The sequence below is a fragment of the Malaclemys terrapin genome, chromosome 8, assembly GCF_027887155.1.
Source record: "Malaclemys terrapin pileata isolate rMalTer1 chromosome 8, rMalTer1.hap1, whole genome shotgun sequence".
NCBI lineage: Eukaryota > Metazoa > Chordata > Testudines > Emydidae > Malaclemys > Malaclemys terrapin.
Genome location: NC_071512.1, coordinates 10,708,907 through 10,780,995, shown reverse-complemented (window position 1 = coordinate 10,780,995; position 72,089 = coordinate 10,708,907). Strand labels below are relative to the sequence as shown.

The 72,089-nt window shown below is 42.2% G+C and overlaps 1 protein-coding gene across 2 annotated transcripts; it reads left to right on the top strand.

Annotated features, from left to right (window-relative positions):
- Window positions 1-29,224: 29,224 nt before the first annotated feature.
- Window positions 29,225-71,295, top strand: SMAD5 (SMAD family member 5). Of its 2 annotated transcripts, none has more exons than XM_054037773.1 (7): window positions 29,225-29,310; window positions 58,004-58,554; window positions 59,703-59,954; window positions 60,628-60,747; window positions 62,667-62,888; window positions 66,383-66,639; window positions 69,167-71,295. In XM_054037773.1, the coding sequence occupies exons 2-7, from the start codon at window positions 58,152-58,154 to the stop codon at window positions 69,308-69,310; spliced, it is 1,398 nt and encodes a 465-aa protein (XP_053893748.1). In that variant the 5' UTR covers window positions 29,225-29,310; window positions 58,004-58,151; the 3' UTR covers window positions 69,311-71,295. The 2 variants fall into 2 exon arrangements, with proteins under 2 accessions (XP_053893748.1, XP_053893746.1); XM_054037771.1 differs by lacking the exon at window positions 29,225-29,310 and adding an exon at window positions 44,481-44,616.
- Window positions 71,296-72,089: the final 794 nt, after the last annotated feature.

The window sequence follows — 72,089 nt, the reverse complement described above, 5'->3', positions numbered from 1 at the left end:
TTTTAATCCATTGGAAGTAAGTTCATATTTTTAATATTTGATTTTAATTTGCTTATCATTGAAAACTTAATATCATGGGCCAAACCCTGCCCAGCTCACAAGGGGTAGCTTGTTGAAGTCATTGGCACTTTCAGATGTGAGCTTGATTTGGGTCCTTATTTTTTGGCCTATGAGTTGTATACTGTTTAACATACTACACTATTGCGGGGGGGAGGAGAAGCAGCAGAGATGGGGCCCATACCAAAACCCAGATACAATTTTAAGCTTGTGACCTCAGACCCATCTCTGCAATAGAGAGGCTGATTTTCAATGCATTTTATTCTGAGCTTTTCAAAACAATACTAAGCCAATAACTTGAGTGCTAGCACATGGCCATTATAACCTAGCCTCCTGATATTTACAATACTATCAATTCTGCTGGGTAAATATCTCTTACTAAGGGCTTGTCTATATTTACCGCGCTGGTTCGGCGGCAGGCAATCGAACTTCTGGGTTCGATTTATCGCGTCTAGTCTGGACGCGATAAATCGAACTCAGAAGTGCTCCCCGTCGACTCCGGTAATCCTGCTCGCCGCGAGGAGTACGCGGAGTCGACGGGGGAGCCTGCCTGCCGGGTCTGGACGGGGGTAAGTTCGAACTAAGGTATGTCGACTTCAGCTACGTTATTCACGTAGCTGAAGTTGCGTACCTTAGTTCGATTTGGGGGTTTAGTGTAGACCAAGCCTAAGAGATTTGTTAGCCAACCTCTTCCACTACTTACTGAATAACTCAACAGGCACTTTTGTTTCTAGCACTAAGGAATGCTTAGTCAGGGCCAGGTTTTGAATCACATCTTTGGTTAAGGTACGCACACGGATGGCCCCACTTGAGTCAATGGGATTACATGTGTAAGGCTAGATCTACACTGGGGGGGGGGGGGGATCGATTTAAGATACGCTATTATTCGACTTACCCCGCTGTGAGGACAGCGGCAAATCGACCGCTGCTGCTCCCCCGTCGACGGCGCTTACTCCTCCTGACGAGGTGGGAGTATGTGTATCGATTCGGGGATCAATTTATCACGTCTAGATAAGACGCGATAAATCGATCCCCGAGAGATCGATTTCTACCTGCCGATCCGGGCGGGTAGTGTAGACTAGCCCTTAGTAACTGTTCACCATTCGGAGTAAGGGCGCCATGATCTTGCCTGGAATGATTTGGAAGCTTTTTTAATTGTGAAGTATTTACTGGTGGTAAAGGTCTCTTCCGGTTCATGAATTGCAGATACCTATAGGTAGGTGAAGATGAAATAAGTACTGGCAAAGGCGCTACAGAGAGAGAGAGAGAGAGAGAGAGAGAGAGAGAGTTGCACGATGTGGGGAAAAGTGCAAGATGGTCAGAGTCTGTTGCGTGTGTGATAACTGGTTAATTTTCTAACAACTATGTAGCTATTTTATCAATGTTTTAAAAAAGAGACCAATAGATCTGATAGCAGAGTCTTCTCCAGAGAAATCATTCCAAACACATAGATTTGAAAGTGGAAAAAATCTTTTTTTCAAAAGTGGCCGCCTTGCATCTCTATTAACCCTGCCGAGTTTGTGCCTGAGGTCAAGCTCTGTATTTAATGTCTTTGTCACTGGGATGGCACCATCTTGGTGAGGAGTAGAGTGACTTTCTCTGTGCATGTTGAAGTAGTTCCACTTGGCTTAACAATTTGTTAAGAAAAAGTCATTTCCACTGCAAAGACCATAGCCCCATTTTTTTTTTCATTTATGATCCAAATCAAGGATGGTCCAAATGCAGCCCATTGAGATTTGGTTGTGTCTGACCAGCTTCCCTGAGCTTTATTACAAGGGAGAGGTTACAGCAGACTACATGTCCCAGGATGCATTTGCCCCACCTTGATCCAAGCAGGTTGCACCTCTGTGTAAAAATGTGTCAGTTGCAGTCTGCTCCTTTTCTGCATCTTACATGCAACCTTTGAACTCCTCACAAGCTACCAGTGCTACCTTTGGCTGGGCAGTTTTGACCCTATCTCATAGAACTGGAAGTGATTGAGTCCAGTCCAGTCCCCTGCCTTCAATCGCAGGACCAAGTACTGGCCCTGATTGATTTCCCCCCCCCCCCTCATCCCTAAATGGCCCCCTCAAGAATTGAACTCACAACCCTGGGTTTACCCAGCCAATGCTCAAACCACTGAGCATCCCTCCCCCCAATATTACCCTTGTTCTGTGGCCTTTCTTTTCTAATGGATGACTGTCCCTTAAGCACAGCTATTGTCACTTCTGCTTCATGATGGTAAACTACAGACCTGACCCTGTTCAAACACTGGGGCTGTGCATATCAGTAATTTGGATTACTGGTGCAATTTGCAACTAGAGTCCACCAGAGGGAGCAAGGCAAATGATTCATTACACCTGTGGTGCAATTGCTTATCTATGTGTAATCTATTGGTGTCTGGTGTCGATGGAGCATGGAGGGTTCAAACAGTTTAATTTTCAATGTATTAAGGCATGATTTACACACTGTCTGGAATTGTGGGCCTGATATACCCTTAGAGGTGCTACCTGGTGTCTTCACTGCATAATTCGCCTGGGCGATTGACACCTGGGTGTGAGTGTCCCCACTGTAAAGCTTTATTCGCATTACTGTGTCCTCACTATTTCTGCTCTTGTCTGTGCCTGTCTTGGGGCATGTCCCATGCTGCTTTGTGCTGAGACAGTCGTGTCAATTATAGTAGAACTTGTCCCTCCTTTGGTGGGTGGAGAGAGGATTGTGGGAAAGGTATTGGAGGACTAGCTGCACTTGAGTGATGATTTTTGTTTGTTTGTTTGTTTGTTTGTTTTTTGCCTGTGTTCTAGCAGTAAAGTGGGTGGGTTCCAGCCCAAATTAAATCAGTGCCTGGCTTAAACCTGTACACCCAAACCAACCATGCGAAATATATTGGTTGTAATTCTGAGGAAGTGAAGGAAGCGCTAACAATTAATTTTTACACTGGGTCTCCTGGACACCTTATGCATTGTGTGAGCCTCTCTAATATTCCAAGGAATGAAGGCAACAACTGAGGCGTATAGTCCTTGCTATGAATAATGGTGATTGTTAAGAACAGCATTGTAGCATTTCCTCGTGTGTTTTCAGTAGACCGTGATCTTGAGAAAGATCCAAGTTTTGTCGCTGGCTTCTGCCTCCGTGAATCGTTGAATCAAAGCACTAGATCCAAGGTGAAGAGTGTGAACTTACTAATCCCGTTCTGAACTTTGCATCTTGAGCCCATCTCTCATTTATATTCACTCATGTTGCCACAAATGAGCTTGAAATAAGGCTGGCTTGAGCTTTTCCCAACTCATGCCAAACACTACGATTTCCTGAAGGCGGTCGTGCATGTTAAACTTCTCTAGCATATTTTATTCTTCTTTGGAAGGAATTTCCCCTCCCCCCCCCCCCCCAGCCTTGGTCATGATGCAGCCTTGGTATTGTTTTAAAGGAATTGAAAGGCCATGTGTATTTGTCCTTTCTGTGGATCCTGTCATTTCTGTTAAGTTTGTTTTGATCATTTTTCCAGGTGTCTGGGGTCATCCTCGCTGCAAGCTGAGGAACACGTACAGTGCAGTAAAAATTTATTTTCCTGATTTTATAGGGAACATGGAGCCTATAACAGTGTTTCTAAATAATAACTTCCAGGGGAAAAAAGTGTTTTAATAGATAAACTTCTAGCACAAATTAACAATTTGTAACACAACTTTATTATTATGGACGTGCATGAGCCCTCATCCTTCACCGTTAAAATCAATGGGACCTCTGCAATTGGTTTCAGATGGCATGGGACCAGGCCCTTGGTGGACAGTGGACTTCCCAAATATGTTGCAGTTAGAGGGGCAAATTCTTGCTCACTTTACACATCCTACTGAAGTCATTGGAACTCCTGCGGTGGATAGGTGAGCAGGATTTGCCCTAACACTCTATTCACATTCCTGAAGATTCACCCTTGTGGGTAATAATTGTGCAGTAATGGTTGCAATCTCCCACTAGTTGCTCCCAAGAATTTACTAGCTTTTTTCCTTTGGTGTGACTTCATCTCCCAATACATGCGAGGAACTAGTGAATGCCAGAGGAGCTCTATCTGACAGAGCTCACCGGGTCTTGATCAGGGCAGAACTGAGCCCCATAAAAACAGCTCCCCTTCTCCATGGTCTCACTTTCTCTGGTTAGACTCTACGCGGGTCTGAGTGGATATCTGTGAAACATTTTGACTGGGATCCCAGAGAAATCATGAAGGGTGTAGAACGGAAACATTAGTGTATTCCACAGAGGAACCAGGCTTCTGACCCAAGCACTCTGAACTTTGGAGAAGTTTGGATTCATTTATTGTCTCAAGCCCATCTTAGTGTTTTCTTCTCTGTGCATAGTGCAGTGGTCTCTCAAACCCAGGCAGCAGTTATATACTCCTAACTTCATATGCTAGAGAATGTTTTAGAACTGTTGAAGACTGCCTGTGTGGATTTGATCTGTACTCAACTCTTGCGTGTCTTTAATACAAGTAGGGCTTGCAAATAATTCATCAGCTCCAGTGCTGGGTTTTACTCCTGGTTTGTTACTGGCCATTACTTTTACTTGGAAGAGACTTTTCACCCATTTCTGGCTCATAAATGTTAAGCACCACAGAAACAGTCACACATGACAAAGAATGGTTCATGGTGTTTATGGTTCAGCACTTTGGTGGGAAGACCGGGATGTTTGGCTTGCTTACACCGATGCTGTACCTCTCTTGAGGATACACAGGAAGAGGACTTTCTCTCTCCAGGGCTGTCAATCTAGAACCTTTCATCAGCACTACATTCACTGTAAATAATTGAAGGGATTTTTTTCACAAGCCCTCAGTATTGGCCTTATTCTGCTGCCATTAAAGTGAATGGTAAAATTCCCACTGAATTCGAAGGGAGCAGAGCTAAGCCAACACTGAGAGGGTGCGGAAATCCCACTCCGTAGCAGTAATAATTGAGAGAGTCAGGGCTGTCCCTAGGAGGGTGCGGGGCCTGGGACAAACCATCCCCAACTGGCTTGAGGACTCTGGGCATGGGGCTGGCAGCTGGGAGCCCAGGGGTGCTGCAGCACCCCCCAGACCTCTAGTTCCTGCACCACCTTCTGGGACCGACCGCACCAGCCAATCACACCGGCCCACAGGGACCCCCAAAGCTCAGGGCTCGTCGTGGTCACCCCAATTCGCCCTACCTAAGGGATGGCTCTGGAGAGAGTTACTGGGTAACATTTTCAGTAGCATCTGGGCTGCTCAGTCTTACTTTGATTTAAGTCCCATTAAAAGTGAATGGGACTTAGTAGCGAATGGCCCTGATTTTTAAAGGTATGTAGGTATTGCTTTGCTCAGGGGCACAATGCCTAACTGATTTAGGATCGCAAATCTCATTTTCAAAAGTGATTTAGGCACTTAGTAGCCAAAATCCATTTGAGAGTCGATGAAATTTAGACTCCTAGGTTGCTAAACCCCTTTTGAAAATGATATATAGGCTCCTAACTCAGTTAGGCCTTGCAACACTGAATGCAGCAATGCCTAAATACCATTAAAAATCTGAGTCTAGGCACCTATGTCACTTGAAAATGGGCTCCTATCTCTCTCAGGCACTTTTTGAAAATTTTACCCATTAGCTCTGTGTGTAAGTCCAACCTTTGTTTTTGCATTCCTTATGTTTAATTCATAGATGTTTCTATGGACTCGTCTCCCAAGTCTCTGCTTGGAGTTGCAATGACTTTCCTTTGCTATACAAACTTCCAAAGATTTGGGTTTTTGGTGAGTGCCCCCCAGCACTGAGACCACATGTGACAGCTTAGGGAAAAAACTCCTGGTGACCATCCGTTTAGCGTCAGATCTTTAGCTGGTGTCATTTGGCATAGCTCAATATTGCTGTGCCAAGTTACACCAGCTGAGGCTCTGTCCTTTCATTTGGAAAATTTATTAACTTTCCATTTGATTAATATCTTCATCAGGGAGTTTCCTGAGGAAACCACTTGTGGTGACTTCATTTGAATGCTGAACAAAACATGTGGGGAGGGGATCCCGTGGCTTGGATTTTCAAAAGCACCTAAGGGAACTGGGCCAAGATTTTTAAAGATAGGCACTTCTGAAAACCCCAGTAGGCTCTTAAGTGCCTTTAAAATCTGGTCCTTGGAGCCTAGCTCCCACTGACATTCAAACTCCCTTGGAGGCCTTAGAAAATCTACCCCAGTGTCTTTCAATCAAACTCTCCAGCTAAGTACTCCTCAGTTAAGGTTTATGTCAGTGGAGCTGGAAAGAATTTCAGGTATTGCTGAACAGACAACACTACAGTGTAGCTGCTGTTCTGCAGGTCTGACAACTCCCACCTTATACACTGCACATGGCTATAGTTTGATACCAAGGATGGCATGTTAGTAACTCGAAGCACTAGCTTAGTCACCTCTATATTGTTCTCTCTTGAAGGGTAATCCAGCAGATAGCTTGAAGAATTTCACTAGATATGAGGAAGTTCTCCAAACAAGCCACTGAAAGAATAGCTAAAGCAACTGATTATTCATTGCACGCCTTAATTTAAGCATGTACATTGCTTCCTAGCATTGTTACCACGACAACCATCTCCATATTTCAAGAACAATCCCTTTAGCCATTAAACTACCAAGTGTGTACTCATCATAAGAACATAAGAGCGGCCATACTGGGTCAGACCAAAGGTCCATCTAGCCCAGGATCCTGTCTTCCAACAGTGGCCCATGCCAGGTGCCCCAGAGGGAATGAACAGAACAGGTAATCATCAAGTGATCCATCCCGTCGCCCATTCCCAGCTTCTGGCAAACAGCCAGGCTAATAGCCATCTATCTAGTTCTTATCTAGTTCTTTTTTAAACCCTGTTATAGTCTTGGCCTTCACAACATCCTCTGGGAAGGAGTTGACTGTGCATTATGTGAAAAATACTTCCTTTTGTTTGTTTTAAACCTGATCCCTATTAATTTCATTTGGTGACCCCCTAGTTCTGTGTTATGAGAAATAACACTTCCTTATTTACTTTCTCCACACCACTCATGATTTTATAGACCTCTATCATATCGTCTTTTTTCCAAGCTGAAAAGTCCCAGTTTTATTAATCTTTCCTCATATGGCAGCGATTCTATACCCCTAATCATTTTTGTTGCCCTTTACTGAACCATTTCCAATTCCAATATATCTTTTTTGAGATGGGGCGACCACATCTGCACGCAGTATTCATGGATTTATATACAGGCAATATGATATTTTCTGTCTTATTAGCTATCCCTTTCTTAATGAGTCCCATCATTCTATTCGCTTTTTTGACTACCGCTGCACATTGAGTGGATGTTTTCAGAGAACTATCCACAATGACTCCAACATCTCTTCCTTGAGTGATAACAGCAAATATAGACCCCATCATTTTATATGTATAGTTGGGATTATGTTTTCCAATGTGTATTACTTTGCATTCATCAATATTTAATTTAATCTGTCATTTTGTTGCCCAGTCACCCAGTTTTGTGAAATCCTTTTGTAGCTCTTCGCAGTCTGCTTAGGATTTAACTATCTTAAGTAGTTTTGTATCATCTGCAAATTTTGCCACCACACTGTTTACCCCTTTTTCCAGATCATTTATGAATACGTTGAATAGGACTGGGCCTAGCACAGACCCCTGGGGGACACCACTATTTACCGCCCTCCATTCTGAAAACTGACCATTTATTCCTACCCTTTGTTTCCTATCTTTTAACCAGTTTCCAATCCGTGAGAGGACCTTCCCTCTTATCCCATGACAGCTTCTTTGCTTAAGAGCCTTTGATGAGGGACCTTATCAAAGGCTTTCTGAAAATCTAACTACGTAAACTATATCCACTATATCCACTTATCCACATGCTTGTTGACCCCCTCAAAGAATTCTACTGGATTGCTGAGGCATGGTTTCCCTTTCCAAAAAACATGTTGACTATTTCCCAACAAATTATGTTCATCTGTGTGTCTGACAATTTTGTTAATTACTATACTTTCAACCAGTTTGCCCGCTACTGACATCAGGCTTACTGGGCTGTAACTGCCGGGATCACCTCTGGAGCCCTTTTTAAAAATTGGCGTCACATTATCTATCCTCCAGTCATTTGACACAGAAGTTGATTTAATTGATAGGTTACAAACTACAGTTAGTAGTCCTGCAATTTCACATTTGAGTTCCTTCAGAACTCTTGGGTGAATACTATCTGGTCCTGGTGACTTATTACTGTTTAGTTTATCAATTTGTTCCAAAATCTCCTCTAATGACACCTTAATCTGGGACAGTTCCTCAGATTTGTCACGTAAAAAGAATGGCTCAGGTTTGGGACTCTCCACCACATCCTCATTTAGTTTCTCTGCAATGGCCTTATCATCCTTGAGTGCTCCTTTAGCATCTCGATCGTCCAGTGGCCCCACTGGTTGTTCAGCAGGCTTCCTGCTTCTGATGTACATAAAAAAATTTTGCTATTACTTTTTAAGTCTTTGGCTAGCTGTTCTTCAAATTCCTTTTTGGCCTTCCTAATTATATTTTTACACTTAATTTAGCCACGGTGCCACTTTTGGTTCATTTAAGATTTTTACTTCATTTGATTGTACGCTTTCTTTCACATATAGTGCCACATCCCCAAGCACAAACTGTTCTGTCCTTCCGATATATTGTGTACCCAAGTATTACCATGTCCCATTGATTATTCTCATTCCACCAAGTTTCTGTGATGCCTATTATATCAATATCCTCATTTAATACGAGGCACTCTAGTTCACCCATCTTATTATTTAGACTTCTAGCATTTGTATATAAGCACTTTAAAAACTTGTCACTTTTTAGCTGTCTGCCATTACACGATGTAATTGAATGGGACTCTTTTTCAGCTGACCGTTTCTCATCAAATCCTACCTGTATTTTATCATCTTCCATCCTCTCCTCCTTACTAGGACATAAGAAATCTCCATTAATAGATTCTCCCCAAGGGATGTCTCTGGGCTAGTCTATCTACCCGCCCGGATCGGCAGGTAGAAATTGATCTCTCGGGAATCGATTTATCATGTCTCATCTAGACGGATAAATCGATCCCTGAATCAACACGCTTACTCCCATCTCGTCAGGAGGATTAAGCACTGTCGACGGGGGAGCCGAGGCGGTCGATTTGCCGCCGTCCTCACAGCGGGGTAAGTCGAATAGGATACGCTGAATGCAGCTATGCTATTCGCATAGCTGAATTTGCGTATCTTAAATCGACCCTCCCCCCTTAGTGTAGACCTAGCCTCTGTCTTAACCATGTGCTTGTCCACACCTGTCTGCTTTCCTCCAGCCCTTAGTTTAAAAAACTGCTCTGCCACCTTTTTAATTTTAAGTGGTTTAGCTGGAGCCCATCCTTCCTGTATAGGCTCCTCCTTTCCCAAAAGTTTCCCCAGTTCCTAATAAATCTAACCCTCTCCTCCCTACACCATCCACGCATTGAGACCCTGCCATTCTGCGTGTCTAAATGGCCCTGCACGTGGAACTTGAAACATTTCAGCGAATGCTACCATGGAGGTCCTGGACTTCAGTCTCTTACCTAGCAGCCTAAATTTGGCCTCCAGGACCTCTCTCCTATCCTTCCTTATGTCATTGGTACTTACATGTATCATAACAAAATAATTCATAATCCAATGGACCAAGTGCCAGGAAAAAATGTAATCAAGCAGTCTTATGATCCTCAAAAGAAATATTTTGCTGATTTAATATGCATTTGGATTTATTTGTGTTTAAAAGTGGATGATATGAATGTGAAGAATGTTTGAGAAAACAGTTACAGTTAATGTTTGGATGTTGCTGAAATGTGGCATGAAAGAAAAAGTTACATGGGATCCTGCTGGATTTGATGGTATGATAAAACCCATGTGTCTCCAACCTTCCTATCAACTGCTGAGAATTCAAAAGATGCTCAGCCATTGGGCTGGGTCTAGGGAAGTGTGGGATTTATTCCCCTGTAACCAGTACCACCCCCTCTAGCTTTTTGTATTGCAATGACCTTGGGCCAGGCAGCAAATGGCAAAACAACAATCCTATCACTATCACAGCAAGAAGAAGCAAAAGCACTGCTTGTGAATTTACATTTGCAAACTCCATTGGCAAACACAAATCGAGTTCACAAAGGCTTTGTGCATTTAAATTCCAACACTTGCTTCCATGGCTGATAAGCACAAAGCCCGCTTGTGTTCAGAGGTCAAGTCGAGGCCCCATTGGAAAAGTTACCCTGTCATTTTTTCATGCTCCATGTGCCAAATAATAAAATTTTAGGTTCCACTGACCCACAACAAATACTATGAAACAAGGTGGTGGCAAAAACCACCGAGAACCCAGAATGTTGTGATGATTAAGAACTTAGGGCCAAATTCGCCACCACAGCAATGGGAAATCAGCCATAACACCGGCTTAACTGATACACTGGGGTTATGGCTGTTTTGCATTGCTAGAATTGAGCAAAGCAGCTAGAGCACACCAGTGAATCTGGCCTTTACTTTTTAAATATTTCAAAAGAATTAATCTGACATGATAGATATTTGGAGGTATTTCCTGATCATTTTATTTATAGTCTTATACCAAACCTAAAATCCCCATAATTTTGCTTGTAAAAATATGGACAAATTCCCCTCCACCCCAATTAATAATAAAAACAGATGCAAAATAGCCTCTCTCTGATTTTGTTTACTCGCTGGGAGTTTGATTATGCAAAGTTTGCCAATTCCGGTCTGTCACTGCTGCAGCCTCCTTGAAGAAAGATTTCATGCTGTCAGGCATGCTCCCGAGTCCACAAGGACCATCAACCGTGCCTGCCATTGAGACAACATAACCATGAGTCCAAGCCCCACCTCTGCAACCTCTCACTTTGGACCGCAATGAGGAATCTCACGAACAACCAGATGTCTGACCATTTCCCCTATTGACAGCGCCAAATGTTCTTTCCTGTAAAGCCCTGTTGCTTTTTGTTTCCAGTCTGTCTATCTGCTCCTGGTTATCATTTATTAACTTTAAATCCCTTTCACACTCAACATGGCAAATATCAATCTCACATGAATGAGATGTAACGACTGGGAAACATTTGCACGGTTGCATTATCGCATGTTATAGCTCTATGCACTAAAGGCAAACTGAATGCAAAATGTTATTTCCATTTCCATTAGGGGATGAAAATAACTGGATGTGATTGCAGATTACTGTTACAGGCATGTACGTATTGAAAAGCCTCAAAGAGCATCCTGTTACAGTTAATGGGCTGCATTCAGACCACTTCATGCTGTGATGCCATCATATCTCACAAATTAAGCAGGGTCGAGATAGATCATTACCTGGAAAGACGATCTCAGAAAAATGCACAGGTGTTGGTAATACTCTTCGCTCGGAATTGGTATCAAACCAGTACCCCAGTGAAGTATTAGGGGACCAGTTAGTGTATGTAAACTGCTGTGAGACCCTCAGGTAAAAAGAAGTACACAGTATTATATTTATAAATAAAACAATGCAGTATAGGTTTGCTAACTCTACAGGATTGTCCTGGAGTCTCCAGGAATTAAAGATTAATCTTTAATTAAAGAAAATGTCATGTGATGAAACTCGTGGAATTTGTCCAACCAAAGTTGGTAACCCTAATGGAGGAGTGCATTTTTGAAGAGGTTGCCATATGGGAAAGTACATCCCATGGTTCTGAAGGAATTAAAAAATATAGCAATTGAATGAAGGGAGACCAAACAAAGACCCCCCCAGATCTGAATGCCTCTGCACATTGACGAAGTTCAGATCCAGAATTTGTGACTCGGGCCTGCCATGAGAAGTGTGCATACAACTTTGGTGGCCTGCCTAAATTTGCTGAAAATCAAAGTACCAGTGTGTATTTTCCCACTTCAATAGCATTCTGCAGAAGTATATACTGAAACACTCTGGCCATGTTTAATACTTTTTAAATGTTTGAACATTACAGCTATTAAACAAGATTTCCCCCCTTCCTTTTGTTGAATTTAAAATGAAAGCTAGATAGATTCTTGTTTACGGTCTCTTAGACTTGGCTCTTTTACTGCCAATGCCACAAATGATGTCATTTGTTTAGCGAGAGACTGACTCTCAGAAATGCCAAATGTAATTAGAATCTTTATTTTCAACTGCATGTCACAAACACTCATGGTGAGAAATGTTTTTTTTAATCTTTTGAACTTTTAGACTGCGAGGCTGAGCAAATTGGAGTTTTCCCTGACAGGGACATTGTCAGAAGTTTCAACCTACCGTGACAGAAATACTTCACACGTTATTAGTAATTGTTCTCTGGATTCTGAAAGTTTATAAACTCTGAGAAAGGAAAGTGGTGACATCATTAAACATAACTTCTCTGTTGGGTAAGAAAAAAAAATAATCCCCTCAAACTGCAGAGGTTGAGCCAGATTCTTTCGCCTGCTCCAGAATGTTTATGCCACATGGGTGGAACAAAGAGGGCAGGTCAAATCCTGCCAATGGAGAAGGCCTCTGCTGGTTTAGAGCCATCAGAGCTGGCTCCTATACTATCCATGACATTTAGGCTGTTTCTATGCTGGAGATGTAATTTCCAGCTCGCGTAGACATACCCATGCTAGCTCTGGTTAATCTAGTGCACTCAAAATAGCAGTGTAACCACAGCTTTGTGGGTGGTGGGATGGGCTAGCTGCCTGTGTACAATCACATCTGAAACCCTAGGTATGTACTCAGCAGGGCTTGCCCTCCCACTGTGACAGCACTGTGACTTTTAGCATGCTGGCTTGATCAAACTGGGTGTGGCAACCATCTCATTTAAGTACTGGAATGGGTTATCTAGGGAGGTGGTGGAATCACCTTCCTTGGAGGTTTTTAAGGCCTGGCTTGACAAAGCCCTGGCTGGGATGATTTAGTTGGGGATTGGTCCTGCTTTGAGCAGGGGGTTGGACTAGATGACCTCCTGAGGTCTCTTCCAACCCTGATATTCTATGATTCTATGATTTGCAGGTATCTCTTCACCTCTCCTGCTCTGCTCACTGCATCAAGTGAAAATTGGACACCACAGAAAATCTGAACCTCTGAACCCAGTGCTGAAACCCATACTCTGACAAAACTCCCATTCACGACAGTAGGAATCTTGTCAGAAAAAGGACAAATTTAGCACTTTGGGCCTCAGTTCAGAAAAGCATCCAAAATAGGCGGATGCTTATTTAAAATGTCTTGGTTCTATTTTGGCACAGTTTCTGTAATTTGCATTCTCCAATTCCACTGCTGAATCCATCTGGAGCCTCACTGCAGTCAGTCTGGCCAGGATGAAAATACTGTAGTGGTGGTCTGCCTCTTTAACGGTAGGGGGGCTGGGGGCCAGCCAGGCCTGTTCAATTATCAGACCCATCTGGGAAGGGGTCAGGTCATTCCTATAAAGGGCTGAGAGAAGTCAGCTGAAGAGGGGAGCTGTGGCTGGCTCTTGCATGAGGGGAGGGAGGAGGTGCAAGGGGAAAGGCCGCTGGGTGCCTGCAGCCTGCTTTGGTCAGGAGAATAGCATAGCCTTCGTTCAGGTGTTATCCTGGGGATTTTATGTTTGAAGAATAAAATCATGCCCTGAAGGAGGGGCCTGAAATGATTTTGGGTGTGATGTTAGTCCTGCCTGGGCTGGGAGAGACAGGCCAGCAGCCCTACTAATATCGTGATAAGTACCTTTCTTAGTGTTTCAGAGTAGCAGCCATGTTAGTCTGTATCCGCAAAAAGAATAGGAATACTTGTGGCACCTTAGAGACTAACAAATTTATTAGAGCATTTATTATGCTCTAATAAATTTGTTAGTCTCTAAGGTGCCACAAGTACTCCTGTTCTTTTTTCTTAGTGTTGCTGGCACAGAAGGCCCGAGGGTGGCAACAGTGGGGTTTGTTGCCTGGTGTGCTTCGCGCCAATGAACACACCAGGGTGGAGAAGCAGACAACGTTCATTCAAGAGCTCTGAATAGGCACTAGGAGACCAGCATGTCTCAAATCAAGCACGCTGATACAAGCAGTCTTTCCCTTTTTATCCTTTTTTTTCCTTCCCTACCTCCCCCTCCTTCTTCCCCCTGCAGCAGTTACATTAAACGACCTTGGCTGTGTAGCTTGTTCGCAATGTTCCCTTCTGCAAGTTATTTTGTCCTTCAGCTAGAAGCATGTAGGTTCCCCTTATCACTACCGCTTTCCAGCTGCTGGCCTGTGAGGTTAGTAAAGTTTAACATGGAGGGGCTTTGGTTCACTTTGGCCTAGAGCGGGGGGGCTTCATCGACTCTCGTGGTCTCCCCCTCCCCTGAGTTACCTAGGGTGATGCCTAGTGACACCAACATTAGGATATTTGTCTCATTCCAGTCAAAACCAGCTAGGATAAAGTTGCACCACGGATAGCTCAGAAATAAGCAGTAGAACCTCCAGTGAAGCAATGGGAGCGGTGTGAGTGGTTAGATTTGGTTCAGTATTTCTTAAAACTTACCCAACATTTTCAGACATCATAAAAAAGGCTCCAATTTTATTCATGTTAGTTTTTGTCCCTACTGAATATTACCTATGCATAGGCTCAAGGAGATAAATGTGGGGCCCTGGTACACCGTACTGGCTGGGGCCCTACCTCCTCCTATTTCACCTTATGTATGCAGATTTTAAAGATGTTTGGGGGGGCCCTCTGAGCTTGGGGATGGGATACAGTTATCCCCCATTTGTCCCCATCTTGCCCACCCTGCTTGTGCAGAAGTGAAAGTGAATGGAATACAGGCTGATGCAGTGACTTGTTTAATGGTCTTACCTGCCATGGGTGACTCTCATCTGGACTGGCCAGGACTACTGAGGAGGTAGGATTAAGCCCATTAAGAGCTAAAGGACCATTAAAAAACCAGGCAGAATTTTGACACACAGAACATTTACTTTATGGACAACAAGAGTAGCAGCTGTAATAACAGTGACTAGCTGTAAAGATTTTGCAAATGTGGTGTGACATGGTGGCAGGACAAAATATTGTGGGGTACAAAGTGCTGAACTCAAGAGATCAGGTTTATGTAAACCTCCTGACCCCTACATGAGTGTATTTTAAAAAAAAAGATGTGAGCAAAACCAGATTTTTAAACTGAAACAAAAATCTTCTTCTATTGAGTCCCTTTAAGATACAATTTAGGAGGTCAAATACTTTTTAATTCTAGCTGCTAATGCAGTAAAACAAAGAGGGCTGCTCCCCCTGCTTTCACCATCTCGTGTTTGACCCTGCTGAGGTGAGCATGTAAGCTTTAGTTCCTTTAGCAATAGCTACTTCAGGTACATTGAGGCCTGCTTTCCTAAGTCACCATGGCCACTGCCCCAGCCATGGTGTCAGTACATGGTGACACTACTTGGAAGAAGAACCCATTTGGAGGGAAGCATAGAATATCTAGGAAAGCAAGATGGTGCTTGAACAATTTGCTCTGAGCAATACCACTGCTAACCTGGGATGAAAAAAAGCCCTCTCTTTTTTTTGTTTTGTTTTTTGTGCCCATTCCCCAAATTAATGCTGAGCAAAACAGTGTTTGAAATGTTCACTGTTTGGTTTTTTGCTCTGTCCTCTTCCTGCTTCATAGGATACCCTGACTGAAGAGAAGAGAGGGAGCCTGACTAAATCTGCCAGCACTGAGCTGTCTTGGCATGACTGATTTTCTTGGTCTGTTCCACAAGAGAAAAATCTCTGCGCCCATAAGCCATGATTCAGGAAAGTACTTAAGTCCATGCCTATAGGTATATGTGGTCTAAGTGCTTTCTCGAATGGGAATGCTTACCTAAATTGGGGCATTAGTCAGCAGGTGAAGATGTTTTGGGCCCAAGTTAGTAAGCTGTTGAAATGTCAGTCTTTCTCTTCTTAGCTAGAGGAAGGAGAGGCAGTATTGCCCAATGGATAGGGCACTAGGCTGGGACTCGGGAGACGTGGGTTCTATTCCTAGCTCTGGAACTGGCCTGCTAAATGACCTTGGGAAAGGTCACCTCTTTATGTCTCTTCCACAATCTGTAAAATGGAGATGATATTTGCTCCTTTGTAAAGCTCTTTGAGAGCTCTGGGTGAGAAGTGCTATATACAAGTAAAGTATGCTATGGTCACTACTCAAAATTGCCAAATGGGTCAGTAAATACTTCATTTAGATCACTCCTTTGAGGATGGAAAAGTCATTGTCTAAAGAGACAATTTAGAATAATAAATTAGAACCATGCGCTAAAATCAGAGAGAAAATATCCGAAGCTCTGTAAATCCATTAAAATGCCTGAGGGAGAGGAAGCCAGAATCATTACAGAGGCTGATGAACTCGTATGCCATAGAATCTACGAAAAAATAAGTTTGGCGAATACAGTTAAATCTTGGGACCTGAGAATCCTGAGATTCCACAAGTATAATAAAGAGCCTCTGATGACTTTAGAGAAGCACTCCTCTGATAGATTGGGTATATTTTTGCTGAATAAATTGAAAGCAGCACTTTCTATAACACATGGGGAAAGTAGCAATGAGATTGTTTCAAATCCAGGCCAAGTCACACTGTTAATAACTTTTGTCTTCACGGCTCACAGATACTGAATTGTAATACATTTGTATCAAACAGGAATAAACAGTGTTGCAGCAAAATACTCCTAATGTTCCCAGTTATTGTGAGGCCTAGACAAACCCAATGTCATTGCCTTCCTCTTTACAGCAGGATTTGCTTGATTTCAATGTAAATTTCCTCTGCTTTTACCTTGCAAATAGAGGCAGGATTAGAAGCAAATACCTACATCATCTTTTGATTCTGATCAGCTTCCTGCCCTCTTTCATGTAATCTAATCTGATGTAATTTGATGGGGACCTTACTTCTCAGTCTATTTAATATATGTTGGGGGAGGGGGGGGATGTGGAATCTAAACTGGATTATTGCAGATGTTTTGGTCTGCATGGAATCCTAAATTGAATCATTTTGTACTTTTAAAAAGGTGGCTTTGGTTTTTTTTTTATTCTTCTGCAAGGATTGCATCCACACTTTCAGCTCCTAGCTGTACATCTTTTTATTTGGGCAGAGTTCAGACTAATGCTCGTAATTAGGGCCCTACCAAATTCACTGCCATGAAAAACGCGTCACAGACCGTGAAATCTGGTCTTTTGTGTGCTTTTACTCTATACTATATCAATTTCACAGGGCAGATCAGCGTTTCTCAGATTGGGGGTTCTGACCCAAAAGGGAGTTGCAGGGGGGTCACAAGATTATTTTAGGGGGGATTGTGGTATCGCCACCCTTACTTTTGAGCTGCCTTCACAGCTGGGTGGCTGGAGAGTGGTGGCAGCTGACTGAGGGCCCTGCTCTGCAGGCAGCAGCCCAGAAGTAAGAGTGGCAATATCGTATCATGCCATCCTCCTGTAGTGTTGCTGACGGTGGCTTTGCCTTCAGAGCTGGGCTCCCAGTCAGCAGCCGCCGCTCTCCAGCTGCCCAGCTCTGACGGCAGCGCTGCCGCCAGCAGCAGCACAGAAGTAAGGGTAGCAGTACCACAACCCCCGCTACCATAAACTTGTGACCCCCCCCATAACTCCTTTTTGGGTCAGGACTCCCTACAGTTACAACACCGTAAAATTTCATATTTAAATGGCTGAAATCATGAAATTTACTGTTTTAAAAATCTTATGACTGTGAAATTGACCAAAATGGATCACGAATTTGGTAGGGCCCTTTTCATAATCAATCTTACACTATTGGAGTACAGTTACACTGAGGCTAGGTCTGTGCCTGCAAATAATTTTGAAATATGGCCTGCCTATGTTTTAGATCCAAAGCCTGTGTTCTGTCTTCATTCTGAAAGCCCCCCGAAACTAAGATCTGACCCTTTAAATTGTAAGTTACTGAAAGGAAAAATGAGGTCTATAGAAAGCTTTTGTACACATTTCCTGGGTAAAATTAACCTGCTCAGGGAACGAGGGCACCTCCTTACTTCCTGGTGCAAGCTACCTATACCAGATATAGCAGCAAGGAGAAGGGAGCAACCTTGGCAGGGTCGCAGCATCCGGCAGGAAGTGCCAGGGACTCAGTGGAGCCTTGACTCTGTTCCCTTACTGCACTCCAGCCAGTGCTCTGTAGCTGGCAGGATGGGGCCATGCAGTGTTCCAGGCCTGGGGCCCCCGCAGCCCAGAGCAGGGGAAAACCAAGAGGAAGAGAGTGACTCAGGCTGAGTCACAATGTGATTCCTAGTCTGCTCCTGGGGCAGCAAGTTGTTGTGTAAGAGGCCTCACAGAGTTTGTGGCAAAGCCACAACATACACTTATGGAGGGAGGAACCTCAGCCTCTAGATTAGAATGGAAAGGGGTCAGGATGACCCTGTTCTTTGGAGCAGAACTGGGGAATATTGGAGACGAATTGTGAGGAAGCTACTGTAGAACTCATGATTTCTATGGGCTTTGCTCTGTGGATACAAAGAAGCCTTCAATCAGTGATGCAATCACATTCAAATGCTGAGGAGGATCCCTGAGTGAAAAATGCATTAGTGCTGGAATTGCACTGAGGGCAACCCTGGGCTAGAAAAACGTTGTCCCCTCTTAGTCCTCCTGCAGTGGTTGCACCTTTGATTTCAATCACTGATGCCTTCAAACCAGCTCCACTCATCAAGAGTATATTATCTTTGCTTTTTAAAAGACTACTTAGTGGCAAACACATATGGAATGAATCCCTCTGACTGGCAACTTGGTCCTGTTATTCAACTGAATGTGGTAATGAGACATATTGTACAGTAACCAAATGGGTGAACACACAATTTTTATATTATCAAAACAATGGGTTTTGGCAGCGTGTGTGTTAACAAGCCAGACTTCTGACCACACAAATTGTCCAGAAAAGGAAAAACAATGTGCCTTTTGACACTGAGGTGAACAGTGCTCCATCCCTGAAATTCACAGCAGATATGATTTAACAGAGAGATCGTCAGCCACAGAAAGCATGGAATCCGATTGCTTAGTGTCAAGTAGAAATCAACATCCATGTGAAAACAATGCCAACTTCTTAAGATAAGGGCAGCTACGAATTGAATGAAGGCAAATGCTGTTCTCTGCTTACATTTTCCCATTTGAGTTGAGGCCATTATGTGCATAATGAGGCTGAAAAACCATGAGTGTTAATCTGGTTTTGATAACTTAATATAGAGTTTTTTCCCTGCAATCATTCATGGCCATTTGCAGATAAAAACATCTTCCTTTTTTAATCAGTGTTGTACAATGAGAACAGTTTATTGTAGAACGTTAACAACTTCCAGTAAATAAAGATCTGTAGAATAAAAAAGGGGCTATTCAAGCTGCATTGCTCCTCTGACAAGCTATGAAGCTATTTCATCCTTGAGCACAAGAGCTAAAACATAATGGAATTCCTACTGTGTGTTTTCATGCCTGCCAGGACATAAAGAAGCATAACAAAATGTCCAGTGTGCCCCTAACTATTAACTTGGATGACTAAGGAGGCCTTTAGAAAACAAAGGCACCATGGGAAATATTTGTGATGGGGGAGGGGAAAAAATAAATGAAAAGGATAAGAGATAAAAATTGAAGATTCTCCCACAGACATGCCACTGCCAGTGAAATAACATTGTGCCCTTTATAATGAAAGGCAATCTGCAAATAGCGCATCAGCACAGATGAGTTTATTTTTCTCTGCTACACGGAAGAACTTAAAGGCCGGATTCACAAAGAGACTAATCATTTCTTGTCAGAGCAACAGATACAGTATTTTAAACAAATAACGGGTGAAACTACTTTGAGTCACATTATTGGCCCTTTTGCGTCGAGGGGAAATGGGGATAAATGTTGACTTGGAGCCAAATTCTGATCTTACGTGCACAACTCCCTCAGAAATCAATGCTGGCATCCATGGGCAGAATTTTACCCTATGTCAGCATGATCTTGCACAAAATCAGTGGGGTTAATGATACAGATAGTGGCCATCTCCCTACTGCGCATGGATAAGAATCCCAGTGAAGTGCCTGCAAAGAGGCTTCTGTGGGATCAGGAGATGGGGACAGCATGCAGCAGAGAACTCGGGTAGTTCTCCACATCTCCACGCATCCTCCAGTCAGGCTCTATGAGAAGGAATCCACAGCCCACTTACATGAATATGGATGTTAACACTCCCTAGAGCTATTTTTTTTCAGGCTGTCCACAGATTCAGACAGATGAACATTGCATCCTTTTACATGCTATTCCCAAGAGGAAGGTTCTCTTTGCAACCATAAAGGCCAGAGACCCCGAAATTATTTTTTAAACGAATACTTAGATTTTGGAGCACAACGTGGCAGCTTGCTGAGCCATGCTGAGCTGACTCAGTTCGCCCCCTGTATGATGATGTGCTTCCACAAGGACACTTGTCGGAATAATAAAGTTCTACAGAGAGGTATCAAGAGGGTAAGATGGTCTATCGCCCAGCACGTTGATGAGGAGACAGTTTTCAGAGGAAATAGTCTCAGAGCCAGATTGTGTGGTTTTAAGCCAGGGTCTGCATTGTGGGCAATGCAAAGGGGCTGTGCTGCAGTGGGAGTCCCTGGAGGAATTCATGTTGACTCAGCTGGAACTCCTCATGGGCCTCAGTGGGCACACTGTCACCTTTGGAAAGAATGCCATATGCTTTCCCAGCTGTTCTGGTTGAGCTCAGCTTGTTGGCAGTGTGGGTGTGGCTCAGTCCTCTCACCCCAATTCCTTGGTGGTGGTTAGTGATGCTAGCCTAGAACAATCCTTGCTTTCAGGGAGCATCAGGAGTGCATTGTCACTTGCCCCCGTTTAGGGAAGCAAATGCCTCGTGGCCTCTTCCCCAGATTCCAGTGCACTTGTGCACAGCCAGCTACATAGCAAGAAGTTATTTAATAGTTTCAGTCTACCGCAAATAGAATAACTTTTCCAAGAAGATTATCCCCTCCTTTCCTCTGGGATGAAGAATTCTACTGGGAAGGCCTGACAACACTGTGATCTGTCTTTTGAAAGAGAGGCCCTGTGTCTCCAAAGGCTCTTGCTTCTCTAATGCAGGTGTTTATGTGGTGGCATTCTGCCAGGATGGCACAGCAAAGTTCATTGTCCTGAAGCTTTCCTTTTGCTATAAAAGAACGCCCCCAGGCTCCAAACATTAGCACTCTAGCATTATGCAACATGGCATCAGACCAAATGGCAAGCATGTCATTAAAAAACACACGTGCCAAAGCCGTGTCTAAAAGTTGTTTGGAATACAGTGGACTCCCTGTAATCCACTCCACCGAATCTGAACTCCACTCTATGCAGCATTTTTTAACATACTTCTTCACTGCTAACTTATTCTGACCATGTTAAGTAGACACAGATTTAGTATTGCAATGCGCAAATGTTGTGCATTAAAATGCTGTATTAACATAAGGCGAAATCCTACAGCCATTAATCAACCCTTATTCAGGAAGAAGCCAAGAGGACCTTTGCCTGCATAAAAATTGTATGACTTGGCCTATAATATATAATCATCTCAATTATACCCCATAACCCTATTGAACTCATTGAATTTTACGGACTCAAAATGGTTGCACAGGTATAAATGTATGATGGAATTGGCTGTCAATATTCAACATTTCTTTGGAGCAACTTTATCAATGGAATCCAGCCATCATCCCTTATTGGCTTTTCAGCTCTGATCTGTGGGAGGAGGCAGAAGGCGCTGCTGAGGAACTGGTCCTATGTTCATAGTGTAAATAATAAAAATAAAAACTAAGAAGTCTGAGTCTATAGCCACCCCCCACAAGAAACTAGCCCATTGCAGAAGTCCAAACTCTTCCTGTACTCAGAAGCTAGGACGATACTTCTGGATTTGCAAAACAGAAAAGAAACAACAGTTTTCAATGCCTAATGTGCACATTGGGCCTGACTTCCCTCTCCCTTTATACCAGTGTAAATTAAGAAGAATTCAGCTGGAGGCAATGGAAGGATACTGTTGCAAAACTGGTACAAGTGAAAGGTGAATCGGGCCCATTATTTTCATAGTACTAACCCTCATCTAAATGATCAGCATTCAGCTCCTGAGGGATTCAAGAAAAACCAAGACCACATGTGTGCACAGCCCTGCATGTCAGAAACAGCCAAACTCAGGAAGTGCTAAAATAGTTATAGCTTACAGTGATTCTGGATGTGAAGTTGGCATCTTTGGCTTAAACTCATGGTTTTGAAATGCAATATCATTCCAGGGTGTTTGAAAATGACTTATCTACCCTGAATGTACCCTTGCTTCAAACTACCTTGTGTTTCATAATACAGGGCCAAATAATGCAGTCCTTACTGAAAGCCCTATGCTCCTCTTGATACAAGGCACAGAGGAAACATGGGATGATATCTCTGCAGATTCAGAATGTGTGTGTTTGGGGGTGGAAGGGAGCAGTCACTCCACAGCATTACCTACCCTGTATGGGCCAAAGGAAGACTTTCTGCAGATCTTTGCATGATCATTTTCTTCAGGTAAGTGTCAAGCAGGTAGTGGGGACAGGACCAGGGAAAAGCCACCCTACTCAACATTTTTCACTGACTAATAAATGGTATTTCCAATAGATTTTTGAGGCAGCAGTGGCTAACGCCAGCATGAATATTTTGTGCTTCTGAGGAAAATCTGAATGTTCTTTGCAAGCTCCTTATGTCTCTTAGGCTCTTGCTCTAATAATAATTTTTTTCTGTCTTTTAAAAACAAGTAATGTTCATAAGATAAAAATAGAAGCACATCACTCACGTTAAAGGCAGTTTTCACATTCAGTTTGTAGTAGTGTCAGTATAAATGAAAATAGTTGTACAGAGAATGGCATTCCATTTTGCAGAGGATTTCAAAATTTGTTCATGTTCCAGTTTCATAAACTTTGAAATTTTCCAAAGGAAAATTTGAATTCCAATTTTTTTTTCTTTTTTTTTGGTTCAGAATGATTAAAATCTTTCATTTTGGCATAACTGAAATATTCTCTTTTTGACTTAAAAAAAACCAACAATTGAAATAAGCCATTTCAAGAGGAAAAATCAAAATGTTTTGTTCCAATAATGTCAAAAAGTCAATTTTTTAAATTCAAAATGAAATTTTGGCAAAATTGATATGATTTTGCAAAACGTTTCAATTTCAAAAGAACTGCATTTTCCAATAGAAAATTGTTCCATCCAAGTTTTTCCTAACAGCTCTATAAAGGAATTTGTATTTGATGACTGCTGATGACTGTTTTAGCTCTGATCACTGCATTGGTGAATCAATCTAAGCGTATTAATGGTTTTAAATGTATCATTTTTAATGAAAAAAAAATGGTTTGCAAGTCATTTATCTGAGTAACACAATCTTGCATACAACATTTTATAATAATGTTTAATTTCTTTCTTTCCTTTTTGTTTTGTTTGTTTTAATTAAAAACCTAAGGATGACTGGAACTCATGTTGGCTAACCTTCAGACTTGAGTCATTCATTCTTCTTGAGATAAACAACTGGTCCCACTAAATTACCTAATCCAGCTGTATTTAGAAAAACAGGTGCAACCAAACCTTCCCAGACATCAGTGTTTTATGTCAGAACGTGAAACACTTGCAAATAATGATTTCACCCCTGGATGTAGAACCAATTCATTTGAGTTCACACATGATGTGGGAATTCATAAAGGCAGATTCTCAGCTGGTGTAAATTGGTGTAACTCCATTAAAGTCAGTGGAGCCAATTTAAGCCAGCTGCAGCTCTGGCTCAGAGTCTCTTAACAACACAACAATATTTCTATGTTTGAAGTAAAAGCAATTGAACATAAAAAGCCCGAACATGCTCTAGTTTAATAAAAAAATGATGGCCACTGAGACTAGTGTAGACACACTCATTCATTCATTCATTGCTTATAAGACAGCCTCTCACTAATAGATAGTAACAGTGTGATAGCATCAAGGAAATGTACAACACATTTTGTGGATGGGTGTTTTTCCTAAGGGACTGTATGATTATTCGGTTTATCATTTTCTTCAGAGAGGCAAAACCTTAATTCTTATTTGCTTGCTTGTCAGTTTGTTGGTCTTGAAAGTAAAAGACGTTTTGCCAAAACAAGCTCATGGAGACAGATGCAATGCCATCAGCCTTAGGAAACTGATACAGCAAAGTACGTAATGTCAATGGGACTTAAGCATGTACTTAAAGTAAAATATGGACAGAAGCACTTTACTGAATAGAAATGAGATTACTCTCATCTAAGCAAATGCTTAATATTTTGCCGAATTAGGGTTTCCGAACCTAACAGCTCTGAAAGGAAGACTATCCCACTGGTGAAAGTTGGGCTTTTCTAGTTAAGTTTGTCTGACAAAGGGTGCAGGTAAATGTACAGATTACTTGTTTAAGTAGATATGTTGGAATAACAAAAACATTACTTATACTAAAGTCTGAGGGTGATGTGCTGTGCTTTAAGAAATACATCTGCTAGGCTTATGGCATTACAATTGCTGCTAGTTCCTTTTTTTTTCTTTAACAAAATGCGAGATCTACAGATAATTGCTCTGGAGGCTGGAGGCACTCAACACCTGGCAGGCTAGGCACAGGACAAATATTACATGGGTCTCCACGCACTGTTCCTGCAATGAGCTTTAGCTCAGACTTTGCCGGCCCAAGGAAGTGGTTCAGTCTACATGCCTGCTGATCTCAGACCACTCTGCTGAGATTGGTAACAAATCAGTGCCAGTAGTAGTGATAGCTTCTGTGATGAGAACCTAGATTTAAACCTCCAATGCATTTCACATTGAATAGGTTATGAGATAACCTTCTTGTGGCTATAATATCCACACTGGATCTCCATAAGGGACTTAGAGGTAAACACCTTCATATTCCCTGAGCCATCCAGTCCCCCGTAGCCTGTACATTCTGCTTTCTTAATGGACACTAAACCAGTGGAGGATTGATGTAGGAAAACTCTGCTCTATCACTACTTCTCCCACAACATGCCTTTCACACAAGGGGAGTGCGGAGAATGAGAAGGGGACACAGGCACAGGCCTGCCTACAACTCAGTTATTCCCAACAGGGAATTTCTCCATGCTGGGGGTATTCTCTGCTCAGAATTTGTTGCCAGATTGCATTCCCTTTATACTACTTGAGTGTTGTAAAGAAGCCATAATGCACTGGACAACCTGGCCCCTTATTCTTACAAATTGTGGAACAAATTTAGGCCTGAGCTGGATATATGTATTGCAGAGGCCCCCAAACACCACAGAGCGAAGGGGAGCGGGCGGGAAGGAGGATCTGATTCTCACTCCCCACTGAAACAATGGAGATGCTGCTATCCTACAGTCCCACGTCATTGGAGTCATGGAAAGGCATTCTGGGATGGGGCATAGAAGTCATCCGCACATTTTAGCACACAACATGCATGCTGATGCAGCTTCATCTTCCTCCATCCTGTGCAAATTAATCCCCCTCCTTCAGGATTAATCTGCCTGAAGGATTTGGGAGGGGGGAGTTCAATTTAACACTGTTTTTGCAAGATTAATGTGTCCTGTTTACAGGAAGAGAGGGGTAACTACTTGGTCTAGACCCAGAATTTGACCCAAATTCTTTAAATACCCAAAACTGTTTACATTGATTAATTTAAATAATCTGTGCTGCTTGCAGACAAGAGTGTCTGATGAGTGACACCAGGTAGAAGTTGTCTTCAAATGCATCTGCCTAATTAGTATTGTACAAACCAATATATATTATTAATTATAATTTTCATCTCCTTTATTTACTGATAATCTTCAAAATATGGCAATCAGAGAGTACAGAATTGGAATAATAATACTACCTTTACTTGCATAGTAGATAGGTGACAATAGTATGTGGTTATGTTTGCTGCACCATATTATTAAACACTGAGGACCAAAATATGCTATTATGCTCATACAACCCCCATTGACTTAAAGGCTTTGTGCAGCGTGATTGAATATAAATCTAAATATGTATCTTGCATATCATATTGTGCCTGCTTATTAATGCACAATCAAACCTGGGCTGCAGAAAGGCAAGAAAGGATTGATTTTAAATTGTTTTATTGTGGCCTTTTCAGGAATATTACTTTGGGTTACCCAGGCTGTAATACCTAGTTCCTTCTACTGATTCTAGAAAAAGAAAAATGGCAGAGTTCATGATGTGACTGGAACACTTCAATGGAACTATATCTGCTTTATGCATATGTAAGCCACACACCTCCTGGGTGTGGTGCTCTGTCCCATTTAGTGGCACCGAGACCACTTAGAAAGAGAGTTAAATGAGTCTGCGCTGCACCCTTAGCTGAGAGCCAGTTGGCTTTTAGCTCATACTGTAGAGCAGTGGTTCCCAAATATTAACAACCCGTGAACCCCTTTCACTAAAATGTGATATCTCTTGAACCCCCTCCTAAAAATGAATATTGCCAGGGATTTAAGTTTAAATCTTCTCAGTGTGATGCTAACAACCAACAAACTAGAAAATGAGAAGATTCACTCACCTCTCACTGAAACAAAACAGCACTCCAGAGAGAATGACTTGGTATCGAATTACTGAGGCACCTTAACGCTGCTACATTGACTACAACGTGGTTCTAGCTGGTTTGGGGCGCAAACACCTTTTCTTCTGCCACCAGGTCCATCCCTAGGGGGGGTGCCCCAGGAGGGACAAATTAGCCTGGACCACCCTCCAGGAACAGCGTGGCCTCTTGCTCACTTTGCCCCTCATGCCACGCAACTTCCCATGTCTGCCAAGGACAGGGGTCCGAGCTGCCGCCTGCGCGCCTGGGGTCCCAGCTGTCTCCCTGCCCGTGACGAGGCTTAGGCTGCTGGCCCCACGCCAGGGTCTGGGCTGCCGGCTCTGCACTCCGCAGGGCTCACGCTGCTGACCCCCGCTGACTGCTGGGGCTTGTGCTGCTAGCCCCAACTGCCCGGCCCCGCGCACCATCGGGCTCGGGCTGCCAGCCCCAACTGCCATGGGCTCAGGCTGCCGGCCCCACGCTGACCGGGGCTTGGCTGCTGCCTCCGCAACCGGGTCCCACCTGCTGCCTCCCAGGCTCAGGGTCCTCTGGCTGCCATTAAGGAAATTTTTCTGGCGAACCACCTGTAACATTGTGCCAACCGCCAGGGGTTCACAAACCCCAGTTGGGGAGCCACTGCTGTAGAGGCTCATGCACTAAGTTCCAGAGGTCCCTGGTTCAGTCCCACCCGCTGACGATGGCGTTACTTACATAAAAGTACATTGTTAGAGAAGCAGTGCAATCCAGTGGTTAGAGTGCAGAACTGGGAGGATGGGACAAGATTATAGTTTCTACTATCTCCAGCTCTGCCACAGACTTGCTGCATGACCCTTGGGCAGGTCACCTTCTCCATCTGTGCTTCATTTTCCCTATCTTTAAAATGCAGATAATAATACTTTTCTCACCAGAGGAATGAATTAGTAAATGTTTGTCAAGGGGTTTAATATCCTTGGAGGAAAGATGTGCTGGAAGTGTCCATTTCAAAGCATACTATTCTCCATTGTATAAAATGAAAATTGAAGGGCTGAAGGAAGAAAATCTAGTATGCTTAGCTGTATTCAGGGGCGGGTCTATGTATTTTGTCCCCCCAAGCATGGCAGTCAGGCAGCCTTTGGCGGCATGCCTGCGGGAAGTCCGCCAGTCCCGCGCCTTCGGCGTACCCACCGCCAAATTGCCGCTGAAACTGTGGGACCGGCAGACCTCCGGCAGGCATGCCGCCGAAAGCTGTCTGACTGCCCCCCTCACGGCGACTGGCAGGCCGCCTCCCGCGGCTTGCCGTCCCAGGTACACACTTGGTGCGCTGGTGCCTGGAGACGCCCCTGGCTGTATTAATATTATTTGCAAAGAAACATTACACAACATGACTGGTTTAACATAATGAAGATTAATTAAACTGAGGCGTCTCTTCAAATCACCTTTAATGTGCCACTGTTAGTAATAGTTTAGATTATAATAATTAATGAATATTTGTATAACAGTGTAAACTCATTATAGACTTGTGGAATCTCTCGCACCTGAAGCTCATTGTTCTTATCTGACAGTGAAAGCCCTGCTGGTGTAAACAAAAATCATTTCACATAATCGTGGCTCTGAATAGTCTTATCCCCGTTAATAGCTTTGGTTGGTTATTATTTGTGTAATTTACAAGTTTATACTGATTTTATAGCGTAACAGAGATACTCGAGTTGCTGCACTAACAATTTTAGAAACATATAAGATATTATATAATAAAATATAAACACAGTAAAATAGTAGCCAATAAGGTCAGTCATAGCAGTCCTAATTACCCAGTGAGCATGGAGGACCAAGACGCATGGTATGTGCTTAAGCACTAGACTGAAAAGAGCCTTATTGTAATTGTTAAGGGCTCATCCTCCATTCACTTAGTCCCATGAATGATTTTACTTACCAGTGTAAGTGTTTGCAGCTGTACAAGTTGGCCTGGGACCCTGGGTACTTACTTAGGTGGCTAGCCCCTGCTGAAGTCCATGCTGCCACACCTTCACTGCTATTGGTACACTAGCTTGCTAGATTAAAGCTAGTTCCAGTGTTTCTACATGTGCTGCCACCATAAATACAGCTATAAATTGTAAGAATAAGCGTGAATATAGCTATATAAGTACAATGCACCTGGAAGTCTCCAAGGACTCTGCTGTAAGCAGGATAGCCAGCCATTTCATGTTCAATACATTTCCCGAGCGAGAGCATATACTTTGCTCTCTCCTAGAGACTTACCTTTTGTTCGGTTGTCCTTTTAATCTAAAATAAGGGTCGTTTAGCCCAAAAGTATCTATTTACAGGGAAACAGAAAACAAATAGTCAGTACATTTGAGAATATCACCGTTGGTTCATAGTTGGCAAACAGGAAAAAAAATGCACTGAACAAATTATTCACTGGGAAAAAAAATCAATACTTTCTAGTAACGATATGATTTAATCATTTTTATGTGGATTGTATGAAAGACGCCATATAAAATATGGCTACATTGTACTGGAATTAAGGACATTATTTCAAGATGGAAGAAGGAAACAAAAATAAAATTGAGGGATAACTTTTCCACAAAGTTTCTAAAGTGGGAATCTGAACTCTTTCTCTCTTACACATAAACACAGATTTCCCAGCTTAACTGCCTGTGCTCCTTTGCTGCGGAGTGTGTGTTATCTGATACCTCAGTTCTCCCAGCAGGCAGGGGGATACTTTGCTTATGGCTCCACCCCTAGCCTCTCTGTCGCCAGTATGAGAGAAGAAGACAGAGAAATAGAAATCACTTGGAAAGGAACTAGATAGAAAAAAATAAGTGCAGAGAAAATGGAACGGCAATAACATTTTCCAAGGTAAAACTGACTTTTGTTCATGTGGTTATTTTTTTCTACAGCAGTGCTTCTACTTCTTCATTTGTTAAACGCTGAACTTATTTTGGAAAAAGGGGAAGGAGATCTTCTGACATGGCATAAGTTTCTAAAAGTTTGCAGATTTTACTATTTCAACTGTGATTTGTACTCTTTTTAGGCACCTCAACAATGCAGCTGAGGTCTAAATATGTGCCTGTGAAAGTGGAATCCCAGAGATAGTATATGTTAGCAAGGTCATTGCTGTTAACTTCTGGGATTCCAGTTAAAGCATGAAGTGATAAAGATTTATTAAATAACAATACTGTAGTTGTGTAAAATTCATGACATCCAGAGTGGGTTTGGAATAATGCAGAATCTAAATATAGAGAAGCTGGAGTCTTGTGCTGAAGTGTAGCTTTTGAAAACGGATACGAAAAGATTCTTGACTAAAAAAGATTTTGTTTTAATGGTTTTAGGAGTTCTATTCCAGCTGGTTTAGCAAATTGTATAATATTTTATTCTTCAACATCTTTTAGCCTAATCCAAATACACCATTCTGTAGTTACTACAATGGGAAGCAAATAATGTAGAAAATATATTACATGATAACACATGCTTACAACAAATGAAGTAGTTTGTGTATTTTAAATATGATCTAAAAGTGCCTCGAGAACCCAAAATGTCATTCTGTAGAAGATGTGTGCACTGTAATTAGGGTTGTGAACTATTTTGGTGACACAGCCTTACATGGGGCCCATCTAAGCATCTGAAGCAAAAAAGTTTATGAACTTTTAACTTTCCCTCTGCAATACCAAATGTAGAGGAGTTTAAACATCAGTACTTCCAAACAGAGAAATATTTTCATCCAATTTCTTGCAGCATTGTAAAAGGCATCTTAAATTTAAAAGCTGTTTTTCTCCATGTAGCTCTCTCTTTTTTTAAAAATACTTGCATAATAGAGCTGTTTCAAAAGGGGTGAGGGGGAAATGGCACCACTGAAGAAATGATGAGAAGTCCAATTTTTGGCTACTTTCTATGAAAAGTGGATTATTACCTTCACCGTTTTTCTTCACTTGTTTGTCAGGCAACATTTAATTTTCATCTCAGTAAATGTCCCACTTCTATTTTTGACTACATAAAAAGCTATTTTTTTTTTGCTGAAAATAGCTCCGGTGAAAAAGAAAGCAAAATGAAAGTAATTTGTAAAATGTGTGCCTAAAAGTTGCAAAAGTTATGCTCCATTTTTACTTTCACTATTATACAAAATTCGGTACCAAAGGGAATAGCATTTGTTTTTTATTGTAAAAGTATTTGCTTATATTTGTGCAAAACAGAAAAGGCCAATAACATTTTTGCACTTTTTCAGCAGGTTCATTTCCTGAGATAGACATTAGTGTACTTATATTTGCAGATTTTGATACTGGAGAGAAAATTTTTAAAGCAAACCACAATCTTTGCTTAAGGGTTAGAAAAAATACAGTTGTGTAACTTTGTGCAAAGATACATTTAAACTCAAAGGGGCCTAATTCTTGATCCTTACCCTGGTTTTGCACCTGTGTAACTCTAGGGACATCAGAGGAGATACTTTACATTATTTAAATCAGCCTGAGAGGAGACTCAGGCCTATGCAGCTCATATGTGGGCGATTTTTGATTCCTGGGAATATTGACATCACTAATTGTACCGCTGTCCTGATGAATGGCATGTCATAGTAATGGCACTCGAATATTTTGTCTTGCTGAATCATTTGGGTTGATAACTAAAAAGAATTGTGTATGCATGTATATGTATGGAAGGTTGGTTTGGTCCTCTTTAGCATTGTTTATCTTTAACGTTACTCATTGCTCGTAAGATAAAGATATAGATATATCAATGTGCTTTCTACTTGCTCTAGATTGTTTAGTCATAAGAGCCCACCATAAAATGTAAGTAGTCTTCACAGTTGCACTCCCTGAGAGCCAGAAGTATCTGTGTAATAAATGGATTGAGAGCATCATGTCTGCACATATGTACTGTGGGGTGCATTAACTTTATTGTAACAGATATGACAGACCACCATAAATACAGCTATAAATTGTATATTTTTGTGGGAAATATTCCTTTGTTTTAAAGAATGAAATAATTTGGTTTCACATATTAAAAAGAGGAAAACTTTTTTTTCTCTCTGCTGCAGTGTAAATCTGCTTGGTTACATCCAAGCATCTCCAGAAGGGTGGGTGTAACCCAGAGAATTTGGCCCATTGTGTGAGCAATGTGTTGTATTTCCAATGTTTCCACTATTTAGGGCTCAAAATAGTTTTCTTGTGGCTTTGGCTGTGCAGCCACAAGGACAACTTTCAGTGCATAGCTATTGTAAGAGGTTAGCCCTAACTCCACAGCAGAAAGTGGAAAAGTCGACATCTAACTCAGCGTTTTGTCAACTAATTAGTATGATGCGGCACGTTAGACCTCCCCACCATTCCATATATGAATGTGTCCCACCCAGATGTCAGACACTTTCAAAATTGAGCATGCTCAGGAGAGTATCTTGATATTTGGGAGTGACAACCAATAACCTTGGAAGTTATACACACTGGGTTCTGTGCCTGACACACAATGTACTACACATTTAGAGGAACCATAAGGTATGCAAGTTGCCACTTTCACTGAGAGGTCGATAATGCGACATCCAGTGGCCAGTTGCTGACGTTGGTGAATTTGCACAAAGCACGAAAAACACCAAAGTTTAACAGGAGCACCACGTGAAGGTTGTTGTCTTGCTCCCAGGTATGCAAATGAATAAATCTGTAGTGACTTAAAAATCTGTCCGCAGAGCTTAAACCTTAAATAAAGGGGAAAAAACCCTGATAATGAGCTACCTGAGTATAATAATAAAACAGTAGAAGTTTATAGTGATGTGAGATTAATTTCCCTTGTATATTACAGTTTTCTATAACTTCTGTTTCATGCTCCAGCATTTCTGTTCTCAGTGATTTAGAGCACAGGTTCACAACCTGGTTGACACAAACAGCTCCAGGTACAATTCTGACCACCCTCCTATTCCTTATAGCCAGAAGGGAGTGGGTCTTAAAATTCTGGGAAGTGTTGTTATAACATGGGAACACGGTATAGAAAAGGTTGAGAACTGCTGATTCAGAGTTAATAAAAGTGAGAGTACACCACGGTTCTCTCCGTGAAAGCTAAAAGGAGTGTAAAATAAAGGATGATCTATGCAGTGAACAACATTGGATAGATATTCTGAAGAATCAAGCAATTTTAAATTCCTCTCTCTGGTATTTCCTCTGTGAGAGTGTTTTATTTTGAGTTAAGTAAATGGGACATTTTGTCTGCTCTTCCAGGAAGTTTTTCTCCTCTTCAAGGACTACATCCAATTAACAGTGTTTTGCTCCAGCAAGATTCTTTCTTTAATGGCAGTTGGATCATGCTGTAATACAGAAACTTGAAACAGTATTCAAACAAAGGGTCCGCTTGTTGGTAGCTTCTTCTGTGACCTACTCTGTCCTTGGTCCTCTCCACATCATTTCCCATGGCTTTGATTAGTATTTTTATGCTTACAACTCTCAATCTACTTTTCCACCTCTATCTCTGTTCAATCTTGCACTTTCACCACCTTTCAGACATATCAACATGGATATCTCATCAACAGCTCATGCACTTTCCTCTGTGTTCTTTTCAGTGCGGAGAAGACCATTGGTGCTCAACTGAGAATAGTCATATTAATCTTGCCATAACGTTCCCTGTTTATAACATCTTCATTAATATATCAGTGTTTGATCGCGTGCTTGGTCCAAGTCATTTTTCCAGTCAATTAATAATAGAAAGTTTGTGGCTTTAACTTTATTCATAGATATAACATTAACTTTCCCTCCACTGATCTGCAACCTCATTTGAATACCTAGTATCACACATCTGTAGCATCAGCGCACAAGGACATGCTGTTGCACATCCTTTCCCTTACTGTTCAGTGAGCTGTGTCATTTGTCATTCAACATCAGATCACCAGCAGGGGGGCAATGATAGCAACAATAATGTGGAAATGCTGTCTAGTAATGCAAGCAAAACTATTTCCTGGCTTTTTTTTTCTTCTTCACATTTGGATAGGTCACAGGGACATAACAGGACTTTTCATATTGCTCCAACTAACTTTAAAAGGAGTTTGTTATACTTTGTGGTTCTGTTCTGCAAGAGCATCCACATTGACCATTATAGAACTCAGGGGCCATGCGCTTGATAAGATAATATCCCATAGTAGCCCCTAATTCACCACAGATGAGTGGTTAAACATTTCACTCCATATTTTGAAAACACCTGTTGTACGTGGGGGTGGGGGAAGAAAGTCTATCTAATTAGATATCTAATTATCTAAATTCGGATTAATCCCGTAGTGTAGACATACCCTAAGACATACTAAACCTCCGTATTTACTTTCTTGCTGGGAAGTAGCTACTGGTCATGTATTTTGCTTGTTTTCATCAAGCAGTGAATCGTGGGGTTACCTGAAAAGATGAAATGGATAAAAAGAAGAACAGCAGCTCCCTCCCTACTCCTTAAGCTCTCCTCAAAAGTTGGTCCTATTCCTCTGCACAGACACCTAAAAAGTGACGGTTCCTCCCCACCATAACACTTGTAGATATAAGTGATATGTTTGCCCTTCCCATCTTGGTATACTGTTCCCCTCAGCCAAAACAGAAATGTATTGTTTCAAATTCCTCTCCCCTCCCTCGCCCCTATTCCCCAAATAGACAGCAGTGAGAGGGAGTACGTTTGTAGATTCATAGATTCCAGGGCCTGAAGGGTGCATTGGGATCATCTAGTCCAGCAGTTCTTAACCTGGGGTGCATGCACCCTGTGGGAGTGCGAGATGCCCTTTCTGGGGGTGCGAGACATGCCAGATTTTTTTAGAAGGTAAATCATCGAAAACACAAACTAAGCACAAGCACATAAGTACAACTACTTTGTTTAATCAAACTTATGTATTTATTAACATTATACATTTTTAACTATTACTGTAATATACAAACTAAAATATATCTAGGTTTAAGGGGTGCGAGAACATATTTTTTAGCTTTAAGTGGTGCGAGAACATATTTTGATTTTTGATAAGGGGTGTGAGAACATATTTTGAGAACCAAAGGGGTGCAGGCTGCAGTAAAGGTTAAGAACCACTGATCTAGTCTGACCTCCTGTATAACACTGGGCAGAGAACTCTCTCAAAGTAATTCCTAGGGCATATCTTTTAGAAAACCATCCAATCTTGATTTAAAAATTGTCAGTGATGGAGAATCCACTATGACCCTTGGTAAATTGTTCCAATGGCTAATTACTCTCACTGTTAAAATGTATGCCTTATTTCCAGTCTGAATTTGTCTAGCTTCAACTTCCAGCCATTGGGTCATATTATACCTTTCTTTGCTAGGCTTGAGGCCTATTATTCAATATTTGTTCCCGATGTAGATATTTGTAGACTGCAATCAAGTCACCCCTTAACCGTCTCTTTGTTAAGCTAAACAGATGATTGAGCTCCTTGAATCTGTCACTATAAGGCATGTTTTCTATTCCTTTAGTCATTCTTGTGGCGCTTCTCTGAACCCTCTCCAATTTATCAGCATCCTCCTTAAACTGTGGGCAGCAGAACTGAACACAGTATTCCAACAGCAGTCGCACGAGTGCCAAATACAGAGGTAAAATAACTCTCTATGTGAGATTCCCATTTAGGCATCCCAGGATTGCATTTTGGTCATAGTGTCACATTGGGAGCTCTTGTTCAGCTGATTATTCACCATGACCCCCAAAACTTTTTCAGAGTCACTGCTTCCCGGAACAGAGTCCCGCATCCTGTAAGTGGGGCCTACATTCTTTCCCCCCTGATGTATATATTTACACTTAGCCCTATTAAAACCCATATTGTTTGCTTGCGGTCAGTTTCCCAAGAGCTCGAGATCGCTCTGAATCAATGAGCTGGCCTCTTCATTATTTACCACTCCCCCAATTTTTGTGTCACCTGACAACTTTATCAGTGATGATTTGATGTTTTCTTTCAAGTCATTGATAAAAATGTTAAGTAGCATAGGGCCAAGAACCAGTCCCTGTGGGACACGACTGGAAACACTTGTTTGATGATGATTCCCCATTTACAATTATATTTTGAAATGTATGTTAGCCAATTTTAAATCCATTTAATGTGCGCCATGTTAGTTGTATATGGTTCTAGTTTTTTAATCAAAATGTTGTGTGGTACCTAGGCAAATGCCTCACAGAAGACTCAAGTATATTCCATCATCACTATTACCTTTATCAACCAAACTTGTAATCTCACCAAAAAAAAATCAAGTTAGTTTGAAAGAGTCTATTTTCCATAAACCCATGTCAATTTGCATTAATTACATTACCCTCCTTTAATTCTTTATTAATAGAGTCCCAAAACAGATGCTCCATTGTCTTGCCGGTATTGATGTCAGGTTAACAGGCCTCTACTTACCCAGGTCATCCCATTTACCCTTTTTTTAAATTGGCACATTAGCTTTCTTCTAGTCTTCTGGAACTTCCCCAGTGCTCCAAGACTTGTTGAAAATCAGCATTAATGGTCCAGCAAACTCCTCGGCAGGCTCTTTAAAAACTCTTGGATGCAAGTTATCTGGGCCTGCTGATTTAAAAATATCTAACTTTAATAGCTTCTGTTTAACAGCCTTCATACCATACTACTGAAATGGAAAGAGTGTTATCAGCATATGATGGAACTATATTTTCCCCCAAATACAGATCAGTAATATTCATTGAGCACATCTACCTTTTCTGCATTGTTATTGATAATTCTACCACTTCCATCTAGTAATGGACCAATACCATTGTCAGGATTCTTTTTGATCCTAATATATTAAAAAAGCTCCTTAATACTGTCCTTAACTCTGCTGGTCATAGAGTTCTTCTTGTGTCCCTTTGCTTCCCTTAGCAATTTCCTACAATTCCTAATTTCTGATTTATATTCTTTACTATCAACTTCCTCTTTCTTCCATATGTTTATATATATATAGTTGCTTTCACCTTCCCTCTAAACCAGGTCATTTTTTTAACCAGTATGGCCTTCTTTCTCAGTTGGCTGATTGCCGCTTTTGGGGCATTTAATAAGGCGATCTTAAATTATTCCCAATTATAATTCACATTTTTCTGATTAAATTCTTCCTCCCAGCTGATTTATCTCATAATTGTTTTCAGCATTATGAAACTGGCTCTATTAAAGTACCAGGTATATATATTACTAGTATGAACTTTATTCTGCTTCCACAGTATAAATGTGATCAAGTCATGATCACTTGTACCTAAGGTTCTGTGATCAGTTCTTCTTTATCTGTTAGGCCAAGGCCTAATAAAAAAGTCTCTTGTGTTGGCTACAACCCTTTTTGAGTTAGGAAATTGTCATCTATAACCTGTAGAATATCAAGGATGTTTTAGTACTGGCAGCATGAGACCTCCAGCATATGTCACTCATATTGAAGTCCCCCATGATTACATAGTTTTCCCCCCCTACACATTATATATAGGCATGTAAGGAGGCAGTCATTCTGTTCCCATTTGTGATTTGGTGGTCTGTAGCAGACATCAACTTTAATACCCCATCTTGTGCTCCCTGATGATTCAGAAACAGGTAATGCCATTTTTGATAGAGTGCCACACCCCCTCCCCTTTTGCCCACTCGATCCATCCTAAATAGTGTATAGCCATTGATTTTTACAATCCAATAATGCATATCCTCCCACCAGATTTCAACTAGATTGGAATTTCTCATTTATGAGCATAAATTCAATCTCCCCTATGCTATCCTATCCTCCCCACACCCTTCTGATTCTAAGCTGAAGTGAGGAATACCCCATCCTGATCTTGCAAGAATCCACCTGTTACTTAACATGGTTGTAAAATGGTTTAGAACAGGGATCGGCAACCTTTGGCACGCGGTTCCCCAGGATAAGCACCCTGGCGGGCCTGGCCAGTTTGTTTACCTGCCGCGTCAGCAGGTTCGGCTGATCGCGGCTCCCACTGGCCGCGGTTCGCAGCTCCAGGCCAATGGGGGCTGCGGGAAGCGGCGCGGGCTGAGGGATGTGCTGGCCACCCTTCCTGCAGCCCCCATTGGCCTAGAGGGGCGAATGGGAGCCAGTGGGAGCCGTGATTTGCCGAAAATGCCGACACAGCAGCTAAACAACCGGCCCGGCCGGCCAGGGTGCTTATCCTGGTGAGTCGCGTGCCAAAGGTTGCCGATCCCTGGTTTAGAAGATGTGTAATGCAAACACGTTAACTATTTTTAAACTGTTTCCCCCCCCGCCTCCCCCGGCCACCAGCAGTTTAAAAGTTCAATTTAAACAATGCAGTCATTTTAGGAGTCACAGGAAGGCCAAGTTTTTATAATTCAGTAACCTTTTTGTAGACAGTTTCTTTGCAATTCAAACATCATATTTAGTTATCAAACTGCTAGTTTCCAGGCAAACAAAAAGAAATGCAATGTTCATATTCAAAATATGAAAAGAAGATCAGAATAATATAACTTGAAATGTACATGTTGCTTCTAATAATTTGGGGCCTGATCTTATCATTGATTTCAATGGGCTTTGGATCAGGCCCTGTGGCATTGTATTAATAATAAATACTAATAATAATTTTTATTACTGTAGCACCTAGTAGCCCTAGTCATGGACCAGGACCCCATTTGTGCTAGGCGCTCTACAAACATAACAAAAAGAGGGTCCCTGAGTTAGCCCCAGTATGAAGGGGGCATAGACTGTATTATATGACTGACAGATGATTTTAAGAGACATCTGTCACAGTAATCTGTCCTCTTTACTAAGACTGGAGGAATCTATTAGGAAATGGAGCTGAGATCATCAGAAAACATTTGCCTGAGTTTAGGAAGCAAGAATAAGATTTTTATAAATGTGCATTTGCTTCTGCATAATCTGGACTCTCAATTACCGATTAAATGTTTGTATGACTAGATGTTTAAGTAGTGATTTCCATGCAAATTACTACAATTGCATGCCTGCATTTCTAAAAGTCTGGGCCTGTGAGTATAAAAAATAGTAGATCGACTTCTTTTTGGAATTCAAACGGTTTCTGTCAACAATACATTCAGGATGACTTGAATCCACTTGTTGCATGTTTTATATTGACCTAGTTATATTATTCATGATGGAAGTTCTGAGACAGGCGTGAAGAAAACATATTATGTACTGCACTAGAGATCAGCCCATCTGATCTAAATTGATATACACTTGTCAGAGGTGGTCTACTATTTTTTGTGACAGTGCTTTTGTAAGGGCTTTAAGAATATACAAAACTTGAATTAATGTTTATAAAATGTCATTTCTAACTCCCTGTTGACTGGAAGGAGGTAGTCCAGGTTCCACTCATTTGGTCTTTGGACACTTGACATTGTCAACATTTTTCTCATTGAATAATTCTTTGCCTCTACTGCAGAACAAGGAGAGAAACTTTCCTCTCACCTGCTGGAATATACTCACCATTGGCTTGCTCCAAAATATTGAGGATACTCTTCGAAATAATACTTTGCCTTCAGAGATGCTATGTGGTTCAAGCACTGTGCTAGGGTTACCATATTTTGTGCCTCCAAAAGGAGGACACTCCATGGGGCCCCGGCCCCGCCCCCAACTCCGCCCCTTCCCCAAAGTCTCCGCCCCCTCCCCTGCTTCCCGCGAACATTTGATTCGCGGGAAGCCTGAAGCAGGTAAGCGGGGTGTGGGGGGAGGAGGCGCGGCCCAGGCTGGCCCCCCCTGCGTTTCCAGCCTGGGTCGGCTCGGGCCCTGGGGTGCCGGCCCCGGGCCCGGCCGACCACCCCCGGCCCGCCCAGCACTTCTGGTCCCCGGCCCCCGGGCGAGCACCCCCGGCCCGGCCCTCGGGCCCCCGGCCGAGCACCGCCGGCCCCCGGCGGCCCGGCACACCCCCCGGCGGCCCAACACCGCCGGCCCCTGGTGGCCCCCGGCGGCCCGGCGCACCCCCCGGCAGCCCAGCACCGCCAGCCCCCGCACCCCCTGGCCACCCAGCACCGCCGGCCCGGCGCACCCCCTGGCCACCCAGCACCGCCGGCCCGGCGCACCCCCCGGCCGCCCAGCACCGCCGGCCCCCGGCCCAGCGGCGCCGGATTTTCCTGGACATGTTCGGCTTTTTGGGATTTCCCCCCGGATGGGGATTTGAGTCCCAAAAAGCCGGACATGTCCGGGAAAATCCGGACGTATGGTAACCCTAACTGTGCCCAACGCAACCTTCTCTGTAGGTTTAAATTAAGAATTACATACCTCTTTATATTTTGTCTCTCCCCCTCACTCCCCAACTTAGAGTACTTTAACCTTCTCCATCAGTAACAGGACTCTGGCATGTTTCTACAACATGCCCATAGTAATTCTATTGTATCTTTCATCAGGCTTTGTAAGACTGTGTTAAGTAACTCTCCAATACGAGTACATTTTGTTTCATGGAGACATGGCTGGCACATGAACAACACCTAAAATGCCTGCTGCCTATTTGTTATTTGCTTTATTAATTAAGCTAAACAAAAGGGTTGGAAAAGGCCCAGCTTTTTTGTTGTTGTTCCATTTTCAGATGGGTTGGCCAAGCCAGAACAATTGTTATCCTAATGGCTACAAAGAAGGTGATGATGCAGCTCCATTCAAAGAGCTATTCTGCAAAAATAAAAGACATTTTATTTTTTTAATTCATACTTCTAGCAATGATAAAGTACCTCCACAGTATTTTGTAACTATAGTTTAATTTCTGCAAAAATAAATATTAGCATATTATTTTTCCAGCTCTGCATTGGTGCAGAGATGTTGTATCAAAAGGTGGTTGATTACGTTCACTGGCTAAACTACCTCTAGCCTTTTTCTCCACACTTACTAAATTGCAATAGAAACATATGCCTGGGGAATTACTTGAGTCCTCTGTGGGTGTGTCTACACTGCAATTAAACACCCCTGGCTGGCTCACATCAGCTGACTTGCTCCTGAGGCTTGCGCCGCAGAACTGTAAAATTGTGGTATAGGGACCGTGCAAGGGGGAGAGACCCAGAGCCTTAACTCCAGACAGAGCCCAAACATCGACACTGCAGTTTTATAGCACCGCAGACTGAGCCCCACAAGCCCAAGTCAGCTAACATGCGCTAGCCGTGGGTGTTTAATTGCAGTGTAGACATAGCCTGTGTCTGTCTAGTCACAACATGCTGGGGGAAATCATTCTGCTGAAGACTTCTATTTACACTAGACATAATCCTGAGCCACAGAATTTGGATCTGGATCCAAATTTTTCCAAAGCTCTGGCGTTTGAATCTAAAGCATAAGTTTGGCACACTGCAGAGGCAGTAGAATGACACAAAATTTAGTTTGGTTGCGTTTTTGATTTAGTTCAATTTCTAATTTACACAAATAAAATGTGTGGGTCTTTTTGGCTTACTATTTCATACTGTAATGCTCATATTTTCCTGTCTCTCTAACTCTATTTTCTAATGAATATATTGTACTGTGCTGTGAATGTCTACCTTCTTGTGTTTCCCTGCAATACCCTAGCAGCTATTGCGTTGCTATATTTCTTCAAGAAAGGTGTCTGTCCACTTACATTTCAAGGAAATAAGAACTGCAAGAAAAGTACAGGACACAATTTAATTTCATGGGACACCATCCCACAGTTGTTTTGTTTGTGGTACAATAATTACATAATGTATGATTCTTTATAGGATTATTGCTTGGCAACATCCTTTTTTAAAAATGCTACCAAACATTTCTTAGTAGCTCTTTATTAGATTACAGGTAGGGTGTTCAGTAATTTAAGAGAAGTCCTTCATCCGCTGCAGTTTTACAATACTCAGCTTGCCACCAAAAAAAACACAACACAAACTCCTGAGCAGGATGGGCAGGGAAGTTATGGTCAAGCCCTGCTGGCTAGCCATTTGCATTGAGTAGTGTTTCATCTATGATGGGAGCCAGTGCTAACTCTCATAACCAGGATTTTCTAAGCTCGTTGGGGTAAATGTAGTCCCTCCTTTTGGGTTTGGAAGAGGAAAGCACCCAGTACGCTGTGGACTCCACCAGAGTCATAGCCTGAGACTGAGTGTCTGAATAGGGGCAGTACGAAACACAGAGGCTGCGGCAGGAGGGTTTAAAGTAGAGCAGGTGGAAAAGGTGTCTCCTCCCACCCCAGCAAATAACTGAAATAGGTAATTTTATGGCCAAACTCTTCATTTTGGAAATACAACCACGATGCCTCCTGTCACTGTAGTTTGGTTGCAGCGTGCCCCATGATCACACTACATCTCCCAGCATGTGCTATAGCCTCCCCTCTTCCTGAGCCATAGTGGTGCTTCATGGGAGTTCCTGGCCCACTATGCATAATGTAGCCAAGCTGGGGAAAACAGCCCATGAGGGAGGAATGAGGCAGGTGAATGCCATCACGCCTGGGGCACCAGTGCAGCATCTTGAAATTGAAAGTGTTCCATTTTCCTGCCCCTCCGCCCCCCATTTTGTCAAAAATCCAATTTTCTGTTGGAAAAAAAAATGAAGTTTTGATAGAAAATATCCACCTTGCCGTAGTATAAAGACTTTTGCCCTTCCCCATCCCTCTTCAGCTCCCTGCTTGTCACCCCCCCTGCTCTCCTCACTGACCCCAGCTCCTCAACACTTCCCACAGCCCCAACCTCCCCTACTCTCCACCCTGACCCTAGCTCCTCTCCAACTCTCCCCCATCCTCACAACCCCCTTCTGCCCCCCAGACCTCACCTTGCTCTCCACCCTGACCCTAGCTCCTCTTCCATAGCCCCCAACTCCCACCCTGCTCTCCACCCTGCCCCTAGCTCCTCTTCCATAGCCCCCAACTCCCACCCTGCTCTCCACCCTGCCCCTAGCTCCTCTCCCACAGCCCCCCAACCCCCACCCTGCTCTCCACCCTGCCCCTAGCTCCTCTCCCACAGCCCCCCAACCCCCACCCTGCTCTCCACCCTGACCCTAGCTCCTCTCCCACAGCCCCCCAACCCCCACCCTGCTCTCCACCCTGACCCTAGCTCCTCTCCCACAGCCCCCCAACCCCCACCCTGCTCTCCACCCTGACCCTAGCTCCTCTCCCACAGCCCCCCAACCCCCACCCTGCTCTCCACCCTGACCCTAGCTCCTCTCCCACAGCCCCCCAACCCCCACCCTGCTCTCCACCCTGACCCTAGCTCCTCTCCCACAGCCCCCCAACCCCCACCCTGCTCTCCACCCTGACCCTAGCTCCTCTCCCACAGCCCCCAACCCCCACCCTGCTCTCCACCCTGCCCCTAGCTCCTCTCCCACAGCCCCCCAACTCCCACCCTGCTCTCCACCCTGCCCCTAGCTCCTCTCCCACAGCCCCCCAACTCCCACCCTGCTCTCCACCCTGACCCTAGCTCCTCTCCCACAGCCCCCCAACCCCCACCCTGCTCTCCACCCTGACCCTAGCTCCTCTCCCACAGCCCCCCAACCCCCACCCTGCTCTCCACCCTGCCCCTAGCTCCTCTCCCACAGCCCCCAACTCCCACCCTGCTCTCCACCCTGACCCTAGCTCCTCTCCCACAGCCCCCAACTCCCACCCTGCTCTCCACCCTGACCCTAGCTCCTCTCCCACAGCCCCCCAACCCCCACCCTGCTCTCCACCCTGCCCCTAGCTCCTCTCCCACAGCCCCCCAACCCCCACCCTGCTCTCCACCCTGACCCTAGCTCCTCTTCCACAGCCCCCAACTCCCACCCTGCTCTCCACCCTGCCCCTAGCTCCTCTCCCACAGCCCCCAACTCCCACCCTGCTCTCCACCCTGACCCTAGCTCCTCTCCCACAGCCCCCCAACCCCCACCCTGCTCTCCACCCTGCCCCTAGCTCCTCTCCCACAGCCCCCAACTCCCACCCTGCTCTCCACCCTGACCCTAGCTACTCTCCCACAGCCCCCAACTCCCACCCTGCTCTCCACCCTGCCCCTAGCTCCTCTCCCACAGCCCCCAACCCCCACCCTGCTCTCCACCCTGACCCTAGCTCCTCTTCCACAGCCCCCAACTCCCACCCTGCTCTCCACCCTGCCCCTAGCTCCTCTCCCACAGCCCCCCAACCCCCACCCTGCTCCTAGCTCCTCTCCCACAGCCCCCCAACCCCCACCCTGCTCTCCACCCTGCCCCTAGCTCCTCTCCCACAGCCCCCCAACCCCCACCCTGCTCTCCACCCTGCCCCTAGCTCCTCTCCCACAGCCCCCCAACCCCCACCCTGCTCTCCACCCTGCCCCTAGCTCCTCTCCCACAGCCCCCCAACCCCCACCCTGCTCTCCACCCTGCCCCTAGCTCCTCTCCCACAGCCCCCCAACCCCCACCCTGCTTTCCACCCTGCCCCTAGCTCCTCTCCCACAGCCCCCAACTCCCACCCTGCTCTCCACCCTGACCCTAGCTCCTCTCCCACAGCCCCCCAACCCCCACCCTGCTCTCCACCCTGACCCTAGCTCCTCTCCCACAGCCCCCCAACCCCCACCCTGCTCTCCACCCTGCCCCTAGCTCCTCTCCCACAGCCCCCAACTCCCACCCTGCTCTCCACCCTGCCCCTAGCTCCTCTCCCACAGCCCCCCAACCCCCACCCTGCTCTCCACCCTGCCCCTAGCTCCTCTCCCACAGCCCCCCAACCCCCACCCTGCTCTCCACCCTGACCCTAGCTCCTCTCCCACAGCCCCCCAACCCCCACCCTGCTCTCCACCCTGCCCCTAGCTCCTCTCCCACAGCCCCCAACTCCCACCCTGCTCTCCACCCTGACCCTAGCTCCTCTCCCACAGCCCCCAACTCCCACCCTGCTCTCCACCCTGCCCCTAGCTCCTCTCCCACAGCCCCCAACTCCCACCCTGCTCTCCACCCTGCCCCTAGCTCCTCTCCCACAGCCCCCCAACCCCCACCCTGCTCTCCACCCTGCCCCTAGCTCCTCTCCCACAGCCCCCCAACCCCCACCCTGACCCTAGCTCTTCTTCAACACTCCCCCCACCCGCTCTTCACTCTTACTTCAAATCCCCACTTCCTCCCCCAGCCCCCTCTCCCTGTAGCTGGGATTGGCTCGGAGCCCTCCCTGCCCAGCCGGCGCCTGCGCAGTGCCGCAGGAATCTGTCTGCGCGCGCTCGCTCTCTCTCTCCCCCCCCCCCCCGGCCCAGATTCACATCCGGGGCTCTGGGCCCGGCTCTGCCCGAGCGGAGGCGCCGTGCGTGTCCCGCCGTCAGCGCGGTCTGACTAAAGTTCTGCCGAGAGCGAGGCTGGGGCCGGCGCTCGCGGGCCGGTCGCTGCGCGTCCGGTGAGTGTGAGCAGCGGCCTGTTCCCGGGGGTCGGGATGTCCCCAGCGCCCGGGGCTTCTGCGGCGGGTCCCTGACCCCACTGGGGGCTCTAGGGCCGGACCCCGGCCAACAGGGTACCCCCCCCCCCGGAGCGGGCCGGGCCGGGCTGGCTTGTCCCGTTGAGAGGGAGAAGGGGGGTGGGCGCGCCTGGGCTCGGCCGGGGGTCGGTGGGCGTTGAGGAAGGCGGGGGCGGGCGGGCGAATTGTGGCCGCCTCGTGGAGAGTTTAAGTGAAAGTCCTATAAGTAGTCCTATAAGCAAGTCACACTTACTACTTAGTCCTATAAGTAGCAAGTGTGAAACATCGGGACAGGGGGTGGGGGGTCATAGGGGCCTATATAAGAAAAAGCCCCAGCGATTAGGACTGTCCCTATAAAATTGGGACAGCTGGTCACCCTACCCTATATTTTCCCTAGCAGCCTGTGTCGGGAGGGAGTGTCCCTGCTCGGCAGGTTTGGTCAAGGCTTGGCAGTGCCTGAGGAGCTGCAGAGTGACTGCACACACCCGGGGGGGCAGAAGGGCATCTGAGACCAATAAGAAAGATGACACATCTCAGAGGGGTAGCCGTGTTAGTCTGTAGCCATAAAAACAACGCAGAGTCCGGTGGCACCTTACAGACTAGCAGATTTATTTGGGCATAAGCTTGTGTGAGTAAAAAACCCCACTGCTGATGCATCTGAAGAAGTGGGTGTTTTACCCACGAAAGCTTAGGAACAAGAAAGATGACCGATACTTCCCGGTGAGGGGAGTGGAAAGAGTAGGGACTGTTTAGTTTAGTGAGGAGGCTTCAGATAGGACATGAGAGGTGAGTAAAGTACTGTCAGTTGCACCTGGTTACACTTCCTTGTAATACAAATGTAAGGGGGCGGGACATTCAGTGAAATTGCAGATCAGCTCACATAACGCTGATCACTGGAAATAAGTTTTGTGTGTTCGTATCTGTGGAACTCCTTGCCTCAAATTGTTAAAGGTTAGGATTTAACAGGATTTTAAAAAGATGAGGAACTAATCAGAACAATCATAGTTACGTTATCTACAATGTAAACAAGGCTGTAAACCCTCATGGTTTGTGGCATACATCAGCCACTGAATGGGACATTTGTGGACAGGTGGTTATTCCGTAATTGTAAGCATATTCTGTAATTATTCACTCTGGCAGTGGTTCTCGACCTGTGGTGTCCACAGGCTATGTCTAAGGCAGTGGTGGTTATCAAAATGTTCAGGATCGTGTCCCCCCTTACCCCTATTTGCAGTCCCTCCCCCCAGGCTGGGAGCGGGACCACAGGTGGGGTGGGATGAGGGCATGGACAGGGGTAAGGGTGCCGAGGCCAGGAGCAGAGCCCTCGCGGGGGGGGCTCCCCCTCCTCTGCTCCCATCCCCTGTGGGGCTGGCCCAGGCCTCAGCTATGCTGCCCCCATCCCCTATGGGGGCTGGCCCAGGCCTCATCTGCACCTCTGTGAACATTCCTCCAGGCCCCACAGTTTGGGGACCTCTGCTCTAAAGGGTCCATGAAAGACTTGGATTGAAAACTCACTGAACAGAATTCTACTATATATACAGACAGTAGATTTCCAAAGGGGTCCACACCTTCAATGGAAAATTTTTCGGGGTCTGCAAATAAAAAAAAAGTTGAGAACCACTACACTATGGGATTTCTTGTACCTTCATGCAGTACAGAGTATGGCCTGATACAGGGTATTCAGTTAGATCAGGGGTGGCCAACCTGTGGCTCTGGAGCCACATGCGGTTCTTCAAAGGTTAATATGCGGCTCCTTGTATAGGTGCTGACTCCGAAGTTGGAGCTACAGATGCTGACTTTCCAATGTGCTGTGGGTTGCTCACTGTTCAACCCCCTGCTCTGCCTTAGGTCCTGCCCCTTCTCCCGAACCTGCCATGTCCTTGCTCCTCCCCCCTCCCCACCAGAGCCTCTTGCACACTGCAAAACAGCTGATTGTGGTGGGCAAGAGGGATGGGGAGGCGCTGGTTGGCGGGGCTGTCAGTGGGCAGGAGGCGCTGGGGACTGGAGGGGGGTAGTGGATGGGGGGCTGCTGACCTATTACTGTGGCTCTTTGGCAATGTTCATTGGTAAATTCTGGCTCCTTTTCAGGCTCAGGTTGGCCACCTCTGGATTAGATGGACTACTTCTCTGATCCATTAAGGCAATTCCTGTGTTTCCATGGCTTGTGGATCTGATCAGGGGGACATAATAGAGGAAGCATGGTCTTGTGGTTAAAACACAAGACTGGAAGTCAAGTGACCTGTGGGTTTTTTCCATTTCTGTGACTTCCTATGTGAACTTGGACCAACTATTTAATCTCTTTGTTTAATTTTCCTCTTCTGTAAAGTGGGGGTAGTACCTCCCTGCCTCCCAGAGACATAATTCACCAAGGTTTGTATAATGGCTTGTGGTTCTTTAATGGAAGGTGTTATGAAATTGTATTCTACTTAGTGAATAACTTGAAGATCAGATACAATATAATGAGATATCCAGGGAATAACTTGCAAAGTTTGTATTATTGTGCTATACTTCCACATTGTCTTGTTTATAGCTGCAATATTCAGTTGTAGATACCATGTCATGCTGCTCTCCTCTCACTGTAATAGAGCCACTTACTTTAAACCCCAAATATTCAGCTACTGTGGTGGCCTTTTAACCATGGCTTTGGAGCGGAGCACGGAGCAGCTCTGGAGCAGTGTTTTTCCCTGGAGCTGGAGCGGAGCCAGAGCACAGCTCTAAAGCCCGGCTTTTAACGTAAATTAATTAATAATAATAAAAGTAAGGATTATTCAATGCACACTTTTCCCAGCTGCAGTAATACTTAGGAACCCTGCTGTTCGTGAGTACCATAACTTTGTCAGATTCTGAATCTTGCTTTTGGTTGTGTTCAACCTCATTTTCCCCCCTTTCCTCTATCTACATTTCGCTGCCATATTCTTCAAAAGCTGCAGTATTTCTCACTAGTCAGCAAACAATGGTGATACAAGGTGATAGAAAAGCTAGTAACTTCACTAAAGGAGTTTTAGTTAGTATAATTTTTGAAAACATTAAAATAAACTTTATGTGGTTGAATCAAATGTGCTGCTTGATTTCATAATTTGATCCCCATAGGAAGACAGTAGTGGTTCCACGCTTACCTCACTTGTATCAAACTTTGCTGACTAAGCCTTGAAATTACAGTTAATCGCCTCAAGGCATTTATTTTTGAAAAAAACATCTGCCCAGTGGTTTACTTAACTTAATGAAACCAGCATATTTTGCTGCCAGATATGGAGGATATATTATAGAGGGGGGAGGAAATTTTGAAAGAACTTTTTCAATGAAAGCAAAGGAGACACAAGATAAATAAAATAAAGATGATTAAAAAATGAATGAGGGAAGAAGAAAGTAACTTCTTATACTTCTCGGGGGAGTTTTAGAACTATGAGGAATGCAAAGGAGGGATGGGATATTGTCATCAGTGGGACTTGGATTGAATTGTTTCTCTGATATTTTTAGTTACTGAAGTTAGTACATTTGAAGACTACACGCTACAGTGTTGAATAACTTCCTTGCCCTCCTGAATTTTAACCCATGGCTGAACCTGAAGGAGCTCAAGCCTACGGACCATGTTTTTCTTTGTTTCCTTATTTTTGCTATGAAGTCAGACTTTAAATACTTGTTTTGATGACCTGCTTTATAATCTTCATATTGATAGAGTACTTACCTTAATGCCTAGTATTGTTCTTATCTCTCTCAATGCAGAATGCTAATAATGGTTTATTAAATGCGCTATATGCATTTCAAGGGTTGCTTGAACAGTCTTTACATAGGATTACGGTAAATCTTTAAAATCAAGAAGCAGTTATTTGTAACTGGTCCTTTTTTAGATTCTGCTGTTTAGGGAGGTGTTAAGTGAAAGTGCCTATCTGTTCTTTGCTTTTAAAATAGGGTTAAACCATTGCATGGAGACGTTCTTTGTGACAATTGTATAGTGTTCGCCAAAGACCTTTACTCTTTTCCATTCTTGGGAGGTGGAGTGAGAGGAGCATGGGTGATCTGATTTAAAATGCAAATCAAAATCTCTTCTAACAAATCAGTATAGCTGTTACAAAGAACACTGTAAAAGACTTTAAAAACTCATCTTCTATTGTATATAAAATATTACGTCAACAAACTGAAGCTCCTGCAGTAAGGGAACAAGCTCATGCAAATTAATGGTATTTATCCTTATCACATGGAATATTTGTGCATTTCATGGCTCACATTGATAACTCATTTAAAATTACTTTCATGTTTTAATATTTAATACATTATCTCACACATCCGTGGCTTTGTAAATTCTTATGCTGTTCTCTGATGGAAACCTCTTCAGCAATGTTCCTGGATGCATGCAAAAGAGTTTGGCTGGCACTTCTACATGCTTGTCCAGTGCAGATTGGCAAGGTGTAGAGCAATGTCTGCCAAGTCTGTATCCCTACTGACCTACTACCAAGGTTGAGCCTGCCAATGACTGTCATCCTTGACATAGAGGATCTTTGTCTGACTAGTTGACACTGATCCACCAATTATGAGGTAGTGTCTCTGAATTCTGGGTCAGTGGATGTCACAAACTGACAAATCCAGAATATTTTGCCATTAACTCACAGTGCAAGGGAAAGAAGTACATTAGCGAATTACTGTTGTCAGTCTTCCCTCTAAATTCTGGGGCTTTTGTAAGGTTGTCACAGCTTTAACACAGTGGAATCTTCTGTATATATTTCCTCTTTTTTTTTTTTTTTTTTTTTTTTTTTTAAGAGAATTTTTCATGGAAGTTTGTAAAAATTTCTCCTTTCTGGAGAATGCATTTTCTCATGGATAGTGTTTAGCATCTTGTACTGTATTTAGGCTCTTTCACATGAACAGCTAAACTTTTGGAAGGGTTCATGCAGCTTCTTAAATGTCTTTATTTTAATGTGTTGTAGGACTTTTGAAAAGTGCTGTCTTGATAGACCTGGAGAAAGAATGTCTTTCGTTTTTCCACAGAACAGGGATAGTATGGGCTGCAGTTGTGTAAATTTTCACCATTCTTCTTTTGGAGAGAGTGCTTTTAGTGATGAGTGCAGTTCATTTGAAATGACCATCTAGTCCTTGGGATCTGTCTGCTAAAACTGCCCACATAGGCATCAGTTTGTGTCCTTGTTTTGGTGACTTCCTCATGTGAATAGTTGTTAATTGCGAGTTGTCTACTTGTATAGACATCTACCATAGTTTACCTAGTTAAAGTGTTAGACATGTATATCATCTAAGAATATACTGATTAGAATGACAAATTTATATTTACCTTCGTTGATAAGCTTCATTTAAAAAAAATCTGTTTCAACTGATGTGGCAGTATGGAAATAAAAAGAACAAGTATTAAATTGAAGAGCAGTATTTGAAATACTTCATAGCTTTTGTTGTTAAATCATTCAGTTGTGGATGTTAAAGCTTGTTGTTCGGTTTTTTTTTAAGATCAAGCTATTTTTCTATTTCTAATATCTATATTTTTACCCCCCCCACCCCCCCACCCCAAATTGCCTTACTTTGGATGTCTGAATAGAAAGAAGCAAGTGACTTTAATGGTAATATGAAATCAATTGTCACCATGGTTTATATGGAAATCCAATTGGCTGAAAGTCAAAACAATTTTTCTAAAAACTGCCCAACTTCCAATTTAGTAGTCTGTAAGTAGTTTATTTTTTAAATTTTAAGGTGATATTGTGTTTGTGAAAAAAGCTGAATTCTTATTCCTGAAGCGGAAACTTGATATTTACAGAACAAGTATGGCACAAGCAGTGGCAATGCAGACTTCCTTTTAACTACCCCATGAAAGTTCATCATTCATTACTTGAAGTGAAACTGATTCAGCGTGGGAATGTAACTTGTTCTCAGGCCAGATACTACAGACCTATATCGGTATAACTACATCGCTCAGGGGTGTGGATTTTTCACACCATATAGGCAGCATTATGTTGAAGGGAGAACTTTTCCTGTCAACATAGCTACCGCCTCTTGGGGAGAAGCTCTCCCTTTGACATAGTAACGTTTTCACTAAAGCACTACAGTGGCACAGCTGCAGCTCTGTATGTGCAGACAAACCTTCAATGACCATTCAAACCTTCATATATGTGGTAGAATTACATGAACAACTATACTACCGTAACCATCACTTCCTAGAAACAAGCAAGGAATTATTTTTCCTGAAGAAAAGACTGTAATGAATCCTGTGACATCGGTGCATAGACAGGGTCTACAGTGTAAACTACCAGTGAATATGAAATGAGTTTGCCAACTCACAAGGGTCCCTAGTGAGCTAAGTGATGCCAGAAAATATATCTGCACAGAGGGCAAATATCAACAGAAGGAAGGGACTCTAAACAAAATCAGGTGCAGTGGAAGAATAGTATAGTTGCCTCATAGTTTCAAAGATCTCGTTAATCAAATTATTTAGTTTCCATCGTAGGAAGAGATGTTATAAAGGGTTCATGTGTTCTAGATCAGTATATATGCAAATGTATGTATATAGTTAATATAAAGAATAAATATGAGCCATAGATCGTTGTGTTCATAAATTTGTGGAACCAATAAAGTTGTTGTGAACTGCAAATGGCTTCTGTAGTACAAGCCTTGTAACCGACATGACAGCGGAGATTCTAACCAAACTTCCAGTTGTGTAGATAATTCTAGTGGGTAGCTTGTTGTTTATATTATGAAACTGAGTCATTAAAAGCCACTTCTTTACTGACAAATACGTTCACTGTTTCAGTTTGGACATGGTGTTCAGGAATCCTTATGTTTCTGTCTCTTGCATTTTTAAAACTAGTAAGTAGACTAATTTATCAGGAAGGTAGTTCTTCTGCTCCTTCATTGTAATCTATTATGCAATTCTTATCTATTTCATTCTTTATCTAACAGTTCAGATGGAAGAATGTAGGGTTTATCTCATATCATTATATACCAGCCACATGTCATCTTTTGTTGATATGATCTGGCATGAGTCTTGTTCAGGTCCTGTTAATCCAGAAGCTTGGTTGCCATGATATTAGGCCAGCGGTGTTTGTAATGAAAGGTGTTGGTAAAATGCTTTTTCACATATAAGTAAGTGTGAGGGGAAGAGAAATGTTTAATTTTGGTGACAGGGCAGTTGTTCAGCTACCAGTCTCATAGTTGTTTCATTCAATAGCTGAAAGACTTACAAATAAAATATTTCCTTGACAAATGAAACTTAATCTGCCATTTCTACTGATAACCAGCTTTGTTTATATTCAGCTGGCCTGATATGGTACTAAGAAGGGGTTCAAACAATGGACTTGTTCACACAGATTGTTTCCTTCCATTTGCTGCAACTATTAGAAAGAACCCTAGATCTATAAATCAAGTCTGCCCCAAAGTCTAGTTTGGATATAGAGATTACTTCCTCTTGTGTTCAGTAACGAAGCACTCACCATGTCACCTACCAGGTTACATTATGTTTTTATACCACGAATAAAGAGCCACGTGCATTACTTGGGCACGTTAAAGTACTTTTGTATAGTTTTAGGCTATCAAAATATTGTGCAAACAACCTGACATTCCAAGTACTTAAGTAGCTGAGTAGGATAGATGTTTGTGAAATGCATTGTGGATTCCCTAGATTTCAAGGGATTTTATTTGGACTGGTCTGTTAAAACCCTTCATGACTGCTTTTTTTATTTGTGAAAAGGAAACTAGACACAACGAACACTCTTTGTTGTTGTCTGAGATGAGCTCTTGGGTAATTTATACCTTTCTGAAAAAGCACCTGAGCCTAAAATTCATTTTTGAACAAATGATCTTATTGCTGGGACTGAACGTTGCGCTGCAGCCACAACTAATCATAACATCTATGTCTTTGCTTAAAAGTATCGGGAACACTGACTTTTGAACGTGGATGTTCCATTGAAGTATTTCAAGCAGCAGTCACTCTGGTACCGCAGAACCTTTATATAAATGGCTTTTGACCCCATATTATCTGCATAAAACACAAGTGAGGGGGTCTAAATTTAGGATATGTATGTAGCTTATAAATGTTAACACCCTTTAAAAACTGCAGCTTTTAGGATAAAAACACATTTCATTTTTTTTAGACAAATAGCTTAAAAGATTATTTTTATGGCACTAATAAAGATCCAAAGAAATAATCAGGATTTTAATCTACCAATAAATACAGCTTTTTTTGCACTCTGTATTTTGTATTAAAATAAGGCTTTAACCTTCATCAATATTGCTCTCTCTAAATGCCATCTTCCCAAGGGCTTATAATGAAAGCAGAATTCACAGTACCATTTAACCTGCTGGAGGTGTTATTGATTTTACACGGCTCTTAAATGAAAAGTGGAGATGAATTTCTCTTAAAGATGACCAGGAAGTTTGATCATGTTGTCAGGTAGCCAAAATTGATTTGTGGTATATGAAGTTGAGTGTTTTATGGTGTACAAATTATATAGTTCTGCTCAGTTAACAGAATCGTCTTAGTTTTAGTTTGTCTATCTAGTTGAATTTCTGAGATCCTCATCTTCTGTGATGTTAAGAGGGCTCTTACAAGCCAATCTAGTACAATAACCACCTATAAATTGACAACCGGTCCTTGAGTCAGTTTTACTACTGTTTAAGACGTTGTTTCAAGTACATGTATTGGGTAAAGTTAGGTGTACTTTAAATTCCTGTATGTAAATGAGTCTTTATTCTGCACTGCATGGTGTTCATGGTTCCCTTCCATCTGAGAGAATAAGGGCATGTCTTCACTAGCAACGTTAACATGGCTGTGTAGTCGCGGCACCAGCGCTGGGGCAAAACCCACCTCTACAAGGGGAATAGCTACCAGCGCTGGTGCACTGTCTACACTGGCACTTTACAGCACTGAAACTTGCAGCGCTTGGGGGTGTGTGTGTGTGTGTGTGTGTGTGTTTTCACACTCCTGAGCGCGAAAGTTGCAGAGTTGTAAGGTGCCAGTGTAGACAAGCCCTTAATACAAGGACACTTGCCACTCAAGGTCTATGAGCCAAATAGTGAAAAAGGAACTTTCTCAATTTAAATCTTTTCCTTTAGATGGTGCATACATCCCAAAATGCTGAACAAAGCATGGATCAGTGTAACTGTCTTAACAGACTCTCTTGGTGCATTCCAATACTGAGAGATGGGAAAAGATAAGACCAGTTTGAAATGGTTTGAACACCACGGTCTCAGACCCAATAGGAGTTTTGTTCCTCTTTGCATAATATTGTGCTATGCAAAGGGAGGAGATGGTCTTTCATTACTCCTATTCTCTTCAGCTGTTTTAAAATATTTAAAATAAAATGCTTTCCTGAATGATATCCTTTAACAATTCATAACAACCTGGCCTTTGTAGGCAAGTTTCTTAGTATGTTATCCTTTGTAGTCTTATCCATTCCCATTTTTCAGGAGAATGGCAATGGTCATTTTTCTCAAAGACACTCAAGAACCCCAAAAGCCTCAACCTTCTGTTGTTAGATCTCAGGAACACAGCACCTTAGTTTTGCAGTCTGATTATTGAGCGCTCAGAGCAGGAAAGCAGACGATATCTACCCCAACATTTTTTCCTAAAATCATGTGTGTTGAAGACAGAAAGGTAATGAAATTCTGTTGACATTTGCTTCCTGCCAATTGATTCTCACTTCACCAAAATTGAGAACACTAAAGCACTTCTAACAGGAAAGCAGCGTTGTGGGTGCTTAGGTTGGTTATTATAAAGGACCTCTTTGCCTTTAATGACATTTTTTTTCTCTTTCTCTAACGTTCATTATGGTTTTAAATGCCATTTGCTTACTGTATCTGTATCAAATGTTTCACAAGGAATATAAAATTGGTAAAATTTCAAATATATATTGCATGTTATGGCACATACCAAATAAAATACTATTGATTGGTACATGTTCTGCACTTCTATTGCATAACACAGGGGACAGCCATATCAGAATGGTTTAGAAGAAAACATCTAGAAATGTCCTAAAATCAGTTAAATGCTAAGGGATCTCTAGGGTATGCATTTGCAGTAATAATTCATAATAAGTGTTTCCTATGGCTGTGCTCTGCCACTTGGTAGTATTTAATGGCTCTTTTTAAAATTTAAAATAATATAAATAGCAAAACTTGTAATTTGTTTTTTTTCTCTCACAGGGCTACATTAAGCTTGTGAAAACATGTCAAAAATAGAACATGTGTTTGGGATTTTTTTGTTTGTTTGTTCCTTTCCCTGATATTCTATGTGGACATATATAGTGATTTTGTCATTTATTTATTAGAGGTGGAGTGAGCAAGGGCTAAGATCTTAAAACTCCTGACAGTTTATTTTGTGGGGTTTTGGTCTGGTTTTACCACTGGGTTGCTTCTTAGCTTTGGGAAAAATGAGCATGATACTTATTTACCTTACGGAGTGAATTAATGTTTATAAGGAAGCTTGGAGGGGGAGCATATTAATAAGAGCTAGCAAATGAGTGATACTCATATCTGGAAAGTAAGTTACTTATGACTGAGCAGCTTTTACTTGTCTTTTACTAAACTTGCATGCTATTTAAGGTGATAAACTCAGTCTGTTCTTTTGGCTAAACTTTGTCCCTTTTCTGTGTTTCCCGTTACTTGTAACGATGCATATAGGTAAAGGCTTTCTGTATGATCGTTCAGGCAGAAAACAAACTTTTCACTGAAATAACATGGCAGCCATTTGTCACATCTCTCTTTTGCCTGGAAACTAATTATGAGTAATTGCTGTTTAAAAAATAGCAGCTGTAATGTAAAGATGGTTATGGAGCACAGAATAAGTGCTTATCAAAACAGTGTAACGTCTATCTTCTTTCTCTTTTCTTTTTTGTTAGTATGGTGTGTATTTAGGAGCAAGTAAGAAGTATTTTTAATAGGGTTTCTACTGATGCTTTTCTCAGTTTTGAATTCCTTATTACTTAGGCATACCTCCCTGAGCTTTCATAGAAACGGATGCTGGGTTGAGAGGTAGGGTATCTAGGATAGTTTTTCTTCCTGTAGAAAGTCTGTCCAAAGTAGTGTTAACCTTTTGTCTTTATCATGGCAAAGTGTGCCTTCCTTTATTTAAAATAAAATAAAATAAAAGCTGAATGTGGTTAGAGTATTGATATTTTGGTTCCGAATTACTTACACTTTTACCCTTGGCTGATATTCAAAATGGTTGCTTGATGTAGGCTTACGTTAATGCTTTAGTTGCAGTCATAAAGTGTAATAACCAGTGCCGTAAACAGTTTTTCTGGTGGCTAAATATTAAATATTAGGAAGGTACCCATCGTTATCGCTAGTTATTTTTAAAGCTGTCTGACAGGATGGGGTCTGAAGTTAAAAAACACCACCAATTATTTTAGGTAATCTAATTTACTTGTATGGGTTGTAAGAAAAGTAACGAAAGTTCTGATGATTAAAGACAGTGGTATGAGAATGGTGACATCTTGAAAGTGAATAATTTTATCTTGTTTAGGACTGAAATACTTAAATGGATTTTTTTTTTCCTCCCGTATGCAGATTCAGTGTTCCAGAGTATGTTAGATGTTCTCATTCACCAGAGTTTATCAAAAGCTGAGAGACAATATTGTTTGGCAGTCTCTGTAGCAAGAAAGGAAGCATCTTTTGTTATTGACATCCTTTCTCTTAGCTCCGCTCTTGCTTTTTACCAGCTGCTCATTGTCTGTACTTGCTTGTGTAGTAATCACAAGGGATTTCAGGAGCTCTTATCAGCTAGTTGCCACAGCACATCATTTCCTCATGTCATCTTTACTCCCTGTTTTAAAAAAAAACAAACACAGATTTACACCAGAATCTGGTGGGTATTAGAGAAAACAAGGGCCATGTGTGAACGCTGTTTCTTTATGACGTTGTGTACAGAACAGTACTGTTCAAATTAACTCCCTCAAACATTTTATGGTAAAGGTCTTACTTCTGGCACTTATTCTGCAGTCTCCACCATTTTAGGAAGAAAATGTATTGCAAAAGCTTGAAAATCCGCTGCTTATAATCCTTATCCCAGCAGCCAGGAGACTGGGGGAAAGTGGCCAAGTGTATCGGTGAGGTGGCCACGGTGATTGACTATGTCTAAAACCATTTTTTATTAGCTATCCTCAGTTATTCTTCCAATCTCCTCATTATTAGTCAGCTACAAACAATGGAATACCCAAGCAGAGTCCAAGAATAGCACCCTGGTAGAAGCTTCAGCATACTCTCCCTTCTCGGCAGTAAGGTGATGTCAGGATAGGGCTCTCCAGAGCAGTGGCTCTCATCCTTTCCAGACTCCTGTACCCCTTTCAGGAGTCTAATTTGTCTTGTGTACCCCCAAGTTTCACCTCACTTAAAAACTACTTGCTTACAAAATCAGACATAAAATGTCATAGAACAGTATTACTGAGAAATCGTTTGTTCTCATTTGACCACATAATTATAAAATAAATCAATTGGAACATAAATATTGTACTTACATTTTGGCATATAGAGCAGTATAAACAAATCATTGGCTGTATAAAATTTTAGTTTGTACTGAGTTCGCTAGTCCTTTTTATGTAGCATGTTGTAAAACTAGGCAAATATCTAGATGAGTTGTACCTTCTGGAAGACCCCTGCATACCCCTGGTTGAGAACCACTGCTCCAGAGTATTGCCCTTGGAACTTGCTGGTTACCGGTATCACTCAATTTGTCTGTATCTATCTTTTGGTGAGTAGAATTAGTTCTTCTATTTGTAGTCTAGTAAACTTTTTAGCTATTAAGCAAATACGTTTTGTATGTGTGTTTTACCTATGCCATATCTACGCTAAACTGTATACTATAAAAAGCTAACTTGGAAAGCTTTGCATTGAAGTCCCATTAAACCAACCAATGTTAGGAAATCCAAAGTTACAGGAGATGGAGAGGAGTCTGAAAGGAGTCCTACAAAATTTTCCTTCCGTTAAAAGAATGGTAGTTGTGATGTGGGACTTCAATGGTTTTTTAAAAATTAGATCTAAAATCAAGGGTGGAAATAATTACTCTTCCTATTTAATACACCTCTACCCTGATATAACGCTGTTCTCGGGAGCCAAAAAATCTTAACACGTTATAGGTGAAACCGCGTTATATTAAACTTGCTTTGATCCGCCGGAGCGTGCAGCTCTTTCCTCCTCCCCCCCCCCCCCCCCCCCCCCCCCCCCGGTAGCACTGCTTTACCGCATTATATCTGAATTCGCATTCTATCGGGTCACGTTATATCGGGGTAGAGGTGTATCTGAATTGTTTTCAGCTCAGCCTTCCTCTTCCCTCCCACCAAAAACCCCCAAACAAAACATAGTGGCTAACTACTTGCTATTTTTTGTTCTTTGTTTTAAACAGGACTAAATTAGAAGAATCGTCCCTTTTGCTTTATAAGTGACATCTATTCAATCAGGAGTTGTCTTCCAAGAAATAATACAGTTGGTCAGTTGCTTCTTGTAGACATTGACATTTATTTATAGAAAGGTTTTCTGAAGACTTGTGTCAAATGACGTCAATGGCCAGTTTGTTCTCTTTTACTAGCCCAGCTGTAAAGCGTTTATTGGGCTGGAAACAAGGAGATGAAGAGGAAAAATGGGCGGAAAAGGCAGTTGATGCTTTGGTAAAAAAGTTGAAAAAGAAAAAGGGTGCTATGGAAGAATTAGAAAAAGCCTTGAGCAGTCCCGGACAACCCAGCAAGTGTGTTACTATTCCTCGTTCTTTAGATGGGAGACTTCAAGTTTCTCACAGAAAAGGCCTGCCCCATGTTATATACTGTCGTGTCTGGCGTTGGCCTGATCTTCAGAGTCATCATGAGTTGAAGCCATTGGATATTTGTGAATTTCCTTTTGGATCTAAACAGAAGGAAGTTTGTATTAATCCTTATCACTACAAAAGGGTGGAGAGCCCAGGTAAGTTTGAGCTTTGCTGTCTATAAAACTGAACAAATTGCCCACGGACAGTGTTGCTTTGCCAGCTAAATTGTTAGGGGCAGGAGTGGGGTGGAGTATAACATTCTGGTTAGAATAGGTGCAGTTTTCCTGGTAAAAACCTTACAGCTGCAGTTTACTGTGTAGCATTTGATCTATGGAAGAGATTTCTAAATCCTGGTCCTGATAGTCAATGACAGAATTGTTATTGACTTTATTGTGACGAGTATTCAGCTCTAAATACAAAAGTAGTCAACGAAAGACTTCATATTCTTTGAGAAATTTAGCTATAAACCTCAGAATTCTTATTAGTAGTCAGTATTTTTTTAATCACTGGGTGTTCTATCAGGCTCAGTGTTCATGAGACAGGAAGAAGAGCTGTGGAGCGACTGTGGTGCTCCCCAGTCAAGTTCTAGACAACAGGTGATTGGGGGAGGGCAGACGAGGAATGATTAGATACAGCCATGTTCCTGGTACAAGGTTCCCAAAGGTAAGCAAGATTAAAGTGGAGAATTTGCACACACAAGTCAGGAATTTGTAAGTTGCTGTTTTTACAACACTATCTCAGAAACGGTGCTTGTAGGAAGGTGTATATTTGAAAGCATCTGTACAGAATCCAAAATAACATGTATCAGATGTGTACTTGGATTGCTAATGTTGTTGTAGAAACATTGACTTTTGAATTTCCTTACTTGAGTTTAGAGTTCAATGTATTAATGTAGCTTTTTGCACTTAATTGTATGTTAGGAGGACACTAATCCTTTAAAATCATTAGTACTTTCCACTTGGTATCCACGCTCTGTACAAAAGGCTCACTAAATTGGTAACCAATAACTTTTGTGTTGTGAAGTATAAATTAAGTTTGGCAGGAAAAAGAGCAGAAGTGTAAAGTAGTTTTACAAAGTATATATTTTTAAAAAATCCACAAATTGTAAGAAGCACTTAAATCTTATAACCCCCTCTTCTTGCTTCTCCTCAGCTGGTAATGGGATATTTTTTTTTATTTTTTTTTATTTTTTTGTAATTAGTGAATAGTTAGTGCATTATTTTATGCTGTTTTGTTTTAGCTATATTTTTAACAATTTTGTTTTGTCTGATTTGTTTTTTTGTTTTTGTTTTGTTTTTTTTAGTTCTACCTCCAGTGTTAGTGCCTAGACATAGTGAATTCAATCCACAGCACAGCCTTCTAGTTCAGTTCAGGAACCTAAGCCACAATGAACCGCACATGCCACAAAATGCTACGTTTCCAGATTCTTTCCAACAACCCAACAGCACTCCGTTTTCCATTTCACCAAACAGCCCCTACCCACCTTCTCCAGTGAGCAGCACTTACCCGAGTTCCCCTGCCAGTTCTGGACCATCTAGTCCATTTCAGCTACCAGGTGAGAACAGTCTGTATGCAAACTCTGCTGAGAAATTAAAACATGCTTGTATAGTAATACCAAAAGCTATTGTAATTCCCTGTAGCCTCTGTTTGTTTCTGGTATCAATTGATATTGGCTTAATATCAACCAATTCTGATTCTCTGTTAATCATTCATTACTACTTTTCTTTTTCCTTGATATGTGTCAGAGCTCTTGTGAATTATTTGTTATAGTTTTTATTTTTCAAATACCATCTGACGTGTGGCTAGGATATGGAAAAATGGGATTACTAAATGAATTCCGTGTTTTTTAAATATGAGGTGCAAAGCAGAGAGGAAATATCTTAATATGTAACAGTCCTCTTTTAAAACAAGGAATTTGACATGAACAAATTCTGAATTCACAGAGGGCATAGCTTATGTTAAATATCATCCAGTAGTACGGAATGGCAGTTTCTTATAAGACCTCAAATACTGCTGTTGTGCTGAAGAGTATTGACTTGGGACTCTTAATAAATACATGCATCTAACTAAGAATGTGTATATATACTCATCACTCTAATAACCAAGCACCTGACAAAATTTAAGTGTGGCCTAGCTGAGTGAGCAAAGCAAGGCCTTATGCTCCACTTGATGGCATTTGTCAGTCTTCATTTATAGTTTTAACTTGTGTGTTTTTTCCTTATTTGAAGCTGATACTCCACCTCCTGCATATATGCCTCCTGAAGATCAGATGGGGCAGGATAATTCACAGTCTATGGACACAAGCAACACTATGATTTCTCAAATTATGCCAAATATATCCAGCAGAGGTAAGATAGTATGGTGTATAATTAATTTTTGGCTGGCTTATTTAATGCTGAGATCCAGATTCAGTGGTGACTTAATTGGAGTAATTTATCTGGTGTTAAGTAGATATAACTTGCAAATGAAAATGGAAGAAGTCCAGGGTTGTACCAGGAGGAGCAGCCACCAGGAAGAGAATGCAAGATGAAACAACCCCAATCTAGTTCATTTTTACACCGTTTTGTTGGTTGGCTTGTTTTTAAACCAGTTAAGAAGAAAACCACAAAATCTCTTTTTTGAATTGAGCTTGTTTTAATAATTAGGGGCCTGATTTTTTTATTTATTTATTTCCCCCCCCCAGGAGGGTCTGAACAATATCTTTTACTTTTGATTGCACGTGGAGTTTTGCTTGCTCAGCATCCCTGAATATCAGGCCTCAAAATGTCAATTATAAACAAGTTTATACAGAAAATCTTTCTCTTCTTGTTTGTTTATTTGGCAGCACTTGTATAATTTTTCCCTTTGTTTGAATGAATCTTTCACATAAGCCTCAGGAAGAGGGAAAGGCACCAAAATAAGAAAATGATCGTGAAACAAAACTTTCAGAGTAACTCAGGGCAGGTGTAGTACCTGTAGGTGTTCTTACTCACCTTTTTTTAAACTGACTAGATTTCAACAAATTGGTAGTGGCCTTTTTAACCATATCATACTGCCTTTCAAGTCTGAGCACAAGATACAGGTGTGAGATTGCAGGAGCAATTTTTTCCTGCTAACTAGTGGGGTAACTAGTGGTGTTCCCCAAGGGTCAGTCCTAAGACCAATCCGATTCAACTTATTCATAAATGATCTGGAGAAAGGGGTAAAAAGTGAGGAGGCAAAGTTTGCAGATGATACTAAACTGCTCAAGATAGTTAAGACCAAAGCAGATTGTGAAGAACTTCAAAAAGATCTCACAAAACTAAGTGATTGGGCAACAAAATGGCAAATGAAATTTAATGTGGCTAAATGTAAAGTAATGCACACTGGAAAAAAATAACCCAAACTATACATACAATTTAGCTACAACAAATCAGGAAAAAGATCTTGGAGTCATCGTGGATAATTCTCTGAAGATGTCCACGCAGTGTGCAGAGGCGGTCAAAAAAGCAAACAGGATGTTAGGAATCATTAAAAAGGGATAGAGAATAAGACGGAGAATATATTATTGCCCTTATATAAATCAGTGGTACGCCCACATCTTGAATACTGTGTACAGATGTGGTCTCATCTCAAAAAAGATATACTGGCACTAGAATGGGTTCAGAGAAGGGCAACTAAAATGATTAGGGGTTTGGAGAGGGTCCCATATGAGGAGTGATTAAAGAGGCTAGGACTTCTCTTTTCCAAGCTGAAGAGACTAAGGGGGGATATGATAGAGGTATATAAAATTGAGTGATGTGGAGAAAGTGGATAAGGAAAAGTTATTTACTTATTCCCATAATACAAGAACTAGGCGTCACCAAATGAAATTAATAGGCAGCAGGTTTAAAACAAATAAAAGGAAGTTCTTCACACAGCACACAGTCAACTTGTGGAACTCCTTACCTGAGGAGGTTGTAAAGGCTAGGACTATATCAGCGTTTAAAAGAGAACTGGATACATTCATGGAGGTTAAGTCCATTAATATCTACTATTAGCCACGAAGGGTTAGGAATGGTGTCCCTAGACTCTGTTTGTTTGTCAGAGGGTGGAGATGGATGGCAGGAGAGAGATCACTTGATCATTACCTGTTAGGTTCACTCCCTCTGGGGCACCTGGCATTGGCCGCTATCGGTAGACAGGATACTGGGCTAGATGGACCTTTGATCTGACCCAGTACGGCCATTCTTATGCTATGTGAAAGGAATTGTTAAATGTTTCTAAATTGAAATACATATTGACTTATTTTAATTTCATTTTATTATAGATGTTCAACCTGTTGCTTATGAAGAGCCCAAGCACTGGTGTTCAATTGTGTACTATGAATTAAACAATCGCGTTGGAGAGGCTTTTCACGCATCTTCCACCAGTGTCTTAGTGGATGGATTTACAGATCCTTCTAACAATAAAAATAGGTTCTGCTTAGGTTTGCTGTCCAATGTTAATCGCAACTCAACTATTGAGAACACTAGGCGACATATTGGAAAAGGTAATTCATAAGTGTACTTTATGCCTTGTCAGGGTTCCTTCCCCACTCTGAACTCTGGGGTACAGATGTGGGGACCCGCATGAAAGACCCCCTAAGCTTATTTTTACCAGCTTAGGTTAAAACTTTTCCAAGGCACAAGTTCCACCTTGTCCTTGATCGCTGCCATCACCAAGTGATTTAAACAAAATTCAGGGACCCCTACCTCCCCCAAAATATCCCCCCCCAAGCTCCTACACCCCCTTTCCTGGGGAGGCTTGAGAATAATATCCTAACCAATTGCTTACAAAGGGAGCACAGATCAACACCCCTGGGTCTTTAGGACACTGAAAAACAATCAGGTTCTTAAAAGAAGTTTATTTAAAAAAAAAATAAAAGAATCACCTCTGTAAAATCAGGATGGGAGATAACTTTACAGGGTAACAAAAAGATTCCAAACACAGAGGATTTCCCCTCTAGGCAAAACTTTAAAGTTACAAAAACAGGGATAAACCTCCGTCTTAGCACAGGGAAAATTCACAAGCTAAAACAAAAGAAAATCTAACGCATTTCTTTGCTATTACCTACTATTTCTGCAATACTAGATGCTTAGTCCAGATATGGCTTAGAGAGATATATATGTCCTGCCCTGGTTTCTTTGGTGACTCTGAGAGAACAAAACAAAGACACTTTCAAATCTGTGGGGGAAGATTCTTTTTTGTGTCTTCTCCCCTTATTGGTCCCTTTGTTCAGGTGCCAACCAGGTTATCTGAGCTTCTTAACCCTCTACAGATAAAAGAGGAATTAACCCGTTACAGGATAAAGAGGAATTTTATGCTACCCTTAGCTGTATGGTTATGACATGCCTCTTTTATGATTAAAAGCAATAAGTTGACAAGCAAAGACTTCATTGAAAACAGGCATATTGCAATGTGCAAAAATTGAAATTGTATATGGTGGTTGCAGTGGCACATAATAAGCCTGGAGAAAAGGTTTATTTAAACAAATTGTGATTTATACGTATTTGTATATATGTGATACACATTGAAGAATGCTGATCACAGAATCCATCCAACTAATCTAAATGATGTACAATATAAAACTCCCCTTCTAGAGTAGGTAGAATAGTTAGCAAACAAGCCTGCTGTGACTGTACTGTATTCAGTGCCAGCACTTCAACAGAATTGTAGGTCCTGGGAGTATCTGTCAAGTGTTCTCTCTCTCTCACACTCACACTCACACTCACACACACACACACACACAATTTTAGATTTGTTCCTCGGAAAAAGTGCTTGCTGCTGCTTAATATTTGAGAGTTTTGTTCTCAGTTCACACAGGATATTTGAGTGCTGTCTAGTATGTTTAAATATCCTGCATAGGTTGAAAGCAAAACTAAAATAAGGCTATAAGTATCTGTTTTGTCAGAGTGAATCCAAGATGGGTGAGGGATGTGGGTAGTCCTGGATTTGACAGATCTTGCAGTTTGCCCCTGGGTCTGCCACACTTTTCAGCTGATAGCACTATATGGACACACAATTTTCACACAGATGAAGCCTGCTCGATCTCTTAAAGTATTTTAGTGAATTTTTAAAATGTCCCTTCATGTGCCTTTCCTTATTCATGTCTTGAGAAGAGAACACTTTTCTTATTGCCCTGCTTTATAAAGATCATTTTAGTACTTAAAATTGTTTAGATTATTCTCAAAATTGCATTACATTGGTCAAACTGAAACAGTTGCATAGTGCCTTAGAAAGCCTATGGTACTATAACAAGAACTATAACCTTTTTCTTTTGGGCTACTTCTGATGTGGACTACTGGAACCATCAATAGATTAGAAATGGAGACAGTATTACAGAGCTGTGCTAATTGTGTTACTCCTGAGGGCATTCTGTACCAAAACATTTAAAAATTCTGCAAGTTTTATTTGTCAAATGAATGTGGAGATTCCAGCATGGCATTGGGGAGCATAGGCCACTGGATGCAACAGAAGTGGGACTCTGAAGCGGTGGTCCAGATGAAGGTTTGGGGGTCTGGGTGGGCACAGAATTCCCCCAGGACGACTGGGTTGAGAGGCTTGCATAAGTTAAAACTTAAAGTTAAAATCTGTAATCTTAATAATGTAATTTTAACTCCAGGATAAGTGTAGAGTCACTGCTCCTGGGACAGTTGAATTTTCTAGGATTATTTCTGTTAACTTCACAAGGGAATACAGATACATTTCTGCTTATGAAATTTACCCTGAATGTCTCCCCTTTCTTGGCCTCACTATAACAAAACAGCCACCAAAAAATGCCAAACTTCTCACATTTTTGTAAAAGCACTGCAGCTCAGCCATGGGTCGCTTTTGAAATTTCAGAATTAAATAGCTTACAAGTTACTTCTTCATCTTGAGTTTTATTTTCCCCCGGGAAAAGCAGACATTTCTGTCACAACCTGCTATGTACCTCTGTTCTCCAATTCAGCTCCTCAGAAATCCCCAACCAATGCCTGACCCTGGGAAGGCCAACTGAGTATTGGGGCAAGAAAGAAGCAGAATAGAACAGAATTACATGGGAGAGAGGCCTGACCCCAAATCCACTGTGAGCCACTTGCAGTTGATCGACTGACAAAGCCATCTGCTTCGAAGTTCCTTTCCCCAAACTTCATCCCACCCCAGACTCCCAGTGGATGTGATGACTTCACCAATAGCCGTCAGTCTGAAAGATCAGTTCAGGTCTTCCCTTATTATATGCAGTGTTGTAGCTGTGTCGGTCTCAGGATACTAGAGAGACAAGATGGGTGAGGTAATATCTTTTATTGGACCAACTTCTGTTGGTGAGAGAGACTAGCTTTTGGGCTTATGGAGCTGCTCTTCAGGTCAGAGAAAGTTACTCAGAGTGTCACAGCTCAATACAAGATGGAACAGATAGTTTAGCAAAAGCAGTTCACATATTTCAAGGGGCCTTTGAGGATGAGGACTAATAGATCAGATACAGAGTGATTGCTTTGTGAAAAATATTCACCCACAGGTTGTATGGTGTTTTTGTCTTTTATCATTTTCCTATGTGAGTTCATTTGAGAGTGTAGTGATTGTTTATCTGGTTTCATTCACACAGTTGCTATTGGGCCATTTAATACAGAAGTACAGCACATATTATGATAGGCATGTGTAGGACCCATGGATCTTGAAAGGTGGGTTTGTGTGTAAAGGGGGGTTGGGGGGTGATGATCGTTGTAGCAGTGGAGATGCATCTGTTCTGGGAGGATCTAGCGCTGCTTTGAGCTGGACACTGGGCATTCTGCCCTATAATTGATAAGAGAAGGCCATCTAGTGGCTGATATAAAATGAAGTAGTTTGAGATGAAAGTGTTTTGAACTGCTTGTGTGCATGTGACTGGAAAAATATCTTTTCAGGGAAGTTCTTCAAATGGAAGGCTGACTAAATTGTCTCAGAGCTCAAGGGAGTTACTTGCAGTAATACAGCTTGAAACAATTTTTTAATCTGTTTTTTTTTTTTTTTTTCCTTTTTGTTTTTAAGGAGTTCATCTCTACTATGTCGGTGGGGAAGTCTATGCTGAGTGCTTAAGTGACAGCAGCATATTTGTACAGAGCAGGAACTGCAACTACCATCATGGCTTTCACCCTACAACTGTGTGCAAGATTCCCAGTGGCTGCAGCCTTAAAATTTTTAACAATCAGGAGTTTGCTCAGCTTTTAGCTCAGTCTGTCAATCATGGATTTGAGGCAGTGTATGAGCTCACCAAAATGTGCACCATTCGAATGAGTTTTGTAAAGGTAAATACATTCTTTATCTAAGCATTTAAATTTACTGTGGAATGAGAGAGGTTGAAGCAAAGTATTCAGATTGGCATTGATACTATACTGCAGAAAGTTATTTGCAATGCAACATGATTTTTACATTTTAATCTGACACCTTGTATTGGAGTATCATTTACTGTTTTAGGTATGATACATGCCAGGTAAGTGTATTGACCATAGTAGTTTAGTAGGTCCCTACTCCATCTGGTCCAGTTAAATCAGGGGTCTCAAACTCAATTTACCTTAGGGCCAGTGCTGGTCCTCAAATCCTCCCAGCAGGCCAATAATGTCACTGAAGATGGTGTTCAGAAAAGCAAATGTTTATATTGTATTTTTTATTTCGAATTTCTTAGACATAATAAAACTGTCATACAACTTTATACAATTCTTTGCCTGCCAGAGAGTTTTTAGTGTTCGCCAGACACCTGGCAGTGCTTCAGTTCTGTAAGTTTGTTGATGTTTGGCTGCAGTGACTGAGCAGTTGAAACCTTCAGGATTGCAGCCAGGTGTGCATCAGATAGTTGTGTTCAGTATTTTGACTTGTTTATATTAATTGTGGAAAAAAGTGACACTGCTTCCAGGGCTGACTCTGCCCGGTAACTAATGATGCTGCCTCCGTGGCTGACTCTGCCCGGGGACTAGTGATGGTATCTCTGTCCCTCTCCCCAGCCAATGAGAGCTGCGGGGGGCGGCACCTGCAGCAGACTTTGCCAGCAGCGTGGCAACATGTGTCTCCTGCGTAGGCTGCAGTGGGGTGGTTCTCGGGCCGTAGATTGCCCACGGGACGGGACTTTGAGACCCTTGAGTTAAATGCTTCCTTTCTCAGATCCAAAGCATGCTATAACTCTTGTAAACTTCCATTTCTAAAGGAGACTTGTAATGTGCACTCGCACTTCAGTTTGAATGATGGGGCAAGAATAAAGTGACCCTCTGGACCACTAACATGGCTGTGATCCATATGGTAAAACTGAACGAATAACATGTATAACAGTTTGACTTCTCCTTGTGCCTTCCTCAATTCCTGCTCCCCCAAAAAGTTTGAGTTCTTAGACAAATTAATTTAATCAACCTCTTGGGCCTTCAGTATACTTTTTTTTTGTAGAATGAAGGGAGACTTATTTTTTAAATGCAGCCAAATTGTATTCTCAGTGTGCCTTTTAAAAAATAAACAAAAAAGGAATTCTGCAATATGTGTAGTTTTCAAAAAACCTGGTTTTCTATTAGTAAATGGTCTGACTCTTACTTTTACTGTAGTAAAAGAGGTGAATTGTGCCACTAAGCTCTTCTGTATCTGGTCTTTAAAAGGATGCTCAATATTGGGTATTCAAGGTTGAAACAAAATGTATATTGAACATTTGTATAGCCCCATAGTAGTGCAGAAATAGAATAAGATACAGATGTGTTCTCAGTCTGCACAGTTAAAGAAAGGAAGTGTGTGTAGAGATCACTGTAAGGTGGTCAGTGGAGGAAGGATTTTTGAAAAGTGGGTTTTCTAGGAGGGAGAGGGTGTTTGATGGGTAATTAATTAATAAACACAGTTAACTTAATACATTTGTAAAATAATTTATTTTGTTAAAGTCCCATGGAGCAGTGATAATCTGAGGTTTTATTGCTTGTGGAGGCCACTCTTCCAACCTGTCTGTGTAGTTCTTGCACAATAATCCTGTGGAGCATGTGGGGTGTTCTTGTACTCACAAAGAACTGACTTTGAAAATACAGTTGGTGTTAATCATAGTAAAAAAGCATCTGTTTTTTCTGATATTCTGAAGTAAAAGGCATGGGTCTAATTTACTCCTGGAATTTTCTTTACAAAGAACTCTTCTGAGACTCTAGTGTTAATTCAGTGGTCCTTTCTGGCCTTAAAAATCTATGATCACCTAGTCTGACCAGCTGCGTAGCACAAGCCATAGGAATTAATACAAGCTTTGAGTCCAATAACTTGTGGAATTGCAGCCTCTATCACTTGGAATCCATCAATGATTGATTTTATACAATATTAGTGTTAGCACTTCTTTCTGTTATGTACTTGTTTTATGGTAATCCTAGGGGCCTTAAATTAGATTGGAACCCTATCATGTTGTGTACTCTACAAACTCCTACTGAGACTGTCTTTTTCCCGAAGAGCTTAAACAAAGCAGACAGAAGTTAGGAGAAAGGAAGTATCATACAAATTTTATAAATGGAGAAATGAGACACAAGGGTTAATCTTGGCCAAGGTTACACAAGAAGTCTGTTAGAGACAGGACCAGAACCCAGAGCTCCTGAGTCCATAGTCCAGTGACAACCTCAACACCGTCCTTCCTCTTCTTCTTCCTTTTTTTTTTTCCTCCTCTACCCCTCCCCCCTTCCCCTTTAGATTACAATTGTTCTTGCTTATTTGGGGGCCTCTAATAGGCTGTAGGACATTTAAAGCTAACTTTGTATTTCCTGTTGCTAAAATTAGTTTGGATTAAGAGCATACACTCATAACGTCAAAGGTATAACATTTTGTTCATTTTTATAGGGTTGGGGAGCGGAATATCACCGGCAAGATGTCACAAGCACCCCATGCTGGATAGAAATTCATCTTCATGGGCCCCTTCAGTGGCTGGATAAAGTACTTACACAAATGGGCTCACCACTTAATCCCATCTCTTCAGTTTCATAGTGCTTCAGTATTACCTTCAACTCTACCTTTAGTGAACTTATTTTAATTCTTCCAGTGTGGATACTGTGAGCTAGATGGAGAACAGATATGGTTTAACTTTTTACCCCCTTTGTGACCAATTCCATTACATATTGTTGATTTATTTTTACATTTCAAATTGCTCTTGTGATACTAAAGTGACAATTGAGCCCTATTGGGGAAAGTGGGGTGCGAAGTCTCTTGAAAAATTTGCAACACTTTTCCCCCTCTTCATATGAAACTTAAACAGGTATATGTCTAACTGGAACATATTTTCTTCACTGTCACATAGGGACAAGAATTTTGAAGACAGATTTTAGGAGTAAATACATATCATAGATTTTTAGTGTTAATAGAACTGTACATGTGTGGCTCCAGATTTCAATCATTATTTTATATGTAGCTGCGTAACATCTTATGGAAGACTTCTGTCGTAAACAAAGCCTTTATTACAGCAAAGTTTGCCTCAATTTGAACAATGTGATTTAAGTGTACACCTCTTGAAATACTTTTTTTTTTTTTTTTTTTTTTTAACAGATATGGATGGTGTAAAAACATTTGCATTAACTTTTGGAAAGTGCAGTCACAAACACACTATATGCATTGCAGAATATAAATTGGCCTTGTCCCATTCCAGTTTTATAACATTGCTTTTAACAACCATTTAAAGAGTAATTGATACAAGGTAAACTTTTGGCACTGCTGTGGACTAGTCAGTTCTTGTTTTTGCCCTGATATACACCCATGCTGTTTTGGATGTAATTGCCAACACCTGGCTTTTTAGGTACCCTTTTGTATTTTAGCATACACATCACTTTTTATAAATGGCAGTACTTACATTGCAAAGGAGCTAAGTTCTCTAGCTGTCTGTTTTACCTATCCAGAATTGGCATGTTTTAGGCCTCTTAAATCATTTAGCAGTTATGCACTATTAGTGATGACCCTATACTTCACTTCCAATACAGATTTGATTAATCTCTCTCTTTCTCATACTGTTTGAAGACTGAATGGCTTAGCAAATTGGTAATTGAGTGCAGAGCCTTTTTATTTCTACATCAAATGCAGATGTGGTAGATAATTATCAAAAATCGTTACTGTAAAGACTTGCGTCCTGTGTGAAATGGTGCTCTTTATCCCAATCCTGATGAATGAGTTTCTTCTTGTATAGTCTAGGCCTACAGTTGACATTCTTAGCAGAGAAGCTAACGATTGAATGCAGATAGAGATTAAGTTGCCCTTTCTCCCACATAGGAAATCCTTCAGGGTCCGGGTTGAAGCACACTGGTGTATGGCTGTGAGAAGGCTTGTACTGCAGCTGCCTGCTGTATTTGTTGTCACTAATTGGAGGACTTTGATGCCCAGTCTGTCAATACAAACACTAAATAAAAAAGGGGGAATCTATGGGTAATTCCTTTTCCTAAGAAAATGAGGGAAAGAAATGTATTGTGGAGAATACTAGGTGCAGTGAATTATGGCCTGTCTCCTGTAATTCTAAAGTTTTTTCTGTGCAGAGCGCAAGGCCCGTTATGTATAATAACTATTCACCTTCCCCTTTCCCTATCGCAAACTCATGTTATTTACCCACCCAGATAAAATGTTTGGGGGAGAGGCTGAAAACTCTAAAACTCAAGTACTTATTAAAGGATGCTTTGTAGTTAGCTACTGCAGTCCCACGGTTTTGATCACTTAAGTTCTTCTTGTGTCCTTTTATTGAATGACAGAGTTTGTGCTTACATGTGGTAATCCCTGTATCACCTAGTACATAAGTAAATAATCTTTTTAAAGGAACAAAATTGTTTACATATCATGATAAATTCTGTTTCTTATAAAATGCCTTAAAGGAATAAAGCTAAACTGATAAACGTTCACAGATCTATAATGCTGTCTTGTACAGGAATAAGTATTTGTACTTGATCTTAAACACTTTCTCCAGCTTTTTAAAAATAAAACATTTTCAGGAAAAAGGAGAGTAACATTACTTTGTCACTTATCTTCTGAACCACTGTTTATTCCTTTGAACTACAGCCAACAATGGCTTTATTGAAAGAGCTACAAATTCAGCTGTTGCCCACAAGATCAGGCCTTCCATAGTCAAAATGAACATTTTCCTACACCCATATTTGAGTTCTCGTCATAAGTTTGTGAATCTGCATATATTTGACACTATGGTATATTTTCTAGAATAACTTTTATGATTAATGGTTTGACACGTCAGATTAAGAGTACAATCTCCGTTGCAGGGCCTCTACTAAAATTAAAAGATTTCACTGCATCCAAGCTTGACTTTTTTTTTTAATTGACTTCATCTATACTCATGTAAATGCCTAGCTAAAGCTAAGTAAATGATTCAGGAATGGGTGCGTGGGTGTGCACGAGCCAGAACTAGTGCTTAATATGGGCAGGCTGGCTACATGTGCATCAATACTGTAATCCTAGCAATACAGTAGAACCTCAGAGTTACGAGGTGACCGGTCCACCAGACACCTCATTTGGAACTGGAAGTAAGCAATCAGGCAGCAGCAGAGACGCACCAAAAAAAGCAAATACAGTATAGTACATTGCGTTAAACGTAAACTACAGGTTTGACCTTTCTAGTCCGGCACCCTCGGGACCTGACTAGTGCCGAACCAGAGAATTTGCTGAACCATGGGAAGTCAATGCAGAGTGCCAGCGGGTCTCCATAGGTGCGGGAAGTAGGAGGAGTGCAGGGGATGCTACAGCACCTCCAGGCTTTGCGCCCAGTGTGGGGCCCCCCTACGTG

Excerpts from the sequence above, each read along its gene's own strand:
- SMAD5 (XM_054037773.1), top strand. The coding sequence starts at position 58,152 with ATGACGTCAATGGCCAGTTTGTTCTCTTTTACTAGCCCAGCTGTAAAG. Across the intron at positions 59,955-60,627 it reads TAGTCCATTTCAGCTACCAG|CTGATACTCCACCTCCTGCA; the intron begins GTGAGAACAGTC and ends CCTTATTTGAAG. Across the intron at positions 62,889-66,382 it reads TAGGCGACATATTGGAAAAG|GAGTTCATCTCTACTATGTC; the intron begins GTAATTCATAAG and ends TTTGTTTTTAAG.